The sequence below is a fragment of the Ipomoea nil genome, unplaced genomic scaffold (assembly GCF_001879475.1).
Source record: "Ipomoea nil cultivar Tokyo-kokei standard unplaced genomic scaffold, Asagao_1.1 scaffold2779, whole genome shotgun sequence".
Taxonomy (NCBI): domain Eukaryota; kingdom Viridiplantae; phylum Streptophyta; class Magnoliopsida; order Solanales; family Convolvulaceae; genus Ipomoea; species Ipomoea nil.
The window spans coordinates 2,219,919-2,276,774 of NW_017619207.1; the positions used below are offsets into that span (position 1 = coordinate 2,219,919).

Sequence of the window (56,856 nt, forward strand, 5' to 3'; positions counted from 1 at the left end):
TGTAAACATCAGGTTTCGAACTCAGACTCTATTAATTAACAAATGTATGCACGCGACATACAAACTGTGGCACACGACTACATTAGGTCATGCACACGACATACAGACTAATGACACACACTACATTTGTTCTCACAGTCCTCTATAATATACTTGTCCTCATTTGAACGCAAGTGTATATATATAGAATAAGGCTCATATGCGGCAGTGGCTTTAAGTGCGGCGGTGCGGTCATATCAGCGTCGTCCATTCTGCTTAATCTAACGGCATCGGCTAATTTCTGAAGATTTAAAGATTTAAGCGCGTTCTGGTAAGTGAGGGATGTTATGGTAATTGTAGTGGTTATTTATATCAGTCACTTGTCAGTATACACCAACAATGTTAACAAAAGACACCAATAGTGTTAGGAAAAAGCACCACAATGAAATGCACAAATACACCAAAAAACACACAACACACCCAAAAAATACACCATATAACTCACCACCCCAATGGTGTATTCTGAACACTGTGCGATGCTTTTAGTCATACCTAGTGGTGCGTTCTGGTGATGCGTATCTAATTTGTGCATGTTTTTTTGGTGTGCATTTTCTAACATGGATGGTGTATATTTGTATAACTATTAGTGCGGTCGCACTGACCGCTCGAGAAGGCACCAACACGAATTCTCAAGTACACCACAGTAAGGTTAATAATGCACCAATAATGAACATAAAACACACAACACTATGATTTGATATATTCTGGTGCCCAATGACGATTTTAACCTTGCAGTTCGCGTACTGTGAGAACGCGCGCGAAAATATCGAAAAAGCCTTGATGAATGTGATTCGTTGGATTTATCTAATCTAATGGCCTACAATTAACCGCACCGCCGCACCTAAGTGCACAGCCGCACTTGAACCTTCCTCTCTCTCTCTCTCTCTCTCTCTCTCTCTCTCTCTCTCTATATATATATATATATATATATATATATATATGGATCAGTCCACATGTGAAGCCTCTCCCTGTTAGACATGTTATATTTAGTATATTATTTTGTCACATTCTTTATGTATGATTGCATTTGATTTAGTCTTTAACTGTAACCTATTGTATAGGGTTACAGTTAGGCCTAAGACTTCTATGTCATTTGTATCTCTGTAACTTGTTACGATTGAATTCACTGAAAGTACGTTCATCTGGTATCATTTAGCCATAGGTGATCCTTTTTCTCTTTCCTCCAAAATATGTCGACCAACTCTAGTGAACGCACGGTGACAGCCGCCACCGTCAACCACCACAAACTCCCTCTCCACAGCGCATCACCTTGTTTCGATTAAACTTACCCGAAACTATTTTCTTTTCTGGCACACTCAGTTAATCCCATTTCTACGTGGTCAAGGGCTATTGGGGTATGTTGATGGAGCCACGCCATGCCCGCCGGCGACTATCACCGGTCCGTCCGCTAGCGATGCTGCATCCGGTGGAATGACGGCCCCGCCCGTTCCAAATCCGGCGCACACCCATTAGATTCAACAGGATCAGTCGATCCTAAGCCTTCTCCTCTCCTCCTTGTCTGACAAGGTAATGTACCTCGCTGTAGGAAGGGCGACGTCGCGGGAGGTCTGGACCTCCGTCACTGCCGCGCTTGGGTTGTTAACGAGGCCACGCTGTCTGAACCTTCTGGCTCAGTTTCAATCTCTCCGTCAAGGAGATAGCTCGCCCGGAGAGTACTGTAACACCCCAATTTTCCAAAACCGAATTAATTTATAAAAAGGCATTTCTTCAATTAAAATTTCGTTATTTAATTGCGGAAGCTAAACCAAACAAGGAAAACGGGATGCTACCGCCACGTTTAGATAACAACATTTTATCCAAACGCACAGGCTAAAAACAACACTACTAAAACAACCCATAATTTATTTTATTACAATGCATTAAATACAACCTCTAGATTATCTAATAAAAAAATAACAACTCCAAAAGACTAATTTAGAAGGGTTCGCTCTCATGCTCCAAATGCCATGCAACAACACCTGCAAAAGAACTAAAGGGGGGACAAATTCAGCATACAACAGCTGGTAAGACTTACTCCACCTCGTAAAATATTTGCACATAACACATATGAGCATATAACTTGCACATAAACCCCTTAAAACATTTTTTCTCCATAAACTTTTATCTCAACATTTTCATATAACCATATCCTCAAAATTTCCATATAACCAATTAAGGAAAATTACCGAAATCACAATTTAATAACCCAAAGAGAGTTTTCAATCTCTCAAGATAACCACCAAATAGAGAGTATCCAAAACTCTCAAAATAACCACCATAGTAAATTTTCCAAATAATTGGTTAAACTTTTCACATGTCCAACAATAGTCATTATATACAATGCCAGGAGGGATGGATCCAAATGGAAATTTCAAGCTTCCAAACCAAATCATATCCAAAACCAAATCCAAAATAAACCGGACGAATCTACGAACCGATGGCCAATTTAATTAGAGAGATCTCAGCTCTCGTAATAATAATAGTAACCAAAAAAAGGAGAGTTCAAAACTCCAAGTATCACCATCCTCCGAGACAAAATATATATGTAACTATAGCTTTCAAAATTCGCATCTTACATCAAAAGTCTTTGCACCCAAGTAATACTTTCAACCTTACACTTGTATTTGCAACCATTATATCAATTAGAATGCCATGAACCAAACATAAATAATCCATCAACACTAATTACCCAACCCATACTAATATATATCATACTCAATATTTCACGATTACACAATATACGAATATTCTGTACTCAAACAATATTTTGCACCTTACTACTATTCTCACTACAGAATATACTAATATGCATATATATACTTACAGTGCACAAATTAAACATACACACATATATATAAAACACACTAATCCTACATTCATATATGCACAGTACATACTACGTACACACGATTATATACATTAATCCTTTATATGCCATGATTATATAAAATACACAAGGTACAAATAATTTTTCACTTTAAAATTTCACAAATAATACAAATTCATGTTTCACAAAGAAGATATCAAAAACAACAAAACAAATTTTTAAGGAAAAGGTTTTCACATAAACACTTAGGAAAAGTCAATTTTTGATTTGGAGTAAAAGGATTTTGAGTGAACATAAATCTTACCCAAGAAGTAAAAGTGTCCACTGCGTACACCCGAAATACTAAAAGTTGATGATTCTCATCCACTAGCTATAATTGATGATGATGGAGAAGACTATGATGATGAAGAATAACATTCTTTTCTTGGTTGTACGGCAAATGAGTGTAGGAGGGGGAGAGAAAATAATTGAAGAAGGAATTGAAGATGAATAGAAAAATATATAGATAATGACTAAGTCAACAATGGAGTGGATTTGAGTAGATTAGGGAGAGTTGTATGTAACGTGTGTGTGTATTAAAAAAAATTGGGCATTAATTAGGAATGATTAGGTAATTTATCTATATATATAAATATAACATAAAAAATTGATTATGAATAATTAGGTACCAAATAGGTATACATATATTTAGGTAATTAGGATAATTAATTAAGAAGATTAGAAATAATAGAAATATATATAATACACGTACCACATACAAATATCACATATTTAATAAGTACATACCATATACTAATGTACTATAAATTAATTATTTACATATCTAGTATATCAAATACTATAGAACCACCATATAAATAATCATAAAAACAATTATATTTATAATAAAATATTCCAAATAACCGGGGTATCACAAGTACCTTGGCCGAGCCTAGCTTCTGGTGGAGGACCTTTCGTTGGCCGGCCGGCCCGTCTCGTTAGATGAGCAAAACCTGTACGTATTCTGCGGCCTACGACCGGAGTTCCGATCCATGGCGTCTTCTTTAGCTGCTTCAGGTACCCTAGTTTCGATACCTCAGTTGTCCGATTTTTTACAAGCCCAGGAATTCATTCGAGTTCTTTCGTGTGATGGTAGAACGTCAATTTTCGCATTCTATCAAGTCGATCCAATTGGATTTGGGCGGGGAATACCGCCGTTTAAATTCCATTTTAAGTCTTTGGGCATTGTTCATAGGCAATATTGTGCCTATACACATGAACAAAATAAGGAGAGTTGAGCGTGAGAATAGGCATGTTGTTGAAACCGGCCTCGCCCTTCTAGCTGACAGTTCAGTTCCCTTAAAATATTGGGACTCGGCGTTTGAAACAGCCTCCTATCTCATTAATTGTATGCCTTCATCTGCGTTGTAATTCATCAGTCCCTACAAGTCACTATATAATAAAACTCCACCATACACCTTTTTCCGTGTCTTTGGGTGCATGTGTTACCCATATCTGAGGCCTTATAATCGGCACAAGATAGAGTATCGCTCTGCACCCTGTGTCTTCCTAGGTTACCCTCCCTCCTATAGGGCTTATCGATGCATGGACCTACGTACTGGAAGGACCTATATCTGTCGCCATGTGCGGTTTGACGAATCTTGTTTTCCTTTTGCTACAGGTTTACAAGATTCCACGGCTACTCACGACTCACATATCAGTCCACCATGGGCGGCTGGACCCTTGGTCCCACAACCCACTCAACCGCTTGACGCGGTACCTATAGCTGTTTAAGCTCCGCCTCTTGCAATTCAAGCGCAACCTACTAGGACCACGGGCACTCAGCGTGGTTCATGCACTCAGCCTACAAAGCGTGGTCATGTTATGCGCCTTCTGCAAATGACCAGGGGAACAGATGAGCAGTTCCATGCCCTAACGGCATCTGTGGACCCAACTTGCAACACCCAGGCAGTCGGGCATCCACAATGGCGGAATGCCATGGACCAGGAATTCAATGCCCTACTGCACAACAACACCTGGAGTCTCACACCGACAAAACCTGGCATTAATGTAATAGGCTGCAAGTGGGTTTATCGCGCTAAGCATAAAGCCGATGGATCAATTGAGAGATATAAAGCCCGACTAGTAGCTAAAGGGTTCAACCAGGTCGCTGGTGAGGATTTCTTTGAAACCGTTAGCCCTGTAGTCAAACCGACTACGGTCCGCATGCTGCTGGCCCTTGCGCAATATTTCGCGACTTTATTTTCTCTTTGCGCCAAATCTCACACTCTTTGGTAGCTTGAATAGGAAAACATTTTGGTTATATTCATCAATTATGAAATTTTAAGGTAATAGATTAGTTTGTAAAAGTTGATTTTACTATTTCTCAGTAAAAAGTTGTTATAAGAAAGGATGCAGTCAACCTAATAAAACATGTTGGATGTCTAGAAATACTGTCTTACTCAACCTTTGCTTGATCTTCTCCATCACTTAACTTGGTTTGAGGCAATTTGACTTTGCTCCTCCTATTACACCAGGGCACAGGATCACATGAACAACATGATGCCACTAGCTAAAATTAACCTTAACATCTTGATGGATGCATGCAATAGAATATTAGTTAGATTTTCTTGGTAGTTTAATATACTATGTTGTTGTTGTTATCATTATTCTATGCATGTCAAGTTTTGTTGTGCTCTTAATTGTTGTAAGCATTTAGCTGGTCCGCAAAGCCTCGAGTTCCTTGGAGCATTCTGATCGTCGTGATATTTAACTAATGAGACTATTAATTGGTTGGCAGGATGTACAATCAAAGGTGAGTGATGTTGTTCTTGGAAAGGAAAATCCAGTTGAAGAATCAAATCCTGAATATGAGAAGTTGAAGCACTATATATTTGAGCTTGAAGATCATCTAGCTGAAGCTCAAAAGCATTCATATGGTCTTGTTAAGAGACATAGAGGTACTAAATACTGGTGTTAGAGATGCCGCTTATTATGCATACAACATACTCATTCGGTGATCTTATATTATCAATGAGAGCACAATTTACATTGTCTTCGTAAAAGGTAGAATAGCTTCTTCTTGGTTGCAGTTGGAAACTTGGAAGCAAAATAGAAAGTAAAACAACTTTGACAGAACATTTCTTCCCTTTCCATCTGGGTGGGGGTGTCCCTAAGGCTTATATAGCCCTTATGTTATGCTTAGGATTAACTACCTAGGTGGCATCTCAGACTCTCCTTCTAAATGCATTAGTCTTAATTGTATAATGATGAAAATTTATGTTGCTTGTTCTCTTTATATGAAACATATTTTACCACAGAGTTAGGACAGTCTTTGTCAGATTTTGGAAAGGCAGTCAAACTCCTGGGAACTTCTGAAGGAAATTCCCTTGGGAAGGCATTTTCTGATCTTGGTGCAAAATGTGAGCTGCAATCAATTAAGCTGCAGAAAGAGGTAGTCTGGATTGGAAGACTATTTGTTAAGTTGTATCTGTTTCCTTGAATCCTTTTACTTAAATTGAAAATGCACCCAGGCACATAACCTTCTAATGAATTTTGAAGAGCCATTGAAGGATTATGTTCGAGCAGTGCAGTCGATTAAGGTGAGTTGGGAACTTTTCTAGAGAAGGTTTCCTTGAACAACTAACTTATAATTGGCAGCATTTCATTCATTGTGCTTGACAATAAGTATATGGTTTAATAAAATAAGAGTGATGGTAATGACATTTATATTATCTCAAATGTTGACAAATAATGATTTATTTTCTTCCAGTGAGTTTTATTTTATTTTTTTACAGGCCACAATGGCAGAAAGAGCAAATGCTTTCAAACATCAGTGTGAAATGGCTGAAACAATCAAGTTCAAGGAGATAGATATGTATGATTTGGTGAACTGAAATTTATTTTCATCGCGATTTGAATTGACAGCTAATTCTTACTTGGGTATTGTTGTTTCGTAATTGAGCACTTCTGTTGTGTTTCAGAAACAAACTCAGGCTAATGCGGTCTGATAAGTTAGCCGAGGCTGAGCGTGAATATGAAGTGGTACTTGCCTACAAATTTTTTGTTTTGATGTGTACCCACCCGATGCTTTGCCTGACATTATATCATATCATATGATTTGTATGAAACAGTTGAAGGTTGAGGGGGAAGAAGCAGGTGAAAGATTCAAGACAATAGCCCGTTTGATGAATGAAGAGATTGTCCAGTTCCAAGAGCAAAAAACACTGGATATTGGTGTTGCTTTACACGAATTTGCAAAGGGACAAGCGCATCTAGAAAACAGTGTTGCAGAAGCCTGGCGAGGCCTTCTTCCCAAACTCGAGGCTTGCTCTTAATAAAATTTTCTAATTCAGACTCAACGTTCGTTCTTTCATTTCTCTGTTGTACTAATTCCAATTCTGACGTTAATTTTAATAGAGCAAAAAGAAATAAACACAATCTCACAATTTTCAGAACTAAGAGCCATCAGCCATGTAAATAATTTATAGTATTTATTAGTGTTGAATAGTAGAAAGATTCATTGTATTCAACTCAAAAGAATTGTACAAACATCTACTATTTAAATAGGAATATGCTATTAACCTAATGGGCCTATTTCTAAAAGGACCTAGGGTTTCAACACTCCCCCTCAAGCTGGAGAGTATAAATCATATGCTCCAAGCTTGTTACAAATATACTCAACCCTAGGAGCTCTAAGGGGTTTTGTCAAAATATCAGCCAATTAATCTGCAGAGTTGACAAAGCTTGTTTTGATACACCCTGACACAATCTTCTCTCTAATGAAGTGACAATCAACCTCAATATGTTTGGTTCTCTCATGATAAACTGGATTTGAGGCAATATGTAGAGCTGCTTGGTTGTCACATATCAATGTCATTTGAGCAACCTTGCCACATTGCAACTCTTGTAGTAAGTGCTTCAGCCACATAAGCTCACACGTGGCAAGGGCCATGGCTCGGTATTCAGCTTCAGCACTGGATCGGGCAACAACATCTTGCTTCTTACTTTTCCAAGATATAAGATTACCACCAATGAGTACACAATAACCTGAAGTAGAGCGTCGGTCAAACGGACAACCAGCCCAATCTGCATCAGAATACCCAACAACCTGAGCATGTCCTCTATCTTCATATAGTAAACCTTGTCCTGGTTCTCTCTTGATATACCTTAGAACCCGAACAGCAGCATCCCAATGAGTATCACAAGGATTCTCAAGAAACTGACTCAACACACTAACTGCAAAAGAGATATATGGTCGTGTGATTGTGAGATAATTCAATTTTCCAATTAGTCTCCTATATCGTTCTCGGTCAAGTAATGGCTCCCCCTGTCCTGGTAAGAGTTTAACATTCGGATCCATTGGATTATCCACCGGTCTACAATCCAACATGCCAGTTTCTTCTAAAATATCCAGTGCATACTTTCTTTGAGAAATAACAATACCACTACTAGACTGGGTTACTTCAATTCCAAGAAGGTGTTTCAGCTTGCCCAAATCCTTGGTCTGAAATCGACTGAAGAGATACTCTTTCAACTGAGATATGCCCTCTTGATCACTCCCTGTAATAACAATGTCATCCACATATACTACAAGGTATATGCATTTCCCATTAGAATGACGATAGAAAACAGAATGATCAACTTCACTTCTAGTCATACCAAACTCACATACCACAGAGCTAAATCTTCCAAACCAAGCCCGTGGAGATTGCTTCAAACCATACAAGGAACGACGAAGTTTACATACCAGACCAGGCTCCCCTTGAGCAACAAACCAAGGTGGTTGCTCCATATAAACCTCCTCTTGAAGATCGCCATGTAGAAAAGCATTCTTGATATCCAATTGGTGTAAATCCCAATGATTGATTGCTGCCAAAGATAAAAGTAATCGAACTGATGCAATTTTAGCTACAGGAGAAAAAGTATCAGTGTAATCCAGACCAAAAATTTGAGTGTAGCCTTTTGCCACCAGTCGTGCCTTAAGGCGATCAATCTTGCCATCAGGGCCCACCTTCACAGTATAAATCCACCTACAACCAACAACGGTTTTACCAGGAGGGAGGGGAACCAACTCCCATGTGCCACTAGACTCCAGGGCCTCCATCTCAGTGAACATGGCTTGGCGCCAATCGGGATCCGAGAGGGCCTCACGAGTGGATTTAGGTATAGACACAGAAGAAAGGTGAGAAAGGAAGGCAAAGTAAGGAGAAGATACACGATGATAACTCAAAAAGGTATATATAGGATGAGGGTTACGAGTAGAACGTGTACCTTTCCGGATAGCAATGGGTGCCTCAGTGGGATCAGCGTCAGATTGCAATTGAAGTGGTGGAACCACAGCCGGAGGAGGATCGGGTGGCATGGGTGAGTCAACAGGAGCCTCAACAGACACGGGGTGAGGACGGCGATGGTAGACTTGAAGGGGTGGTCAGGAGCAGTTGGAGAATTATGATCTTGAACAAGAGGAAGTGAACCAAGATAAGGAAGAGGGAGAACCTCTGAAATAGAGACTGCGTTACCTGGTGTAGGCTGGAAAAAAGAAGTAGACTCAATAAAGATGACATCAGCAGACACAATTAGCAACCACAACCACAATAGTGTGAGATTCGATGCCGTGTATGTTAATTATTGCTGACTTGTGATTATTGATATGATAAGCAATTAACTGCAAAGATTAACAAGCGCCTGAAACCAAAAAATAGTGGAACTCAAATCTGCATCATAAATTCTCTCACACTCAAATCCTACTTTGCATCATGAGAATACAGACTGCGCTTTCGAGATACTTGCTAAATCCATTTCAATGTTAAAACATTCATAATACAAATAATTCAAAATTATAATTTGAATTATATTATATTTGACACAAATAATATATGCACATATATGATTTAGAAATTTAATTAAAAGCTAATCAATCATTAAATTAATTATATATTGATTTTAATAAAATCTTTATATTATTTATTATTTATATATAATAAAGCAGAATCTAGCAACAAAATTTTCCCTAGTGTGAATGCATTTTAATAGAAATAAGATTAGCAATGCATTAATTGTGTGGGTAGATATATTTATATATACATTTTTTGAAGTAATTATGTGTATTTATATTTTATAAATATATTTTATTGAGTGAATACCCAAAATCGTCCTCGACTATAATGGTTTTTCTCAATTTCGTCCTAAACGACTTTGGTGACCTAATATCGTCCCAGACTTTTGTGTTTCGCTCAATTTAGTCCTCCATTTGTTATTCCGTCAAATTGGTGTTAAATAAAGTGACAATTCAATAATGTCAATATTAATCTCTCTTTACTTTCAACTTGTGAAGTGCGAAATTCCTCTTTCTTGTACGAATTACACCCAGAATTACTCCCGGACCTGCAAATCAAATTTTATATTCCCAGTTTTAGGAGTAATTTTGGGAGTAATTCGTAAAAAAAAAAAAGAGATTTCGCACTTCACATGTCTATGAGTAAAGAGATGTCAATATTAAAATTACTGAATTGTCTATTTATTTAACACCAAATGGACAGAATAACAAATGAGGGACTAAATTGAGCAAAACCACAAAAGTCTGGGACTAAATTGAGCAAAACCACAAAAGTCTGGGACGATATTAGGTCACCAAAGTCGTTTAGGACGAAATTGAGAAAAACCACTATAGTCGAGGACGATTTTGGGTATTAACTCATATTTTATTATTATAGCTCTATCTCTATCTCTATATATATTAAAACATAATGAAGTATGAAAAAAAGTTTATTGTGTTCATATTTATTGGTAAAGTGTTATATTTAATATAACTAGTATTTGTCCTCGTGCGATGCATGGAATAGATTTGTTGTAATATATTAAAAATATTTGGATTGATATAAAATAATTAAATTAAAACACCAAATATTATATAGTGCAATTGAATAATTGAGTTGGATCGATTATGTTTTCTGATATTATCAATGCTTGAATTCGAACAAATAATTATTCAATTAATAGCCAACGTGTAGATGTACGCATCCGGCGCTGAAACTTTAGAGATTTTATATAGCAATGTTTATGATTTGTATTAATTAGCTTAATTAGCTCGTTGTCTAGCTTGCAACTCAGTTATATAAATTATTTGTATAGAATATACAACGTACAACATACAACATAAATATTAATATTAATTGATATTTAATGTAATATCACAAAAATAAAGTGATGTTTAAATAATACATAAATGCAATATGTACCTTAGAGTAATGAAATAAGCACTCTAGAGTTTGGTGGTTGACGTTTTGACGGCTGTGCGTTGATATTCTCTGGACAAATAACAACGCGTGAACTGAAGGCCTATAGAGTTTTTTCTTGTCTTGGAAGATAGATCAAAGGCAGTGACAAAATTTGACTTCATTACTAAACAATAAAGAGAAAGTTGAGAAATATAAGAGAAGAATTAAAAGTATATAATGGTAGAAAATAAATGAGTTCGTGACCCTTTTATATTCAGGCAATACATATCAATATCAATTTGTCTATACTATAATTATTAAATATTAATTATTACTATTTATTAATATAATTACTTAATTAATTATTATTTAATTCATATAATTATCATAATATAATTGCCGATTATATTTCCAGTGAAATATTAATATATATTCATTTCGTTTTCTAATATTTCATTTCCTTTTGAATATGTTTACTTCTTTTTTCCTTCATACAAAGAATAAATATTGATTGCCATATTTTTTCTCTTTCATAATTTTTTCCTAATATTTTATTTGTTGATTACTAATTTTTTGGTAGGAAAAACTGTGTTATATTTCCAGTAAAATATTAATATATTCATTTTGTTTTCCCTAGTATTTTCGCCCGTGCGATGCACGGGATGAATTTGTTATAATATATTAAAAATATTTGGATTGATATATAATTATTTAAATTAGAACACCAAATATTATATAGTGCAATTGAAGATATAGTTTGGATTGTTTATGTGTTTTGATGTTATCATTGTTTGAATTTGTGAAAATAATTGCTCAAATTAATAGCTAATGTGTAGGTGTACGCATGCGGTGCTATAACTTTGGAGATTTTATTTATCATTATTTAGTATTTTTTTTTTATAAATTAGACAAATGTAGTGTTTGTTCTCTAGCAACTCAATTATAGGAATGAATTGCTATCTTTAATTCATTTGTATGGATTTTTTTTTTTTTTTTTTTTTTTGTCTAGATATATATCAATTTTGTCATTTAAAAAAAACATAATATCAACGACGATTGTATTTATACATTATTGAAACCTCTTTGTAGACGACATTGGTAGTATCAACGCAATCCTGTCCATCATCTTATAGAGCTAAAACCTTCAGTTCATCAGGATATGTGACTCGGGTGAAAATATATAATGGTAGAGTATTAGTCAATTATCGATCCTTTTATATTTTAAGTCAATTAGTAATATCAAATTCATTTTCAACAAATTATTCTTTTATATTTTTAGTCAATTAGTCAATTAGAATATCATATGCATGCAATGATATTTTTACTTAATTTTCGTTCCATTTTTAATTGATGATGTATAATATTATTATTGAAATATTTCCACTTTATTTTTAATTTATCTTTAAAATTGTTTAAAATATGCATTTACTATTTATGATGTAGAATTATTATTGAAATATTTGCGTCAAAATTTTAGTTTCCGTTTCATTTTTAATTAAAATGCAATGATCTAACCATTTATTTCTTTCATATTAATCAATTATGGATCATTTTTTTTTTATTTGCAGTCAACTATTAGTATTCATTTTTTTATATATATATATTTTCAATCAAGAGTTAATACCATTTGAAGTCCTCCGATTATATTCGTTTTGCCACGTTTAGTCCTAAACTTTCAAATTGACCATTTGTAGTCCTTCGACTTTCAAATTTAACCATTTGTGATCCAAGTTAACTACCCATGGTCCTTCAAGTTTTGAAATTTAACCAGTCGTGGTCCTCTTAAAAGGACCATGGTTGGTTAAAATTTAATAGTTGAAGGACCATGGGTGGTAAACTTAGACCACAGATGGTTAAATTTGAAAGTCGAAGGACTACATAGGGTTAATTTGAAAGTTTAGGACTAAACGTGACAAAACCACTATACTCAGAGGACCTCGGATAGTAATACCTCTTTCAATCAATTTGTAATGTCATATCATTTTCAGCCAATTATTCTTTTTATTTTCACTCAATTAGTCAATTAGCCAATTAGAATATCATATGCATTAATATTTTTACCCAATTTTTGTTCCATTTTTAATTGTTGATGTATAATATTATTATTGAAATATTTCTGCTTCATTTTTAATTTACCTGTACTATTGTTTAAAATGTGCATTTACTATTGATGATGTAGAATATTATTATTTAAATATTTCCTTTTCATTTCTAATTTACTTTTACTTGATGATGTAGAATATTATTATTAAAATATTTTCGTTCCATTTTTAATTTCCATTTCATTGTTTAAAATTGTAGAAGATTTATGACATAATTGTGATTTGATGTATTATACTGTATAATATTATTGTGAAAAATTAAAATGCAATGATTTGACCATTTCCTTTTCCATTTTAGTATATATATATATATATATATATATATATATATATATATATATATATATATATATATATATATATATGTACATATATACATACATATATATATATATATATACATATATATATTTATATATATATATATATATATATATATATATATATATATATATATATATATATATATATATACATATATACATATATATATATATATATATATATATATATATATATATATATATATATATATATATATAAACATAAATAGTTAGAAAATAGATATTTTAGTACAAAATAACTTAGTTGTTCCTTCGAATTGGGTTCTTCGCGGTATTCTGACTCAATCAAAATGTGTTCTTTGTGAGATTCTGACTTAATCAAAACTAGAAAAAATACATACAGAGATGCATCAAAGCTCTTTTGAGAAAGAATCGATGTTCTTCGTGAGAATTGTTCGCCCATCTCTGTACATAGATCATGAGAGTGAGAGATAACCTAGTAGATGAGACAACAGGAAATGGCGTAGTGGAGTGGGTTGTCGGTGGGTTATAGAGAATTTATAGGGGTGGGCCGGGTCAGAATATTGGACTGTAATTGTTATGGGCCATATACAGCAAAATAATAGGACTTGGGCTCATGTATACTTATATATACTAATATACGTACATACAAATAAATAAATAAATAAATAAATATATATATATATATATATATATATATATATATATATATATATATATATATTGAATACGTATAAATGTATATATCTTTATAATTTTTAAACGAACTTTGGTTAATATTTTGTGTTGTATTTCTAACACACGATATATATGTGTTTCAATTACAATATAATATTTTAATTAAATACTTTATATATACCTCATATAATAATTATTCAATTGTTAAACTGCTTATTTAACATCCTTATAATTAAAATTTTTTAACTCAAAATATTATTGTAATTACAATGTAACATAATATTATATTCTTTATATATAATTCTTATAATATTTTATTAACACAATATAACATGCAATTCACAAGTCATTTTTCGTGCATCGCACGATATACCTCAAATACAAGCTTAGATTTGTGTTTTTGGTGTTTGAAATTTGACCACATCATGTTTGAATCCCCAGATCTGTTGATGTAGCAGACATGCATGTTCCGATTACAAAGATCTATGAAAAACATAGATTAAATCAAACATGTGATTAGTTTAAATGTAATAGAAGTGATTTTGTTATAAACAGATCTAGAAACTCTTACCTATACATCCACACAAGAAGAAATACATGAAGCAATATGAAGAAATAAATGAATTTTCTCAGATAGAACTTTCAAATCGGAAAAACAAAAAAAAAAAAAAGTGAAACCCATTTGCGATTATTCAAGGAGTCGCACAAATTACTCAGTGAAAAGTTATGGGTCTTGCAATAAAATTAAAAATCGATGCAATAGAGAAGCTAACTAATTTTTTGCAAAGCTTTATATATATATATATATATATATATATATATATATATATATATATATATATATATATATATATATATATATATATATAATGGTTTATGTGTCAAAATCTTTTTATTTTAATAATTTTATTAATTTTAATAATATATGTAATATAATGGTAGTTTGTGTGTTAAAAACATCTTTAAAATTGAATTTATTAGAATCATTAATATTATTTACCATGAGTCCGTTACTAATTCAATCACTAATATTATTTATCAATTATCATGAAGTGTTTAATAACGTGTAACACTTGGACATGTACACATTATACAATGTCAAATTTTGTTTAAAAAAAAAAAAAAATTGTTATTCATGCTTCTTTTTCGTAAAACTTTAAACACCATTATTATAGTTCGTAGCTAATAAATAAAAACATTTATTTATCTATTATAACAATACAAATAAATCTTTAATATTTAGTCGTGCATCGCACGGGACAATACTAGTTGTAGTAGTAGTAGTAATAATAATAATAATAATAATAATAATAATAATAATAATAATAATAATAATAATAATAATAATAATAATAATAATAATAATAATAATAATAATAATAATGATGATGATGTTATTACCTTAAATAAATAAATTATTATACTTTTCTTTTGAATTAGTATTTTCTACCTATAAATACAAGGGCTTCTTCAATCACAGAATCTCAGGCTCATCTCTCTGCTTTATTTTCGTATGAATTTTCTACCTTTTTCTAACTATATTCTCACGTACTTCAATATGTTTTGCATTTTATATCGTCTGGTATGAGCTTGAAGATATTTAAGGAGGCTCTGCTTCAACAAAAGGAAATTGAGGAGGAGAGTCTTGGTAACAGAACCCTAATGGTTTAGTTTTTATGGAAGATTGTAGAGATGCGATCGAGGATGATAACAATTAGGGCTGGGCACTTCGAGTTTCGGTTCGGTTTCGGTTTTTTGGTTTTAAAAAATTAAACCATTCGGTTTAAAATAGAGTTTGGTTTCGGTTTGAAAAGTTCGGTTTCAGTTCGGTTTTGGTAGAAGTCCACTAAATAAACGTTTCCTTTTTTACTTGCCCGATTGTTCAATTGGCTCACTTGGAGTGCCACTTGAAGTGTTTTGTTGATGAAAATATAAAGAATCATCCATCTATAGTTAATATTTGAAAACTAAGAATTATTAAAATGCCAAATGTTGAGACTTACGACTTAGAGTTGAGATCTGAAGACTTGAGGAGTTAAAATTATTAATTATTATAATATGTATATATAATAATAGCATTTTGTACGAGTGATGCGCGAAAATTTATGCCCAACATTAAAAAATTGATAAATGCAAATAATTACAAATTATAGTTCAAATTATATTTCGCAAAATCCTTAAATTAGTAAATTTTAATCATCGTATTTGAAAACTATAGAGATTAACAAAATTGATATTTTGTTTATTAATAATGTAAACAATTTTGATGTAATTTATACTTTGTTTTTACAATAAATAAATAAAATATATATAATACTAACTAGTAACCGGTCACATATATTGGTGCGTGTGCGTGCCTATATATATATAAACACATATATGATTTACTATTCATAAAAATTTAATTAAAATATAATGAACAATTGAACTAATTATATAATGATTTTAATAAAATGATAATTAAAGAATAGGAAAAAGATATCATAGATAATTAGATATAGGTGTATGATAATAATGATAGAATTATGAAACTTTTAGAATTAAATAATAACGGTGTTATAACGGTATAAGGGTATTTTAGTCTAACAATAATGTAATAGGGATAATTTTGTCTATTACAATTGAAGTTTACAACATTTAATAAAACAATATATACATTTATATTAACATACAAATGTAAATATTAACACAAATATGCCTTTAGCTTAATGGGTAAAGTTCTTAACTTCAAACTTGGTGGTAGAGTGTTTGTTTAACCTATTAAAAATTTAGCTATATTTGATTTTTTCTAAATTTTTGTAAAATACAAATATAATGATTATTTAAAAAGAAGAAATAAATAACAAATACAATTTCAGATTTTGTGTTACTCCATTCACATATTAGTATAAATAATAAAAAAAAGTAATAAAATAAAATACAAAGGAAATAAAAAAATTTAACCAAAAATTACTTTTAATCACAAAGTAATTGCACCCCTAAAATGCACTTGCTCCTTCCGAATGTCATGCAGTTTCACAGTGTCCCCTTCTCCTTGGAAGCCATTCCAGGTTGTGTAAATAAATGATGTGTGTGGGAGTCATTCAAACTATATTTAATTAGAGAAACCTCCCAAAAAAAATTCACGTTGTACTCAACCCGAATAAAAAAATGCTGGCAATGGCACAATCATAAGGATCAAAGGAACAATGAAAGACCTAGAAATCCAGACATCATTGATGTACAGAACGGTGATGACAGACTCAGAAATAGGAATATCATTATGAATGAAAACGGAGATTTTCTTGACAACCGAATTTAGTTTAAGGAGAAGTTTACTCTTAGTACAAATGTCTCCGCAATGGATTGTGTATGGTCATATAGAGTATATTTATACACCATGGATGAGTTCAAAATGGTACAATATTGAAATAATAAAATGGTAAGAGATCTCAAGAAAGGTAAAACTTTAAAATTTTCATTTAATACAAAAAATGTTATAATTCTCGAAAATATATATCTTTAAATTTAGACAAAAATTAAAAATGAAATCATAAACAATTTTAATAATTGACTATTTCATTTGTATGTCTCTTGAAAAATGATGGGCATGACCACGTTGACTCATTGTGAAATATAGTAATTAAAGAATTACCATTAAAATTAGTATAGTAATGAAAGAATTACCATTTGTATGTTGACATTTCCCCCCGTATATTACCATTCAAATTAGAAAATGCCATTCAAATGTTTGATACCAAAAAATATACTATATAAACACGAAATATGCATATGTGGTAAATATGCAATGTAATATATATATATATATATATATATATATATATATATATATATATATATATATATATATGTCCCTAAGTTTTGGAGAAAAAACTTGGCTGGGAGAATTTTAATTATATATAGATATATAGACATAGATTATTCTCATAATTTTTCTTTCCTTTTGTGTTATTATTAAGGTAATTTTATAAAAATGTATTTAAATATTGGAAGAGAACAAATGTTATAATTAATGAAATTATTATAGTAATTCTCACAATATTTGGTAATTATAATTAATATAATTAATGAAATTTAGAAATATATGATTTCTTTCGTAGAAATATTTGTGAAAATTTCATTAAATTATAATTAATAAAATATGAAATATAATTAAACAAATGAAATTATAAAATAAACAAAACATGAATATTTATAATTTTTTTAAATATACATACATACACTTTTTAAATTTCTAAATATAATTTTTTAAGTATAAATCTATCCATATAAATTATAATTAATGAAATTATATTATAGAAATTTCCTATATACATATTAATAAATATTATATGTATATACAAAGTATTATACAATCATATAAGTATATGCGTCTGATTAGAATTTTTATTTATTCAACAAAATTTAGAATTTACATTTTTTACTGATTTCTAAGTACAATTCTCTTAATTATTATTATTCATATTTTTAGAATTATAATATATATGAAATACAATTTGGAATAAATCAACTTAATTATATGATTTTTTTTATAAATTTATCTAAATATGTACATGATTAGAGATTATATTAACCATACAAAATTTTAATTTTAATTTTGTATGTTATGAAAATAGATACTTGACCAAATATATAAAAGTCCAACTATATTATTATATTTTACATTTTAACATCTTTTTATTTTTTCTATTTTAATTTTTAAATTCATAATAACAAAAAAAAATCCGTAAAATGCATGGACAAAACACTATATTTAAAAAAAATACAATTTGATACATGTAAGAAATTAATTAGTATAATATCATTTATGTTTATAATAATTAAATAATAAAATAAATAATTCAAATATGTAAATCAATGATTTCAATGTGAAATTAATATACAGTTACAAATAAATATAGCATGATTACAATTACTTTAATTAGTTTTAATTCTCTTAATGATATGACTTTTCTTTATCAGTTTTTTATGGGGACTAAGGGAGTGTTTGGGTTGCTGGAAATTTTTTTTTTTAAAAAAAAATACTTACTAATAAAAAATAATTTTAAAATATTTTTTAACCCCTCATAACATGTGTAAATCTTATATTTTCTAAAAATACAATTTGATAAATATCATAAATTAATTAGTACAATATCCTTTCTATTTATAAATTATAATAATTAAAAAAAAAATTTAATATGTGAACCAATGATTTCAAAATGAAATTAATATACAGTTACAATTAAATATAGAATGATTAGATTTACTTTAATTAGTTTTAATTTTCTTAATGAAATGACTTTTCTTTATCAGTATTTTATGGGAGGCTAAGGGAGTGTTTGGATTGCTGAAAAATATTTTAAAATAAAAATACATACTAATAAAAAATAATTTTAAAATATTTTTTTACCCCTCATAAAATGTTTAAATGTTATATTTTCTAAAAAATACAATTTGATAAATATCGTAATTTCTGTTTATAATAGTTAAAGAAAAAAATAAATAATTCAAAGATGTGAACCAATAATTTCAAAATGAAATTAATATACAGTTACAAATAAATATAGAATGATTAGATTTACTTTAATTACTTTTAATTTTCTTAATGAAATGACTTATTTTTCAGTTTTTTATTAGAGACTAAGGGAGTGTTTGGGCAGTCGTTATATCGTGCACCGCGGTGCATAATCTATTATGCACCGGGCGTCAAAACGACGTCATTTCTGCAGTTATATTATCAAATGAAACTGCAGTTATATCAAAATGATACTGTAGTTGTGGTGAAATAAAACTACAATATATACAAAATGAAACTGAATAACATTTCACATATTTGAGTGTATATTGTACAATGAAGCTGTAATTATATAGAAATGATCATGTAGTTGTGTTTTAATGAAACTATAGTGTATATAAAATAAAATTAAATAACATTTTCACATATTTGAGTGTATAAATATTGAATGAAACTGTAGTTGTGTTGAACTGAAACTACAATGTATAGAAAATGAAACTGAAGAACATAGTTATTTTTTGCGAAGATTCTGTTTCTTTTTATTAAATAAAACGACGTCGTTTTGATGCATGGTGCATAATCGATTATGCACCGCAGTGCACGATATAATTTGGCGTGTTTGGATTGTTGAAAAATATTTTTTAAAAAAAAAATACTTACTAATAAAAAATAATTTTAAAATATTTTTTAAAGACATTTCGGTTTTTTGGTTTTAAAAAATTAAACCATTCGGTTTAAAATAGAGTTTGGTTTCGGTTTGAAAAGTTCGGTTTCAGTTCGGTTTTGGTAGAAGTCCACTAAATAAACGTTTCCTTTTTTACTTGCCCGATTGTTCAATTGGCTCACTTAGAGTGCCACTTGAAGTGTTTTGTTGATGAAAATATAAAGAATCATCCATACTAAATCAAACACATAAAATAAAACCGAAAGAGTACTTATAAAGTACTCCGTAATATAGGAGTATTATTACAGCTGTATGGAAAAATATTACACGTTTACCCCACTTATTACCTTTTTTTTTTCTTTTCTTGGGCACAAAAAATTGCGTAATGTTTTTCCATACAGCTCTATTTTTTTTCGATATTTCTAAAAAAAGGTAGAGATCAAACACGTGATATGTTACCTTAAAGTTACGTATTGCTATTTGCTTGCTCAACTACAAAACTTTTTGAATGGAAAATTCTACCTACCTTTGCTATTTTTTTCCTAAAAAAAAAAAAAAAAAAAAAAAAACTACAAAACTTTTTGAATGACATGTATGCCTACGACACAATACAAAATCTCCCACCAGGCAAAGGTAGGTAGAAAATAAATAATTTTGTTGTTCCCAAAACGTTGAATCCCCAATTCTAAGAGCCCCACACTATAGTCCGACAGAGCATATGGGAGAATGTAAATCATGGTAACTCAACTGAATAGGGGTTAGAACTTTGTTCACGCATAAAGAGCCCCTTCACTTTGAAAGGTTGCTCTTACACTATCACTGGTGAAACTCAATATCGAGTCATTGTTTCCAAACTTCACCCATGTGATTAACTGAACTGCCATGCGGTAATCACACAGACACTAGAGTACATGAATATGGCATGAATCACCATTGAAAAAAAAAAAAAAAAAGCAACCAAAAGAAGAATCTTTATCTTGAAAGTGACCAACACTCTTTACTTTAAACTGATGCTGATCACATTGAGACAACTTATATCACGGCAACAAAAACAAGGACAATTTGATTGGTCCAGCTTACTATATTTCTTGACTATGTTTGCAAAAGGAATGTGATACCAGATTCCTAAGAGCTTCACATCATCATCCCTTGTAAGCAAAGATCCCCTCCCTGGCAATTTTGTAATTTCCTACTATCATCCTCTCATGGTACTTCCCTCCTATGTGTCATGGGGATGACATTTCCCTCCCCAATTTCATGGCTTTTTTTCTCTTTAAGGTAATTTTATCCCCATACCAAGAAAATCAAATATACATTACCAATGGCAAAAGTTTTACCTTAGTCAACCAACCACAACAATGCACCACATAAAGCGGAATACATGCAATATTACTCTATGACCGATAACTACTATCTGACTTGTTGAACATCATATATATAAATAATAGATATGCAATTCAACTACCAACTTAGGCATTCCGTCTCATGTAAACTATTAAGTCTAAGATTCAATGCACTATGCGGATCAACATGAAACTCTTCCTGCTTGAAGAGTTACTTGTGACAACAAAAGAGGTTGGAATTTGATTTTTGCATTTGTCATCTGAACTTTGATCAGTGAACAAACAAGAATAAGGCTGTGAACATTTATTCTAATGAAATGCCAACACTAGTCGTATATACCTCTGTTCACAAACACGATGTGCCATGTGCGACAAGATGTGGGTGGTGAGATTGTGAGCAGCAGTCTCAGAATCACATACCCCTTTAGAGCATAGCACATCTAACTTCAAAACCACATAGAGTGCTACTGGAAAAGGAAACTGAACCAACACTATAGAATTCTTATTGTAGAGTTACAAATTTTGTTCTGAAACATTACACCGTAACTGTGAAGAGCTATTACCTAATAAATATCAAAAGCATGATGATGATTTACATCCATATAGGTGCCTGACATAATTCAGGAAGCTTGACAAACCACTCGTTTGTACAGTTTGGGACAACCAACACAATCCCGGTCTTAAAAATTAGGTAGCAAAGGCATTCAATGATAGAACGGATTCTTGAATGAAAGTCATAAATCTATATAGACCAAATGAGCAACTTGTGACAGAATGCATAAAATAACATGCATATGAAAGAGGCATAAATTCCCAGCAACGCTTCAACTATTATTCAAAAATTGATCATCCAATATGCCATAGTAATCACAATTTTAGCTTAAAAGTGTCATACTTGGCAAAGAAATTACCATACCAAAAAATTTCAAGAGTCAAGTTAACAGCAACATCGGATGGAAGCAAATGTTTATTAGAAACATACACAAAGGTCATTGCATCAGAAATTGCAGAACTCCATTCTATACCCAATTCTAAAGTTGGTGCAAATACTATTTCACATATCTTTGTGCATTTAAAGATATCCTTGTACTTACAACTAGACACCTATGTTTGCTACATATATATAGTATTACCCGCATCTCAATGAATAACAGGAAGGATAAAACAAAGTTTTCCAGAAATGACCTGCATTCAATGGAAGACAAAAATAAGCAATTTTTTTTTGCCATGAATTCTGCAGATTTATTGATGCACAACAAGCAAATCAAGAAAGGTATCACAATTATCATATGAGCAATAGTTAATAACTTGGCCAACCAAATCTGCAAACCACAAGAGCAAGATAAATAAAACTGTTAATTTTTTTACCAGAAACAAAAAGATAATGAGTAAACTAACCTATCTCAAAGAAGGTACTCCATACAGGGTTGACTTAGTAAATCTTGATGAACTAAAATCTAGCCATAAAAATTCTAGCAATCTTATAACAAAAAACTATCATTATCATATCTATAGCCAAAATGATTAAAAATGAAGTTTCAACCAAACTCCTATAACCCTTTTTCATATACACAACAATTCCATACCTCACAAAGAAAAAAAAAAACTACACAATTTGTTCTTTAAACATCAATACCAAAGCCCCCACCAAAAAAAAAGCATTAAAAGGGAAGTAAAAAACTAGAAACATGAAATATGTAGGCAAGCAAAGAGGGGTAAAGCGCTGGATGCAGAGGTTTATCGATCGATTCCTGTTACGCTAATTTATCCTTTGAGTTTTGAGTTTCAGGAACAGATCGATTAACCGCTGCCTCCAGTGTCTCAACCATCCCCACCAAACACCAAAAAAAAAAAAAAAAAAAAAAAAAAAGAGCAAAAACTTAAAACCATAGAAAAGCAATGGAGCTGATCTCAAAACACTCGCATATCAACTCAGATCTGAACTCACATTACAGCCAATAGATCCCTAACAAATACATATATCCATCACCGCAAAAGTCCGGAATACATCTCTCATATATTATACATATACGCCAAAATACGGAAGCTCTGGTATACAGAACTGTATAGTTTCATGATATCGGCTATGGAGTACGGATTGGCAGAATCTACAAGCTTATATTTGGGTGAAGCGATCAAAGAGAGAGATGAAAACAAGGGGAAATTTAGGCAAGGCGTTAGGTTCTGTGGGTTATGGAATCCGGTAAGACCTGTCGCGTAAATATAGACACGAGCCGTGGAGAAACTGTTATCTTTTAAACAAAAAAATTTTGTTCTAAATTTTAGTTGCCTGCTAATCTATATGTATTAATTAATACGGAGTCTAAAATAAGGATCACATGAAAACTCGTGAAATGACTTAAATATTCATTTCTGGTGAATAGAAAAAAAAAAGTATAATTTGATGTAAATTTCTTCTTAATTTTTAGTCAAAACATTTTTTGAATTTTTTTTAGGAAAAATGACATTTTTTCTGCCTTAAGTGTATGTTTTTCTCTTGAAATGTTAAATAGACATATTTACCCTTAAAATAAATATTTCATTTATTTTTTTCTTCACAAATTATGACAACAATTTGGTTCAAACCAAACAGACACTATAGCAACCAAACCGAAATATTCTAATTATAATTTAGAATCGAAACCCGATATTTAGAGTTTATTAAAATTGTGAACCGGGACGGCCGGTTCATAATCTGAACTGTAAAAAATAAAATACATTTATTGTTGAATTTAGACTATTTTAAAATAACAAATAAAATTTTAAAATAAAGACGGTTCAAAATCGCGAACCGGATCCGGAACCACCGGTTCACGGTTCAGGATCCAGTTTTTTCGATTCATAATTTTAATAAACTGAAATCCAAATATTGGTTTCTGGATCTGAATCATAACCGGAAACTTTTAATTCGATTGCTATAGTGTCCGGTTCAATTCGAATCGAATCGTGGTCATCCCTACACATACGCAATAATTTGTTGGTGAAGAAAAATAAATAAAATGTGTATTTTAAAGGTAGAAATGTCAATTTAATATATTAGGGGGAAAAACCGCCACTCTTAAAATAATTGAGGGGGCTAATGTGCTTACATGAATAATTCAGGGAAAAAAATGTTATAAGTATATAACTCAGGGAAAAAAGTGTCATTTTCCCATTTTTTTAATTTTCTCCTCTTTTTTCATACTAGTTTTCGAATTATTATTACCACCATTACAACCACAAATTGTTATACCATAGACCAAGGTTCATATTGCATTGTGAACACTAATACAAAAAATATGTACTTTCAGTTAACACATTTTGTACCTACACTTAACCGTTTCTGTACATGTAAACAAATAATTTGAAAATTACTGATACATAATATGATAACTACACGTACAGAAACTATCAACTGCAAGTACAGGATGTGTCAACTACAGATATAGAATCTGACTTGATAATTGCTGACACATAATATGATAACTATAGGTACAAAAACTATAAATTGCATGTACAAAATGTGTCAACTATAGATATAGAATCTGAAGGTTATTTTTGGACCATGGTCTATAATGCAAGGTAGACCTTGGTCCATGGCATAATTTGCCCACCTCTACCCACCACACCACTACCCCCTCCACCATACTACACCACTAGTTAATAGATTCTACACCTACAATTAACTGTTTCTGTATATGTAAACAAATAACTTGATAATTGCTTATACATAATATGATAACTACATGTACAGAAACTATGAACTGCAGGTACAAAATGTGTCAACTATAAATACAGAATCTGACTTGATAATTGCTGACACATAATAATTAATATGATAGCTATACGTACAGAAACTATTAACTGTAGATACAGAATGTATCAACTATACATACAGAATTTGAAAGTTATTTTTAGATCAGGGTCTATAATGCAAAGTAGACCCTGATACATGGTATAATTTGCCCACCACACTACTTTTCTTCTTCTTCTTCTTCCCTAGTTTAATTGTCTTAATAATTATTAGATTTTATATAGTAATAGTTCAATGGTTATGTTGTGCAACCGAATGCACCATGCGCATGGTGCATACGATGCAAAACGACGTCGTTTTGACTAAAAACGCGCGTCCCACTTAAAAAAAGAAATTCAGGTTCGATTCTCGGCAACAGCATTATTGTGGATATATAGTTATGAATTTTTGGATATATAGTTATGAATTTGTGGATATATAGTTATGAATTTATGGATATTTAGTTCATTCATTGTGGATATTTAGTTCATTCATTGTAGATATTTACTTCATTCATTCACTGTGGATATATAGTTATGAATTTCTGGATATATAGTTATGAATTTGTGGATATATAGTTATGAATTTATGGATATTTAGTTCATTCATTGTGGATATTTAGTTTATTCATTGTAGATATTTTCTTCATTCATTCACTGTGGATATTTAGTTCATTCATTGTGGATTTTTACTTCATTCATTCACTGTGGATATATAGTTATGAATTTATGGATATATAGTTATGAATTTATGGATATATAAAAATGCTATTGCCGGGAATCGAACCTAATTTCTTCTTTAAGTGGGACGCGCGTTTTTTAATCAAAACGACGTCGTTTTGCATCGAATGCACCATGCGCATGATGCATTCGGTTGCACAGCATAATTTGCGGTAATAGTTTGGGAAGTAGTTTGGACAGGATGTTGCAAAAGTAAGATTTTGTTTACATTAGTATTATAGTCTACTAATTATTTTTGTAATTATTTACAATTATTATTTTTTATTCATTATGTAGATATTATTCTATAGAGTTAATTCCAGCAATAGTCCTCCGACTATTGTGATTTTCCAAATTTAGTCCTCGTCTTTTAATTTGGACGAAATAAACCCTTGACTATCATAATTGTTCCACCATTGGTCCTTTAATAACGGAAGGACCAATGGTGGGACAATTATGATAGTCAAGGGTTTATTTCGTCCAAATTAAAAGACGAGGACTAAATTTGAAAAATCACAATAGTCGGAGGACTATTGTTGGAATTAACTCTTATTCTATATATACCAGTAAAATATAACTAGATAATATCTAGATAATCAATAAATCAATAAAATATATAAATAAATAATAGGTCATAAAATATATATTTAGATATTATTTTTATGGTTATTATGTTTAAATATAGAAGGTTTTTCTTTTTGTAATTAATTATCTTGACAATGAGATATTGTTTTACTATCATGTCCAAAAGCAAATAACAAATACATTAAGAAAATAATGTTTTATTTAGTAGAGCACTGTCAATTTTTATTTTATTTTTTGACACAACAAATATATTTAGAAAAAATAAAAAAAGCAAAAGTCAATTAAATTTCGAAAATAATCTCTTAAAATATAACTCTGGCGTGGAAAATCTCTATTAAATAATGTTTTATTTAGTAGAGCACTGTCAATTTTTATTTTATTTTTTGACACAACAAATATATTTAGAAAAAAAAAAAAAAAAAAAAAGCAAAAGTCAATTAAATTTCGAAAATAATCTCTTAAAATATAACTCTGGCGTGGAAAATCTCTATTAAATTATATATGACAAACAATAACTATTGTTTAAATATAATAAATAAGTAAATACTAACTACTAGGTATAATCTGCAATTTCGGTAAAAGAAAAAGCTCGCGAAATGGTAAGAGACTAAAAATCAATGGAATGCACCAGCCGGGAATCGAACCCGGGTCCGTACCGTGGCAGGATACTATTCTACCACTAGACCACTGGTGCTGGATGTCTTAATCTTTCAGTAATATTTAAATTAATGCCATCCAAGTAATCTTTCAGTAATACTTAAATATAAATAAGTAAATAACTACTAGATATAATATGCTGATATGCAATTTCGGGAAAAGAAAGAGCTCGCAAAATGGTAAAACAATAAAACCACATGAAGCTAAGCAAAACAAGTGCTTTGCACCAGCCGAGAATCAAACCCGTGTTTGTACCATAGCAGGGTATCATTCTATCACTAGACCACTGGGGCTTGATGGGTAAAATATTTTACTTAGAAATATAAATATTTGTATCCAACTAAATGCGTATTTGGTTCACACTTTTGTCTCTCTTGAAGACTAAAACGTGTAGAATGCTGCTTTAGAGACTGAATGCTAAGTTTAAAACTCCTAAACAATCATGATTCTTAAAAGCTGAAAGAATTATTTTTAAACAAAATTAATATAGGATTTTCTAGAATTAATTGACAAACGATGGAATAGATTTTAAACAAAAAAATTCTTAGGTGATAGAAAACTTAGTGCATCTTAGATCTAATAGTGAAAAGAGTGGAATGAGAAGCAGTTTTATTGATGAAGTGAAGTCTCGAATGCAGAAGAAGAAAGGAAGCAGCCTTATATAGACTGGCAGCTCAGTAACAGAAATAACAGAATTATGAAATAAGGAAAATACAAAAAAGCCCTTGAGGCTAAACACATATGACAGGCTGATCGAATGGGTAGATGAGCTGGTGATGAGCTTGAATGAGCTGTGAATGAGCTGTTATTTTGACACCCCCCCCCCCCCCCCCCCCGTAAGCTGGAGCATGAATATCTTGAAGGCCCAGCTTAGAGTGGAAAACATCAAAGTTTGGCTTAGGCAATGCCTTGGTGAAACCATCTGCAGTTTGTTCCTTGGATGGAATGGAAAGGAGCTTTACAACACCTTCATTAACCTTTTGCTTGACCACATGGCAATCAATCTCAATGTGCTTAGTACGTTCATGGAACACATGATTTTCTCCAATGGCTATAGCAGATTGATTATCACAAAACAACACACTTGGACTGGCAGGGAGCACATTCAAATCTGCCATCAAGTATAGGAGCCATTGAATTTCACACACAGAAGAAGCCAATGCCCTGTATTCTGCCTCTGAGGAAGATCTAGAAACAGTAGCTTGCTTCTTTGTTTTCCAAGATATCAATGATTCCCCTAAGTAAATGCAAAAACCAGTGATAGACTTCCTTGTTTCTGCACAAGTAGCCCAGTCTGAATCTGAAAAACCACACAGCTTGAGATGAGACTTGGCTGAATAAAACAACCCTTTACCAGGAGCCCCCTTTAGATACCTCAATATTCTGTGAGCTGCCACAAGATGAATATCTCTAGGCTGATCAACAAACTGACTTAGTTGTTGGACAGCATAAGTAATATCTGGCCTAGTGTTTGTGAGATACAACAACTTTCCTATTAGCCTTCTGTAGACTTCAGGATTATCAAGCTTTGTACCTTCAGTGCTTGTGAGTTTCTGCCCTGTAGTGATAGGAGTGTAAGCAGGTTTAGCCTCCAGAAACCCATACTCTTTCAATATGTCCAGGGTGTATTTTCTCTGGCATAGATTAAGTCCCTGAGTAGATCTGAAAGCCTCTATTCCAAGGAAATAGTTTAACTGTCCAAGGTCTTTGATCTTGAAAACTTTGTCTAGAAAGTTTTTTAACTCCTCAATCAGATGGGGATGTGTGCCTGCAACAAGAATATCATCCACATAAACTAAAAGGGCAGTAAATGAATTCTCTGTTGCCTTTATGAACAATGAAGGATCAGCTGTGGACTGTTGGAAATCATCATCAATTAATGCCTTTGTCAATTTTGCATTCCACTGCCTGCTGGCCTGTTTTAGGCCATAGAGAGATCTCATCAGCTTGCAAACCTGTTTAGGATTCTCACTTTGAAAGCCTGGGGGTAATGTCATATAAACTTCTTCTTCCAAGTCACCATGTAGGAAGGCATTATTGATGTCCAATTGTTGAATATCCCATCCTTTTGCAATAGCTATTGCTAGAAAAAGCCTGATAGTGGTCATCCTTGCTACAGGAGAAAAAATCTCAACATAGTCCACTCCTAGCTGCTGGGTGTAGCCCTTGGCAACAAGCCTTGCCTTATGCCTTTCCACAGTCCCATCAGCCTTGTGTTTGATCCTGTAAACCCACCTACATCCAATTGGAGATTTTCCTTTTGGGAGCTCTGTTAGTATCCAAGTTTTGTTCTCAACAAGTGCTTGAATTTCAGATTGCTTGGCTTTTCTCCAAGATTCATATTTTACTGCTTCATTATAGGATTGTGGCTCATGCTCAGCAGAAATAGAAGATGCACAGAACCTCTGAGAAGGAGATAAATGCTCATAGGATATAAACTTGGTTATGGAGTGTGGGGAAGTTTTAACCTGGATTCCATTGCTTGTCATTGAATGACAGTAATAATCCATCAATTTTGTAGGAATACTCTTAGGCCTTTCTGATCTTCTCAATGTTGGTTGAACATCATCTACTGTATTCATGACTGATTCAGAAATAGCATCATCATCACCCATTCTGTGAACTGATTCATAGGATGGTTCATTGGTTTGAAAAGAATTGCTTTCTTCTTCCAGAGCTGCCTCATGTATTGCATCATGTGTGATATTGCCTTCTGGTACATCAGGTTTATCAATCTCATTTAATATTTCTGGACCATGGACTCCTGTAGTATTAAGGTCTTGGGACCAGGTTAGAGAAGGATCAAGTTCCTGAGTCTCATTTTCAGGAAGTTCTGAGCTCACCAAAGTAATATCTTCCTTGAAAGGATAGTTATGCTCATAGAAATGGACATCCCTGGAAACAAAGAAGTCCTTGTTAATGATATCATATAATAGATAACCCTTGACATTAGCAGGAATCCCCAGAAAAATTCACTTTCTAGCTCTTTGTTGCATCTTGTTCCTTCCTTGTGCAATAGTGGCACCATAGCATAAACAGCCAAAAGCTCTGAACTGATCATATATCACCTGCTTCCCAAACAACATCTCAAAAGGAGTATTTCCATTCAAAATAGGAGAAGGTAGTCTGTTAATGGTATAACAAGCATGTAAGACACAATGTCCCCAAAATTCCATGGGCAAACCAGATTGAAATCTAAGGGCTCTGGCCACATTTAAAAGATGTTGATGTTTCCTCTCTGCAATCCCATTTTGTTGAGGTGTATATACACATGACTTTTGATGGATAATTCCCTTCTTGTTATAGAAATCAGACATGAGGAATTCAGTCCCATTATCAGTCCTTATAGCCTTAATATTTGCAGAGAATTGAGTATGGACATATTGGCAGAAATTCTGGAATAGCAACTTAACTTCTGATTTACTTCTCATTAGATGCAACCAAGTAAATCTACTGTGATCATCAACAATGGTTAGGAAATAATGTTCTCCTTTTAATGAGGCAATGGCAAAAGGACCCCAAACATCCATATGTATTAAGTCAAAGCATCTTTCAGCTCTAGAGACACTGACAGGAAAAGTTGATTTTTTATGTTTGGCAAAATGACATACATCACAAGGGAGATTAGCAGATTTAACAAAATGTCCATGCTTTATTCCTTTCAAAAGATGTATCTTATTTAAGTGATAATGCCCTAGTCTATTATGCCATAGCATCAAGGACATACTATTACACTGAACATCAATAGTTTCATCAGCATAAGATTTCTTCTTTCTAACAGGAGGTTTAGTGATCAGGTACAGTCCATCTTTCTCCTTAGCAAAACCAACCACTGTCCCATGAGGACCCTGGATAGTACATGAATCAGTATTCATAATAATCTTGCAAGACATCTGTTTAGCCAGTCTGTTAACAGATATAATGTTGAATGAAAAAGCAGGAATATACAAGACATCTCTTAATAGCAGGTTCTTATCCAATTTGACTTCCCCTATATGAGTTACTTTGGCTGTTTCTCCATTAGGCAGTCTCACAAACACCCCATGTATGATCTGATATCTTTCAAAGAACTCTAGGGAACAGGTAATGTGATCTGTTGCCCCTGAGTCTAATATCCAAATAGATGGTGAAGTCAAAACAGTATTAACATGCAAGTTGGAAATATAACTACCTTCACTGGAGTTCTCAGAGGTCTGTTTGAATGAAGGCTTTATTCCAGAGCTGCTTACTGTCACAGCAGCATTGGAAGATGATTGATTTCCTTGGCTTTGTCCTTGCAATAAGGACACCAATCTTTGAAGTTGATCAGCTGATATCCCTATGTCACCAACTTGGTTTACAGAAAGATTCACAACCTGTTGAACTTCCTGATTCTGCCTGTTTTTGGACTTGTAGCCATGCACCCAACCAGGGGGATATCCATGTTTTTTATAACACTTTTCAATAGTATGTCCTATCATCCCACAATAGGTGCATTAGGAACATTCTTCCCTCCATTACTATTGAATTTCTTTTTGGCATTAGAAGCTGAAACTGCCACACTACTGTGTTCATCTATAGGTTGATTCTGATTATTTTGGACAGCATTGGACTGAACTAGGTCACTGCTTCTTTGACTAACAGATCCATTAATTTTCCTTTCCATTTTTAAGGTCATGTTGAGGACCTTTTCCATTTCCGGAATGGGATCCATCACAAGCACATTGGATTTAACAGACTCATAGTCATCACTGAGTCCTTCTAAGAACCTGATCACTTGATCATCAGCCCTCTCTTTTTGTATTTTGCTTAGGAGAGTACATGAACATCTAGGAAGACATTCACATAGAGGTATAGGTCTATTTTATGTGTAATATAATGGTAGTTTGTGTGTTAAAAACATCTTTAAAATTGAATTTATTAGAATCATTAATATTATTTACCATGAGTCCGTTACTAATTCAATCACTAATATTATTTATCAATTATCATGAAGTGTTTAATAACGTGTAACACTTGGACATGTACACATTATACAATGTCAAATTTTGTTTTAAAAAAAAATAAATTGTTATTCATGCTTCTTTTTCGTAAAACTTTAAACACCATTATTATAGTTCGTAGCTAATAAATAAAAACATTTATTTATCTATTATAACAATACAAATAAATCTTTAATATTTAGTCGTGCATCGCACGGGACAATACTAGTTGTAGTAGTAGTAATAATAATAATAATAATAATAATAATAATAATAATAATAATAATAATAATAATAATAATAATAATAATAATAATAATAATAATAATAATAATAATAATAATAATAATAATAATAATAATAATGATGATGATGATGTTATTACCTTAAATAAATAAATTATTATACTTTTCTTTTGAATTAGTATTTTCTACCTATAAATACAAGGGCTTCTTCAATCACAGAATCTCAGGCTCATCTCTCTGCTTTATTTTCATATGAATTTTCTACCTTTTTCTAACTATATTCTCACGTACTTCAATATGTTTTGCATTTTATATCGTCTGGTATGAGCTTGAAGATATTTAAGGAGGCTCTGCTTCAACAAAAGGAAATTGAGGAGGAGAGTCTTGGTAACAGAACCCTAATGGTTTAGTTTTTATGGAAGATTGTAGAGATGCGATCGAGGATGATAACAATTAGGGCTGGGCACTTCGAGTTTCGGTTCGGTTTCGGTTTTTTGGTTTTAAAAAATTAAACCATTCGGTTTAAAATAGAGTTTGGTTTCGGTTTGAAAAGTTCGGTTTCAGTTCGGTTTTGGTAGAAGTCCACTAAATAAACGTTTCCTTTTTTACTTGCCCGATTGTTCAATTGGCTCACTTGGAGTGCCACTTGAAGTGTTTTGTTGATGAAAATATAAAGAATCATCCATCTATAGTTAATATTTGAAAACTAAGAATTATTAAAATGCCAAATGTTGAGACTTACGACTTAGAGTTGAGATCTGAAGACTTGAGGAGTTAAAATTATTAATTATTATAATATGTATATATAATAATAGCATTTTGTACGAGTGATGCGCGAAAATTTATGCCCAACCTTAAAAAATTGATAAATGCAAATAATTACAAATTATAGTTCAAATTATATTTCGCAAAATCCTTAAATTAGTAAATTTTAATCATCGTATTTGAAAACTATAGAGATTAACAAAATTGATATTTTGTTTATTAATAATGTAAACAATTTTGATGTAATTTATACTTTGTTTTTACAATAAATAAATAAAATATATATAATACTAACTAGTAACCGGTCACATATATTGGTGCGTGTGCGTGCCTATATATATATAAACACATATATGATTTACTATTCATAAAAATTTAATTAAAATATAATGAACAATTGAACTAATTATATAATGATTTTAATAAAATGATAATTAAAGAATAGGAAAAAGATATCATAGATAATTAGATATAGGTGTATGATAATAATGATAGAATTATGAAACTTTTAGAATTAAATAATAACGGTGTTATAACGGTATAAGGGTATTTTAGTCTAACAATAATGTAATAGGGATAATTTTGTCTATTACAATTGAAGTTTACAACATTTAATAAAACAATATATACATTTATATTAACATACAAATGTAAATATTAACACAAATATGCCTTTAGCTTAATGGGTAAAGTTCTTAACTTCAAACTTGGTGGTAGAGTGTTTGTTTAACCTATTAAAAATTTAGCTATATTTGATTTTTTCTAAATTTTTGTAAAATACAAATATAATGATTATTTAAAAAGAAGAAATAAATAACAAATACAATTTCAGATTTTGTGTTACTCCATTCACATATTAGTATAAATAATAAAAAAAAGTAATAAAATAAAATACAAAGGAAATAAAAAAATTTAACCAAAAATTACTTTTAATCACAAAGTAATTGCACCCCTAAAATGCACTTGCTCCTTCCGAATGTCATGCAGTTTCACAGTGTCCCCTTCTCCTTGGAAGCCATTCCAGGTTGTGTAAATAAATGATGTGTGTGGGAGTCATTCAAACTATATTTAATTAGAGAAACCTCCCAAAAAAAATTCACGTTGTACTCAACCCGAATAAAAAAATGCTGGCAATGGCACAATCATAAGGATCAAAGGAACAATGAAAGACCTAGAAATCCAGACATCATTGATGTACAGAACGGTGATGACAGACTCAGAAATAGGAATATCATTATGAATGAAAACGGAGATTTTCTTGACAACCGAATTTAGTTTAAGGAGAAGTTTACTCTTAGTACAAATGTCTCCGCAATGGATTGTGTATGGTCATATAGAGTATATTTATACACCATGGATGAGTTCAAAATGGTACAATATTGAAATAATAAAATGGTAAGAGATCTCAAGAAAGGTAAAACTTTAAAATTTTCATTTAATACAAAAAATGTTATAATTCTCGAAAATATATATCTTTAAATTTAGACAAAAATTAAAAATGAAATCATAAACAATTTTAATAATTGACTATTTCATTTGTATGTCTCTTGAAAAATGATGGGCATGACCACGTTGACTCATTGTGAAATATAGTAATTAAAGAATTACCATTAAAATTAGTATAGTAATGAAAGAATTACCATTTGTATGTTGACATTTCCCCCCGTATATTACCATTCAAATTAGAAAATGCCATTCAAATGTTTGATACCAAAAAATATACTATATAAACACGAAATATGCATATGTGGTAAATATGCAATGTAATATATATATATATATATATATATATATATATATATATATATATATATATATATATATATATATATATATGTCCCTAAGTTTTGGAGAAAAAACTTGGCTGGGAGAATTTTAATTATATATAGATATATAGACATAGATTATTCTCATAATTTTTCTTTCCTTTTGTGTTATTATTAAGGTAATTTTATAAAAATGTATTTAAATATTGGAAGAGAACAAATGTTATAATTAATGAAATTATTATAGTAATTCTCACAATATTTGGTAATTATAATTAATATAATTAATGAAATTTAGAAATATATGATTTCTTTCGTAGAAATATTTGTGAAAATTTCATTAAATTATAATTAATAAAATATGAAATATAATTAAACAAATGAAATTATAAAATAAACAAAACATGAATATTTATAATTTTTTTAAATATACATACATACACTTTTTAAATTTCTAAATATAATTTTTTAAGTATAAATCTATCCATATAAATTATAATTAATGAAATTATATTATAGAAATTTCCTATATACATATTAATAAATATTATATGTATATACAAAGTATTATACAATCATATAAGTATATGCGTCTGATTAGAATTTTTATTTATTCAACAAAATTTAGAATTTACATTTTTTACTGATTTCTAAGTACAATTCTCTTAATTATTATTATTCATATTTTTAGAATTATAATATATATGAAATACAATTTGGAATAAATCAACTTAATTATATGATTTTTTTTATAAATTTATCTAAATATGTACATGATTAGAGATTATATTAACCATACAAAATTTTAATTTTAATTTTGTATGTTATGAAAATAGATACTTGACCAAATATATAAAAGTCCAACTATATTATTATATTTTACATTTTAACATCTTTTTATTTTTTCTATTTTAATTTTTAAATTCATAATAACAAAAAAAAATCCGTAAAATGCATGGACAAAACACTATATTTAAAAAAAAAATACAATTTGATACATGTAAGAAATTAATTAGTATAATATCATTTATGTTTATAATAATTAAATAATAAAATAAATAATTCAAATATGTAAATCAATGATTTCAATGTGAAATTAATATACAGTTACAAATAAATATAGCATGATTACAATTACTTTAATTAGTTTTAATTCTCTTAATGATATGACTTTTCTTTATCAGTTTTTTTATGGGGACTAAGGGAGTGTTTGGGTTGCTGGAAATTTTTTTTTAAAAAAAAATACTTACTAATAAAAAATAATTTTAAAATATTTTTTAACCCCTCATAACATGTGTAAATCTTATATTTTCTAAAAATACAATTTGATAAATATCATAAATTAATTAGTACAATATCCTTTCTATTTATAAATTATAATAATTAAAAAAAAAATTTAATATGTGAACCAATGATTTCAAAATGAAATTAATATACAGTTACAATTAAATATAGAATGATTAGATTTACTTTAATTAGTTTTAATTTTCTTAATGAAATGACTTTTCTTTATCAGTATTTTATGGGAGGCTAAGGGAGTGTTTGGATTGCTGAAAAATATTTTAAAATAAAAATACATACTAATAAAAAATAATTTTAAAATATTTTTTTACCCCTCATAAAATGTTTAAATGTTATATTTTCTAAAAAATACAATTTGATAAATATCGTAATTTCTGTTTATAATAGTTAAAGAAAAAAATAAATAATTCAAAGATGTGAACCAATAATTTCAAAATGAAATTAATATACAGTTACAAATAAATATAGAATGATTAGATTTACTTTAATTACTTTTAATTTTCTTAATGAAATGACTTATTTTTCAGTTTTTTATTAGAGACTAAGGGAGTGTTTGGGCAGTCGTTATATCGTGCACCGCGGTGCATAATCTATTATGCACCGGGCGTCAAAACGACGTCATTTCTGCAGTTATATTATCAAATGAAACTGCAGTTATATCAAAATGATACTGTAGTTGTGGTGAAATAAAACTACAATATATACAAAATGAAACTGAATAACATTTCACATATTTGAGTGTATATTGTACAATGAAGCTGTAATTATATAGAAATGATCATGTAGTTGTGTTTTAATGAAACTATAGTGTATATAAAATAAAATTAAATAACATTTTCACATATTTGAGTGTATAAATATTGAATGAAACTGTAGTTGTGTTGAACTGAAACTACAATGTATAGAAAATGAAACTGAAGAACATAGTTATTTTTTGCGAAGATTCTGTTTCTTTTTATTAAATAAAACGACGTCGTTTTGATGCATGGTGCATAATCGATTATGCACCGCAGTGCACGATATAATTTGGCGTGTTTGGGTTGTTGAAAAATATTTTTTAAAAAAAAAATACTTACTAATAAAAAATAATTTTAAAATATTTTTTAATCCCTAAATATGAGAAAATTTTATATTTAAAAAAAATACAATTTGATAAATATCTTAAATTAATTATTGCAATATCATTTATGTTTACAATGAGAATATTTAAAGAAAAAATAAATAATTCAAATATGTGAACCATTGATTTCAAAATGAAATTAATATACAGTTACAAAGAAATATAGTATGATTAGGGTACTTTAACTAGTTTAAATTTCCTTAATAAATGACTTTAATAAAAGTAAAATCCTCCTTTACAACATTCCATCCCAAATTAATATGAATATTAATTAGTTAGTAAAAAATTAATAACGCTTAATTTGTAACAAAATTTTATTATTAAAATTGTTACCACAATTAACTAATATCTAATGAATTGTTACCACATATTAAAGTCAATATGTACATAAAAAATAGAAAATGGTTACCAAATTCTGAGAATAATTAAATTATTAAAATTGTGAAAATAATGGATACAAATTTTGCGTAACAAATGAGAAAATTCGTTTGAAATTCTGCGTAATTTTATAAAGAAATAATAATTTATTAATTATTATTTACACCAATTTATACTATTAATAAAAGTAAAATCCACATCTTCAACATTCTCGTCCAAATTAATATGAACATTAATTAATTGGTATAAAAAAAAAAACCAATAAAGCGTAATTGGTAACAAAATTTTATATGAAAATTAACTAATATCTAATGAATTTTTATCAAAAATTAAAGTGAATATGTACTTAAAAATGGAAAATGGTTATCAAATTCAGAGAATAATTAAACCATTATAATTGTGAGAATAACATAAACAAATTCTGCGTAATAACTGAGAAAATCCATTTGAAATTCTATGTAATTTTATAAGGACTAATAATTTATTGATTATTATTTACACCAATCTATATGTATACTATTAATAAAAGTATTCAATTAAAATGTCTTTCACCCTTCTGATACGAGATTGCCCTTCGAGTTCTAACGAAAACAATTCACGTTGATGTTCGCATATGTCATGACTATCAACAAAAGTCAGGGTCAAACACTAACTCACGTTGAGTTATTACTGAAAAAATCAGTCTTTAATCACGGTTAATTGTATGTGACTTTTTCCCGAGTCACCCATCCTAATTCCTAATGGTCTAATTGTTTTAACTCTAGACGAGCATGGATAAAATTTCGTTACTACTACCAATGTCGTATACAAAGAGATTTTCAATAATGTATAATTCAAGCCATGATATTATGTTTTTTTATATACAAAGATGAAAAAATTGCTATATATCTACATAGAAAATATAACTTCCGTAAAAATAATTTATATAACTGAGTTGCTAGACAAGGAGCTAATTAACCCAATTAATACAACTTATAAACATTGATATATAAAATCTCTACAGTTGCAGCAACGAATGTGTATATCTACACGTTAGCTATTAATTGGAAAATTATTTAGTCGAATTCAAGCATTGATAACATCAGAAAACATAATCAGTGGAACTCAATTCTTAAATTATATTATATAATATTCGATGTTATAATTTATACAATTGTATATCAATCTAAATATTTTTAAAATATTATAACAAATTTATTCCGTGCAGCGCACAGGCGCAAATACTAGTTACTATAGTACCACAAATATAATAATAGGGGTAATAAAACTAAACTTAAAAGTAGTTATAATATGTAATTTACCATGAAAGTGTTTAATAGTGTGTAACATTCTATTTTCTACGTAATATTGAATACAAAGTTTTGTTTTTTAAAAAAGTTTTGTTTTTTTAAAATGTATTTGTAATTCATGTATATATTTAGTGTACTTCAAATTCCTTTACCCTAATCAAGTGGAAATAATTTATAATTATTTATAATATTTAGCCGTGCATCGCACGAGACAATACTATTACATATAAGTGTATATATATATATATATATATATATATATATAAAAGTAAAATCCTCCTATTTCATTTTCCTGCCCAAACTTTTGTAGTAAAACTTATTTGGTAATTAAATGTAAAATAAAAATTTATTAATTGATAATATTATTTCCATATTTACGTATTAACCTAATTGGTAAATCTGTTAATTGGTAATATTTTTTCCCTTATATTCAGTCATTCATTTATTTATATTGAGTAATTATATATAGAGATATCGATATGTATACTAACACTAGTTTTTCTACGCGCTATGCACGAATGGGATAATGCCCAATGATTCTTTTTAAATAAGTATTTCAAAGTATACCAATGCAATATTATATAGAAGATGTTCATGCATAAGTAAATAAATGTTGAATTTGTTTATTTAAATCAGTAATTTAAAGTATATATAAATGCAATATAATATATGAGAGATTGATTATATATAACTGTCACAAAAATAAATGGAATAAGGTTCAAATTAAATAGGCCACTAAACGTAATCTGAAAATGCAATTAAGTCACTGAAGAAAAAAAAAAGTACAATTAGGCCACTGAGTACTCTAAATGTATGCAATTTCACCTGATAGCAGGTTACCTGCTTACGTGGAAGCTAAGTTGAAATTTTTAATAATTTTTAATAAATTTTAATAATAAATTTTTTTTAAAAAAATCAAGAAATTCAAAAAAAGTAATAAAAAAATGATGGGGTGGCCGTCGGCTACCCCGTCTGTTTTTTTTTTTTTTTAATTTAAAATTTTTCATTTTAAAAAAAATTATTATTAAAATTTGTTAAAAAGTATTTAAAATATCAACTCAGTTGTCACGTAAGTAGGTAACCTGCTATTCAGTAAAATTGCATACATTTAGAGTGTTCAGTGGCTTAATTGCACGTTTTTGGAGTGTTCAGTGGCTTAATTGCATTTTCATGTTACGTTCAATGGCCAATTTGAACCTTATTCCAAAATAAATGTTTGCAACTTTGTAATAACGCTAGTCTAAATACTTAGTCTAAAAGTGATAGTCTAAATAAATACAAATTTTGGTTTCAATATCTCTAATTCTCATTTGGATAGCATTGTCATTGTCTTCATCTTCAGTACATGTCTTTTTTTTTTTTTTTTTTTTTTTTTGGTAGCATAGAGGGATTCATCATGTAATGAGATTATGGTGTAGGAAGCTTTAGATTTGCCTTATTGTGTATATGACTAAGATTTTAGTTGCGCTATGAACTCTTTATCTTACAAGTACATGTTGATATTTGATAGTGGTAGTTTAATTTCCCCTACATGTTTCATGTGTTGTGAGATATGTGTCATAGGTTATCATGTGAAAGTATTGAACAAAATATTAATATTTATTATATTTGTATAAAATATATACTTGGTAAATAAATAAATATATAACATATTTTATATTATAACTTTGATATTTAATTAGAAAATAATGTAAAAAAAAAAAGAAGATAATAGATAATGTAGTGAATATAATAAATTAATAAATTTGAAGGTAAGGAATCTTTGAATGGTATAAAATAAAGATAATATAACTAATGAAATTATATATCTTTTTATTTTTTTTTATAATGAATAATTCATTTTAAATAGAAGCATTATAGACATCTAATTCTAAATTAATTAAATGCATATGTATTATTTTTTGTTGTAGCTACTAATTTATTTTTTCTACTATATATATATATATATATATATATATATATATATATATATATATATATATATTATATACTAATAAGAGCCCAAGAGAGTTAGGCCTATAATGGGTAGAAAAAATGGCGGTCACAGATTTTAATCAAATGAATGGCTCAGATTGATTAAAAGATTGATCAGATTTAAAATTTACACTACAATTTCCCAAAATACCCACACACCGTTACTAATTCCGTTAAAATTTTCAGAATTGTCGTTAGTTCACCGTTAACTTACTCATTGATTTCAATAAAAAAAGTCTTAAGTTCGAACCTCATCCCAATCAAAGTTGGCATTATTAGTACTCTATTTTACTTACTCTTATTAAATTATATAAATAATAATTTAGTAGTTACAACAAAAAATAATACATATGCATTTCTTTAATTTAGAATTATGTGTCCACAATGTCTTTATTCAAAAAAAAATTATTCATTATCAATAAATTAAATAAGAGAAATAACCAAGACTATGTGGTCTAATGGTACCCGGGTTGGACTTCCATTTGGAAGGTTACGAGTTTGAGCCTCAGTGGAGGTTGAACAGATACTACAATGTAATAGGGCCAGTAACATTCAAAAAAAAAATAAGAGAAATAATTATATTAGTTATATTGTCTTTATTTTTCTTCAATATAAAAATTCTTTATATTCAACTTTATTAATTGATTATATTCACTACATTGTCCTTACAATGTCTTTATTCAGTGCAAAAAAAAAATATTAATTATCAATAAATTAATTAAAAGAAATATTTTCATTAGTTATATTGTCTTAATTTTTCTCAAATGTAAAAATTTTTACATTCAAATTCATCAATTGATTATATTCACTACATTATCTATTATCTTTTTTGTGCACTATTTTTCTAATTAAATATCAAAGTTATATTACAAAATAATGCTATATATTTATTACCAAGTATTTTATTAATATCATGAAAAAATTTAAAAATATAATTAATAAACCCAACCATATTAACTACTTGAGAGATTTTGTGACAAAGAGAGTATTCAAATCACAAAACAAATTGAAGTGAGAACTACAATGTCCTTGTTTGACAATCAGCAGTTAGCGGTTAGCGTTAGCGGATTTGACCAGCGAATTTATTTAATTATTAACATTGGGTATAAAAAATGATCGCCAAATTATTAAATCAAATGAATGGTTCATATTGTTCAGGTTTTAATTTTTTTTTTTTTTAAGATTTTCTAATTTATCCTTAATTATATGATTATCCATTTAACTTTTCCGTTAATTCACCGTTAGTCTAATTCTAATATTAAAGTCTAATATAAAATTATAACTACACCGTTAATCTAATTCTAATATTAAAGTCTTAATAGAACTTAACCACAAATCCTAATGTCGGAATCTCCTCAAACAATATTAGTATATATTTAATATTTTATGCCCTAATTTTTATTAGTTTTTCCTTATGTCCCGTATTTGGTTTCAACTATACCTATACAATTATTTTATTGACAATTATAATCAATCTTGACTATATTGTCTTGCATTTGTAAACTTAGAATTACCTATTTAACTCGCACGGGCTTAGCTCAATGGTTTAGTGGGTAGTATTTGGGAGAAGAGACCAAGGTTTGAACCTCGGTGGCGGCAGTGCGGGAATTATGTCCAAAGTGGGCAGATTCCTTGTGCGTATCAGCATTTGGCCTTGTCTGCTGAACCATTGAGTCACCGTGATTTACAACTTCCCACAATGCTCTGTCGGGTCGGAGTGTGGGGGGCCATTGGGATTGGGGACTCAACCTTTGGGAGAAGAATTACCTATTTAAATACGCAAATTCAACCTTCAATTATCTATGAATGAACAATTGCAATATAATCCTGCCTTAATATACTTTAAAGTACTTATTTAACAAAAAAGTATTGGACATTATCCCAATCGCGCAATGCGCGTAAAAAACTAGTAATTTAATAAGAGCAATAAAGTGGTGTACATACTTTTCATCCACAATAATGAAATCATTGATTTTTAATATTCATTTGTTGTTGAGACAAACTGTTATGAGAGTTTGTCAATGACAATTACTATCAATAAAGGATGATAATAAATAATTCAAAATATAAGGTTACAATATATATTGTTATAATAATATAATACAAATTAACTTATAAATTTCAATTCTTTAGAAGTTTTCATGCATTGATAGAAATATAATTGAAATATTAAGTTTTGTTCTCAATAATCAAAATAAGATTAATTAAACGAAAAAAAAAAAAAAAACTTAACTTCAATTTATTTTTTTAAAAATGAAAGAAAATCAAATGATTTTCAAAGTTTCTGGTTTATAATCATTGAATGCTATGTATTTAAATGAGCTAATTATTTGACCAAAGTTTATATTAAATTTTATATTATATTTTTTAATACTTTGTAACATATTCGTAGTATATGTTTAACAATTATGCAAACTCTAATTGGAATGAGGTTCGAACCTAAGACCTTTCTTATAGAAATTAATGAGTAAGTTAAGAATAATAAATAGTTAACGGAATATTCCGTTAATAAAGTTTATACTAACGGAATTTAAGGTTATTTAAGGGAAGAAAATAATATAATAAAGGATAAATAAGAAAAATCACTAAGAAATACTAAAATCAAAATACTATGAACCATTCATTTTAAGAAACAAGTAGTACCGACATTTTTTTTTATTCCAATTAAGGGCCTAACATTATTGGCTCTTATTATAATTGTAGATGTAGATACAAGCTTCAAATCCTCCAATGTTTATCCTTCCCATGATATTTCTCCATTGAAGACTTGCAAAGCTATTAGACTGCAATTGGTGTGCACCTATATGAAGTCCCATAGAGAAAGGGGAGTGATTCCATAAAATCTAGAGAGTGCATGTTTCACGATCAAGAGGTATTTTTTTTCAATTTTGTTTTTTTTTTCTACGACTCCAATGTTTATTCTTGCCCACGATATTTCTCCATTGAAGACTTTCAGAGCTATTAGGTGGTGATTGGTGTGCACCTATATGAAGTCTCATAGAGAAAGGGGAGTGATTCCATAAAATCTAGAGAGTGCATATTTCACGATCAAATGGTATTTTTTTTAGATTTTGCTTTTTTCTAGAACCCGTGTTGTATATGAAATTGGAAAAAGATGCATTACAAAGTTGCTTCCTATACTGCAAAAATAAATTGCAAAATAACACTTTTCTTTTTTACTCCATTGTAGGGAACTTCATGCGTATATACCAAGGGAGCAAGCATGTTGGTAAGTACTGTTAGCTTTTCAAAAAATGAAAAGTTTATACTATTAAAAATTTTATGGTGATAAGTAATTTCTATGCTAGGGAGCAAGCATGTTGGTAATTTACAAAAGAGTAAAAGACATTTTTGGTTCTAGACTTATAGTGGCTTGGACAATTTTAGTCCTTTATAAAAAAATTTGCCATTTTATGGACAGAGTTATTGTGGCGAGGACATTTTTGGTCCTCCGTCTATATTTCTGTTAGATAACTGTATGAGAGAGGGGCAATTACGTCAATTTAGACTATCTCTTTATTGTGAGATGGACGATTTTGATCCCACAACCATGCCTTTACTCTGACCCTCATTTATTTGTAGTTATGCACTACGAAATGCTCTGCCCACAACCATGCCTTTACTGCAACTTGGACTCTCCGACTCCTTCGAATTATGACTGAGAAGAAAACAAAACACACATAGATATAATAGATAGAAGGAGATAGCCTAAATTGACGTAATTACCCCTCTCTCAGACGGTTATCTAACAAAAATATAGACGGAGGACCAAAAATGTCCTCGCCACAATAACTCTGTCCATAAAATGGCAATTTTTTTTATAAAGGACTAAAATTGTCCAAGCCACTATAAGTCTAGGACCAAAAATGTCTTTTACTCTTTACAAAAAATGCACTCATTATTTTATGTTGTAATTCAACTATGCTACTTTGGTTAAAGAATAACAAAAAATGGCAACTTTCCTAGACAAATTTATTTATTGAAATCATTTTGATCTTTGAAGTCAACAGTTCTTTGGTAAGTTTTATTTACAATTTTAATCTACATCTGAATTCTTTTTTTTTTATTAACATGTTTGACGTTATTGGTAGGGTCGTTGAGATATACTCCCCATTGGATAAGATCATTGCAAAGAAGCCTTTTTAACTTATTTATTTTCTAATTGTACGTGTATACAAAGTAAATTATCTAATTTTGTTATTTTTATTGTATTTTGTATATGTATTTTTTATTAAGTAGTTTATTTGTTATACAGATAATCAATTGAAGGCTACACTGTGAGATCAACATATACCAACAGTTGAAACCTTCTTTTTTTTTCTTTTTTTCTAATTCTAGCATTGCAAATCCTATGTTTGTTCTTATGCAATTGTGTAGAGTTAAGAATGATACGAAGAGTAAATCTAAACACAAGTGTTTTAATTTTTCTTTATATTTGAAGTGTTTGAATAAGGACAAGTAATGAATGTTCTTTTTGATTAGCCGGTTATGTCAAGATATGTAACTCTTGATACAGAGCTCATTTTCAATCAGGATTTTCAGAGTTTGCTGGAAAGATAAACTTATTATGTCTTAATTATTATCATAATGTTTTTATCATTTATTTTTGTACATATTTTGTTTATGATTGTCATTTTTTTTTTCAATTTATGTGTTGATTAGACCCCTCTAAGAAACATTATTGATATTTATGAGATGATTGAGGTAAACCGTAGCAATAAAATATTTTTTTAAAAATTGATGCAGTGACATCAAATTTTCTAATCATCTTTTGCTACTTTTTTAAATGATTTATTAGTATAAATTGTCACACTTTAAAATGTATTTTTTTATTGTTAATAAATAAATTAGCTTAAAATAATACATTACAATCCAAAGGATAAGCAAAGTATAAAATAAAGTATAAAATAAAGCCAAAGTTATATATGTTTGCAAAGTGATGGAGCATTGTAATAGTCTCAGAGCATCCAAATAAAGAGATCATTTCACTGATTATTTCTTTCTTATCTCACATTATTAAAGGTTCAATACTGCATATATATATATATATATATATATATATATATATATATATATATATATATATATATATATATATAAAGTATTAGTAATAACATTCGTACTGCTAAATGTGTATATAATTAATTATTTATTGATTTAAGATCAAAGAGTGACATATATGATCTTAGAGCTCAAATTTTACTTCCAGATATATTATAAATAATCAACCTACATCAGTACTACCTTATCTTCATATGAACAAAACTCATCATCCATGGAGTGGTGAAAACAATTAAGAGCCCCTCACTACAATTTTCCTCTCTGTAATCACAGTTTCTTTCTTATAACTTAAAAAAATAAATGCTTCACATATAATAGTAAATAGAATTATAATATAGTAGAAAATAGGAATTAATATTATATTAGTTGAAATTGTACTTATCTTTAGTAAATCTTTTTTTACACTTTTGGAAGATTCTTTTGAGCCTTCAAACATGTGTGCATGTGCACATACAGAACTATAAACTGTCATTTTTAGATTGAATTCATCTTTCATGCGTAGCTGTATTTTCACCAACTAATTTAATAAAGCTTATTTTGTAAGCAAATGTAAAATGGGTATTAACTAAAATCTTGATAATATTGTTTCCATATTCACATATTAACGTAATAACATAATATCATATAGAAAAGACATATTAGTTATATTCTATAATATAATAATATTTTTGGTAACATTAAAGTTTGTAAATTTTCTGTATTTTTTTTACGTATTTATAATATCGTGTAGAAAAAATATTAATTAATTAGGTAATAACATAATAGTATAATTGGTAATATTATGTATGGTATTACCGTGTAGAATTTTTGGATGTTTATCACCAACTAATTTAATACAATTTATTTTGTAAGCAAATGTAAAATAGAAATTAACTAAAATCTTGGTAATATTGTTTACATATTCAATGCTCTCATGTACTAACATAATACCCTATATAGCCAATTTAAATAATTTATAATATAACCAATTCATGTATATATATGCTACAACCTCACGGTCAAATCTATACTATAATTAAAAACAAAATCTTATTTACTTGATTTCCTGCACAAACAATAGTAAATAGTAACGGTAAATTAAAAAAGAACATAAATATTTCATAATAATATTCTACATCATCAATTAAAAATAGAATGGAAATTAGGTAAATTGAAAAAAAGAAATGAATATTAATAATTCACTGAAAATTAAAAATGAAAAAAGAAGAAGAAGAAGGAATTGAAGTTAGGTTAATTGGAAAAGGAAATCAATATTAATAATTGACTGAAAATAAAAAATGTATATATATATATATATATATATATATATATATATATATATATATATATATATATATATATATATATATATATATATATATATATATATATATATATATATATATATATATATATAGGCGGGTTCAGGTGCGGTAGTGTCTTACGGTGCGGCAACACCAATAGTTCACCAAATATGCACCATCAACGTTAGGAAATACATCACACAAAACAGAGTAAACAGAGCCCTGCATGACCAAACACACACCATTAGGTGTGAGTAAAAACACCATACACTGTTCGGAAATACACCATTGGGGGTGGTGAGTTATATGGTGTGTTTTTTTGAGTCTGTGGTGTATTTTGTGATGTTTTATTACATTTCATTGGGGTGTGTTTTTATTACACTGTTGGTGTATTCTGGAATTTGACTGCACCGCCGCACCGTAAGACCCCGCCGCATATGAGCGCTCTTCTATATATATATATATATATATATATATATATATATATATATATATATATATATATATATATATATATATATATATATATATATATATATATATATATATATATAGAAGATAGCTCAGATACGGTCAATGCATTATGTGCGGCGGTGTGGCTGAATCTGGGACGTCCATTGTGTTTAATCTAACGGCAGTAACATATCAGCTGGTTTAAGGAAAGCTTATTTTCGCGTTTGGTATATGGGGGTCTTTTTGTAATTTTGATGGCTGGTTACGTCCATGTATATAAGTTGCGTTTCTAATTTTCACCGCTGGGAGAAGATAAAGATCACCGGAGATCACCATCGCAGTTGGGGATTGCGATCGCAATTTGAGAATATCGCCGAAGATCATAATTGCAATTGGAGAATATCACTGTTGAGCGATGGAGCCTGGTATGTTTTTATTTTTTCGAGGTTTTTAGTTTTAATTTGTTGTTATTATTATTATTATTATTATTATTATTATTATTATTATTATTATTATTATTATTATTATTATTTATTATTATTATTATTATTATTTATTATTATTATTATTATTATTATTATTATTATTATTATTATTATTATTATTATTATTATTATTATTATTATTATTATTATTATTATTATTATTATTATTATTATTATTATTATTATTATTATTATTATTATTATTATTATTATTATTATTATTATTATTATTATTATTATTATTATTATTATTATTATTATTATTATTATTATTATTATTATTATTATTATTATTATTATTATTATTATTATTATTATTATTATTATTATTATTATTATTATTATTATTATTATTATTATTATTATTATTATTATTATTATTATTATTATTATTATTATTATTATTATTATTATTATTATTATTATTATTATTATTATTATTATTATTATTATTATTATTATTATTATTATTATTATTATTATTATTATTATTATTATTATTATTATTATTATTATTATTATTATTATTATTATTATTATTATTATTATTATTATTATTATTATTATTATTATTATTATTATTATTATTATTTATTATTATTATTATTATTATTATTATTATTATTATTATTATTATTATTATTATTATTATTATTATTATTATTTATTATTATTATTATTATTATTATTATTATTATTATTATTATTATTATTATTATTATTATTATTATTATTATTATTATTATTATTATTATTATTATTATTATTATTATTATTATTATTATTATTATTTATTATTATTATTATTATTATTATTTTTTTTTTTTTTTTTTTTTTTTTTTTTTTTTATTATTATTATTATTATTATTATTATTATTATTATTATTATTATTATTATTATTATTATTATTATTATTATTATTATTATTATTATTATTATTATTATTATTATTATTATATTATTATTATTATTATTATTATTATTATTATTATTATTATTATTATTATTATTATTATTATTATTATTATTATTATTATTATTATTATGTATTTGTTCTGTTTCGGATGTTTTCTCGCGTTTTTTTTTCTGGTCTGCCGGTGTTCCCGGTGTTGACTATGGTATTGTGTGTTGTGTCTGTGATTATGGTGCGATATTTGTATGATTGTGGTGAATATTTTGTTGTTGGTGTGATTTGTAGTTTTTAGATTTTATGCATATGTATGTTGCATGTAGGTAGTGTATTTGTGTGTTATTGGATTAAATTTGGTGTGTTATTAGGTAACTTGTCGTGTGCAGCTGTCAATTTGGACTCTGTTGGTGGTGTTTGCGATAAAGATAATTCAACTAATGTTGGTGGTTGTGATGAACTTACTTTGGACTCTGTTGGTGTAGAAGGTAATGGTGGTTGTGATGAAGTTAAATCCTCTGATGTTTGTGTAGAAGGCAGTGATGGGGGTTGCAATGAAGGTAATTCTACCGATGTTGGTGTTGAAGGCAATGGTGGTTGTTGCAATGAAGACTATTCCACTGATGTTAGGGTAGGAGGCAGTGTATGTGACTTGGAAATTTCTCCTGGGTTGACCAAGTATTGGCGCCCAGTTTGTGGTGACAGTTTGAAGCCTCATGTGGGGCAAAAATTTGATTCTTTGGATGGTGCTATTGCTTTTTATAAACAATATGCTGGTGCTGTTGGTTTTGATTGTAGGCAGGGCTCAAATCGGAGGAGGAGGGATGGCGTTGTTGTGGAGAAACATGTGTTATGCAGTCGTGATGGGTTTAAGCAGACTATTTCGGTTGATGCTAAAACTAATAAGGTGAAGAGACGGAGGGTGACAAATAGGGTTGGGTGTAAGGCTAAGGTGTTCTATAAGCTCAAGTCCAATGGTTTATATAGTGTGCATTTTCTGGAGGAACGCCACACTCATTTGATGTGTTCAATTATTGCTAGGCAATTTTTAAAGGTGAATCGCAGTCTTGATGCTGGACACCAAATGTTCATTGCGAGTTGTTTTCGGGCAAATATTGGTTCTGTTTTGTCATATAGGTTTTTTAAGGAGATTGTAGGTGATTATTCTAATGTTGGTGCTACAGGTGTGGATTTTAAGAATTTCAAACGTGATTTGATGGCGTACATATTAAATGGCGATGCTCAATTATTCATAGATACGCTTTTCAAGAGGCGTGAATTGTGTGAGGCTTTTGAGTTTGAATATGATGTTGACGATGTTGATCAACTTTCAAGGGTTTTTTGGGCTTGTCTAGGAAGAATTTTGCTTTGTTTGGTGATGTGGTTTCATTCGATGCTACATATCATACTAACAGGTTAGTAATTTGTGTTTATTGTGCATTTTGTAAATGCTTATAGTGCATATGTTTGGGTCTTATAGCGTGTTTTGTTAGGATGTTAGAGATAAGTATTTGTTGTGTTGTCCATTATGTAGGTATAAGTTGGTTTTTGTTCCATTTACGGGAATTGATAACCATAAGAGATCCATCACCTTTGGTGCTGGTTTGCTTACAAGGGAAGATGTAGATTCATATGTGTGGCTTTTGGAGAAATTTAAGAAAACCATGCGCCATGACCCTATTTGTGTTGTCACTGATCAAGATCCAGCTGTCAAGGTTGTTGTTGCTCGTGTGTTTGGTACATCAAAACATAGATTTTGCATGTGACATATAATGTGCAAGGTTGGACCGGTTTTATCTAAAGATGAGGTGTTTCGGAGGAAGTTGAATGGCATTGTTTGGAACAAATCTCTTGACTCCAAGGCTTTTGAGGATGCATAGAGTCGTATTATGGAAGAATATGGTTTGGGTGATAATGGTTGGTTTCGTTATTTGTTTGAGTCTCGTACATTTTGGGCATCTCCATATTTTCATGACGAGTTTATGTCGGGCTTGGTTAGGACAACTTCTCGATCAGAATCTCAAAATATTTTTTTTGGCAGTTTCTCTAATGGTCATTCTAGTTTGGTTGAGTTTTTGGTGCATTTTGGCAGTGCTATTGGTGCACAACGTCATACTCAAGCAAAATTGAATGCGGATTGTGAATCTTGTTTTCCTATGTTGAAGACACCATTGGCTTTGGAGAAGCATGCAATGGATGTTTACACCATTTCTGTATTTTATGATGTTCAAGTAGAGATTTGTGCAGCTTGATTTTCTTGTCGAGTGGCATCTTTGTGCGATTGTGATGGTCATGTGTCTTATGTGATAAAAGATGGTGACCATCGGCCATGGTGTGTGGAGCTTGTTTTGTCTGATTACACTGCTACTTGTTCTTGCAAGATGTTTGAGCGGATGGGGTTGTTGTGTAGGCATATTTTTTTTTTTTGTTTTTAAAGATCGTGGACTTGAGAGCATTCCTTTGAGGTATTTGGTGGATCGGTGGACAAAAGGTGCTTGTTTGAAGCCAATATTTGATATTGATGATACAATTGTTGATCAATCTTCTAAAGTGGAGAATGTTAGGGTGCTTACTAATATACTGTGGTCTGACATATATGCTTGTGTGGGATTGGCCGATGGTAATAGAGAACGTTTGTCACAGCTATGACGTGTTATTTGTGAGCAAAGACAATTATTTTTACAAGACGGTAGTGAGAATGGCAGTGGTGTGGCTGTTGGCAGCAAGCAAAGTGTGATTAATTCATTTTGTGGAGTTGTGTCTCAGGAGTCAACAGTGGAGGTGCGTGATCCTATCCAAGCTAAGAACAAGGGCAGTGGCAAGCGGTTGAAGAGTGCAAGGGAGAAAGCTGCCCATAAGTGTGTAAAGCAATCAAGAAAATGTCATACCTGTGATGAATATGGTCACAGTAGTAGGACATGCCCTTTAAATGGTTAGATAGGTCTTTGTTTGTTTGTTTTTTTTTTTTTTTTTTTTTTTTTTTTTTTTTTTTTTTTTTTTTTTGATTTCTCTTGGACTTAGATGTTTTTACAGTTGTGCACACATTTTATCTCATAACATAGAATCAGGATTTGCAATATAATTGAAATTTTGCATTTTATTATAGCATGTGGTCCGTTTAACACAAGTTATAGTGTGTTCTATAATGTATACTGGTGCATTTAGATATGTTTGGGAATGGTGTGTTTTACTTTGTCATCTGGTGCATTATTGTATTTAGAATGATGTGGTCCGTTTTAATTAACGGTGCGGTGCTTTTTTATATCTGTTGTTGGTGCATTTGAATTCATGGAATGGTGTCTTTCGAGTTTATCATGTAGTGGTGTGATTTAATTATCTGGCATGTATTTTAACACTTTGTTTACTGACGTGTAAGATTGCTAGTTGTGGTGCATATTAGTTTTTATAATGGTGCTTTTAAGTGGGGCATTTTTAAAGTGCAGTTCAATCACGTACATAGTGCATTGTAGTGCTCCAAATGGTGCATATTTGTTCCAAGTACATAGTGCATTCACATTGTCCGTGTGCCATCACAAAAGAGTAACTAGTTTAAAAGTAATCACAAAAATATAGACATCAACCATAAAAAATGTCTATCTGCCACCTGAATTTCTTTTCAAACACCAAACTCTGCTACCTGCTGAATGTTCCTTTCTCTGTGCTCGTTTACATCTGACATGGCTATGGCAGCCAAGTATCTCACTCTTAGTTTGTTCAATTGGTCCTTGTTGTTCTTATGCAATCCACATTGCCATTCTCCTTGTGTTTGTCCTCGAAAAGTCTCCAAATGGCGCATGAAAAAAATGCCACAATCCACCTTGTTGTGGGAATCTCTCCAAGGCATTTTCATTATTTTAGATTTTAGTTTCTGCACTTTCTCAGCTTTGTACGTGGATTTCATATGAAACAAGAACTTTGAAAAGAATTTTTGCTGCATCAAGTAATTGTATACAAATATTAGTATTCTGTTGTCTTTGTATATCAAATATACATAATCATTTAGGGTTTCGTGTGTTACCAGATTCTCAATCACATATCCATACTTGCTTTCCTTCTTCACAGTCACTGAAGAGTTGTCAATGATGTCGTACCTTTCCATTATCGGGCTAATAGACATCAGGTAGTAGTGGTTGGATGCCACTATTGGAAACAGAAACTGTCATAGCAACAAAGACTTAATTTAGTGTGGTTAGCATGAACACACCAACATGAGTCACAATATGCACCAAAGTATGGATAGTAATACACCACGCACGAGTAACTACTAGAATGCACCAACCAATCTTTAAAGTCAAAATTCAACTAGTAAGAAAATATGAAGCAGTGAATATAATATATTACTATCTTACATATAGAACTTTGTGCCACATAATGTCTACTGTAATGGCCTTGTCCTCAAGGTACTTTTCTTTGAATCTTCCAAATCTCACATCCTCATCTTCTTGTGGATCCACAACTGTGTACATATGCAAAAGTTCAATGGTATTTTTGTTAGAAGTTTATGCTTTTTAAAGATGAAGTTAGTTTTCCATTTTTTCACTTACAGTTGACCATGTTGAAGCAAATGAATTTTGTACAACCCCTCTCTGATTCGCGAATGTTGATTATGACTGACCAAGCATCAATTATAGAGACTGCAATATATGTATCTGGCTTCATTGTCAGCATATCTTTCCAGTAGATTACTCTTCCTTCACACTTGAATAGTTCTTGGGTCCTTGTAATACGTATACAGAAGATAATATAAATAAAATGCAGAAATAATGTATATTATAAGTACCAAAGCTAGTAATATTCCAACATAATCAATAAATACACCAAAGAGATATTAGTTACACACCACAATCAGTTAACAAATCATTTAATGTGAACAAACCAACACATACCAAAATATGCACTATTAACATGTGCATAACACACTACTACTTGTATACTAATAAGGGTCTCCCCACCCAATGTGTGAAAGCACACATCATATCATATAAACACACCAACTCTTATCAAATAATGCATCAGTTAATATAAGATATTTATACACCAACATTATTATATAATGCACCAACATATATATCAGTAACACACCAATTGTTAGAATGTGTTGTGCTTACAGATTTGGGTTAAGGTTTTCCAATACCCATTTCCTGATTGCTTCTTCTGTTGGAGATATTGGTTGGTCCAGATCAAGTACGTATGAGGAGGGTCTTGGTCTAATTGGGTTGTTTACTCTAGCTGGTCCTTTCCCCTTGTCTGCTAGTTGTGGTGGGTGTGGTGGATCTGAACCAGGGGCCTACTGGCCTTGGCCTACTGGTGTGGTCTGTAACATTTAAAGTTTAGTGTATGATTTTTATTTTTAATTTTATTTTTCCTTTTTTTTTGTGTTGTCAAGTTAATAGAATGTTTTTACCTCATCATTTATGTTCACAAGTTCAGCTTCTTGCCCACCTTCTTGAGCTTTCTCTGTTGCTTGACCATCTAGCCCATCCAATTGGACGTCTTCATTTTTCGGAGCTTCATCAATGTCCTGGTAGTCTTGTGCATTATCATTCACAGTTGTCGAGTCTCTATTTGGTCCCTCTTGTGACAATCCCAGGCTGAAAGTTGGCATATGATTTAGAAAAATCCTCTTGTTTACTACACGGACAATTTCATCAACCGCTTTCAAGAACTCAGGGTCACTCCAATAGGCATCTTCTTGCTGGGTAAATGTCAGTTGTCCATCTTCCTGTGCTTTGAATCCAAGCATCTGTCTAGCAGATTCAAACATCTGCTTGAATGTATCATGCTCCAATACTGTTGCAGGTGCATTTTCAATCAGCCTTGAAATTCTCAGTAAACTTTTTGAAATCGTCCTTGTGTTGGTAGTAACTTCATCAATAAACTCCTGTATATGCACCAGAAAGTTATGTTCAGTCAACGATAAGTAAAGCACCAGCAAAAAAAAAACACTCAATAGAGTGCCCCACACCAATGAAGGACTGTAGTATAAACACATCAATATATACAGAAGTATGCACTAAATACTGCTAGACAGTATTTAGTGCACTAAATACTGAAGTAATTCGCTAAATATGCACTAAGTACACCAATAACAAAAAAAAAAAAAAAAAAAAAAAAAAAAAACTGCTCAGGTCAATACCCTTTTAAAATCCATAACAAATTATAAATAAAATCACTAGATTACACAAAAAAAAAAAAAAAAAAAAAAAAAAAAAAAAAAAAACCCATGAGTGTTCTGTTTACCTGTAATCCATGGGGAAGTGGTGTGTTTTCTTCATATGCTGGTGGTTGTGGTGGTACATCAGACTGTCCTATACTGGGGTTCCGTTCACTGCATGGTGTGCTCTCCACTGGCAAGGCATCATCAACCCGCCCATATCCAAAGCCTCCAGATTTGAGCTCATCTTTTTGTCGTTGACGGAGCAACTTAAATGTCCATTTCTTCATGGCAGGGAAGCTTCGTGGAATAGTCATCCGGTATAGAACAACACGGTCAACATAGAATACCTACATTTGGTAGTTTAGATTATTAATATATTGATGAGTAAATAATTACAAGCATGTTTGGGGGCTTATTTACCGTTAGGAAAACAATTGGGCCTCCATATCTTCCATCAACGCTGTCCAGCCATGCCTGCTTGCTGGTGATGAGTGAGTTGATGAGCATTCTACACCAATTTAGTCGCTTGATGTTGCGTACATTAAGAAGGTTGTCGATGTAGTTTTGGTTGACATAACCATTAACTTGTGGCTCAACCAACACACTCATAACAAGCAGTGCAAAATGCCTTTTGAACCAAGGGTCACCAGGTTTTAATGTTAGCATCTTTTCAGCCATGACGTGGGGGGTGACGTGGCCAGTATCCTTCCCAAAGATTTTTCTCTAGGATGTCAGGAGATCAGATACTTGTTTGGACTCCCTCTTAGTGATTTCTATGTTTCCAAGTGGCAGTCCCAAAGTGGATGCAACATCATTTTCTGTGATTGGGAGCCTTTCACCAGTTGGTAGATTCAGTGTGTTGCTCCTAGAGTCATAGTTTTCAACTAGCCGCATCCCCATCTTCCTTGGCAGGTTGGTGATTTTGAGATCAAGTATCTTTCCTAGCCTAATATCTTGTACGCTTTTGCGTTGTTGTTTGGTCAGCGATTCAATTGGTTTCGTTAGCTGTGTGGGCAGGGGCCGTATCTTTAGGTCTGTTTCTTCATCTTGAACTTCATGGTCAGAGCTGTCATCAGCAACTTGCTCTTGTATTTCTGTTTCTATTCTATCACGGAATGCAGTGCTAGTTGCTTCCGTTGATATTTTGGCTTTGATGATTCTCCTTTTTCTAATGCCTTTCTATTCTTGTCTGCATGAATTCAGTGATATTAATCTAAACATGATATAGCCTCAGTGTTAAAAGATACCCTAATGTAGGGTAAAAATGCACTCATATCCCAAATAAAACACACAACAATGTTATTTTCCATATTCAAGTTACAT

General features: G+C 30.2%; 3 protein-coding genes, 1 long non-coding RNA gene and 1 other non-coding gene across 5 annotated transcripts; 3 read left to right on the forward strand and 2 right to left on the reverse strand.

Moving 5' to 3' along the window:
• Positions 1 to 4,744: 4,744 nt before the first annotated feature.
• On the forward strand, positions 4,745 to 7,302 carry LOC109157287 (sorting nexin 1-like). The gene is made up of 7 exons (XM_019305187.1): positions 4,745 to 5,038; positions 5,646 to 5,805; positions 6,166 to 6,299; positions 6,379 to 6,447; positions 6,643 to 6,722; positions 6,829 to 6,889; positions 6,979 to 7,302. The coding sequence occupies exons 1-7, from the start codon at positions 4,745 to 4,747 to the stop codon at positions 7,180 to 7,182; spliced, it is 1,002 nt and encodes a 333-aa protein (XP_019160732.1). The 3' UTR covers positions 7,183 to 7,302.
• A 13,346-nt stretch (positions 7,303 to 20,648) lies between these two features.
• Positions 20,649 to 23,928, reverse strand: LOC109157234. Its single transcript, XR_002050193.1, has 3 exons — positions 22,839 to 23,928; positions 20,884 to 22,263; positions 20,649 to 20,810 (listed from the first exon to the last, which is right to left on the reverse strand). It is a non-coding gene; the product is annotated as an uncharacterized LOC109157234 (long non-coding RNA).
• Positions 23,929 to 27,352: 3,424 nt separating this feature from the next.
• TRNAG-GCC lies at positions 27,353 to 27,423 on the reverse strand. The gene has a single exon. It is a non-coding gene; the product is annotated as a tRNA-Gly (tRNA).
• A 20,975-nt stretch (positions 27,424 to 48,398) lies between these two features.
• Positions 48,399 to 51,256, forward strand: LOC109157288 (protein FAR1-RELATED SEQUENCE 5-like). The gene is made up of 4 exons (XM_019305188.1): positions 48,399 to 48,408; positions 49,748 to 50,759; positions 50,911 to 51,091; positions 51,158 to 51,256. Exons 1-4 carry the CDS (start codon positions 48,399 to 48,401, stop codon positions 51,254 to 51,256), a joined length of 1,302 nt encoding a protein of 433 aa, XP_019160733.1.
• A 433-nt stretch (positions 51,257 to 51,689) lies between these two features.
• On the forward strand, positions 51,690 to 52,313 carry LOC109157289. The gene is made up of 3 exons (XM_019305189.1): positions 51,690 to 51,708; positions 51,814 to 51,996; positions 52,063 to 52,313. Exons 1-3 carry the CDS (start codon positions 51,690 to 51,692, stop codon positions 52,311 to 52,313), a joined length of 453 nt encoding a protein of 150 aa, XP_019160734.1.
• The last annotated feature ends 4,543 nt before the right edge of the window (positions 52,314 to 56,856 follow it).

What these genes read in the sequence shown, in the direction of transcription:
- LOC109157289 (XM_019305189.1), top strand. An exon ending in TTGTGTGGGATTGGCCGATG is followed by an intron (nt 51,997 to 52,062) that starts GTAATAGAGAAC and finishes TATTTTTACAAG; the next exon opens with ACGGTAGTGAGAATGGCAGT.
- LOC109157288 (XM_019305188.1), top strand. An exon ending in TTGCTTTGTTTGGTGATGTG is followed by an intron (nt 50,760 to 50,910) that starts GTTTCATTCGAT and finishes TCCATTATGTAG; the next exon opens with GTATAAGTTGGTTTTTGTTC. An exon ending in ATCAAGATCCAGCTGTCAAG is followed by an intron (nt 51,092 to 51,157) that starts GTTGTTGTTGCT and finishes ATAATGTGCAAG; the next exon opens with GTTGGACCGGTTTTATCTAA.
- LOC109157287 (XM_019305187.1), top strand. Translation starts at nt 4,745, where the DNA reads ATGACCAGGGGAACAGATGAGCAGTTCCATGCCCTAACGGCATCTGTG. An exon ending in CAATTAAGCTGCAGAAAGAG is followed by an intron (nt 6,300 to 6,378) that starts GTAGTCTGGATT and finishes AAATGCACCCAG; the next exon opens with GCACATAACCTTCTAATGAA. An exon ending in CTGAGCGTGAATATGAAGTG is followed by an intron (nt 6,890 to 6,978) that starts GTACTTGCCTAC and finishes TGTATGAAACAG; the next exon opens with TTGAAGGTTGAGGGGGAAGA.